We start from the raw sequence: 68249 nt of genomic DNA, 5'->3' as shown, positions 1-68249 counted from the left end.
GGGACGGACCAGCCAGGGCAGACAGCCAATCCTGGAGGCTCACCTAGTGCCCTGGTGGGGGCTGCTCCCAGCTCCTGTGCTGGGCCCTGGGCCCCTGAGCATCCTACCGCGTGGGAGGACCACATGTGGTAGGTTGGCTGCCACCAAGGTTCTCACAGAGCCCCGCTGCCCCCAGGCTGCCCCAAGGGCTACTATGGCAAGCACTGTCGCAAGAAATGCAACTGTGCCAACCGGGGCCGGTGCCACCGCCTCTACGGGGCCTGCCTCTGTGACCCGGGGCTCTACGGCCGCTTCTGCCACCTCAGTGAGTCTCACCGCCCCTTCCGGTGTCCCCGGCGGCCGCAGCGGGTGGAAGGGATGGTGTGTGTCCTATTACCTGTAGTCTGGGTTGGGATGAGACCATCAGGGCCCAGCCAGGTCACCCACTGGGATGTGGGTCTGGGCTCTGCCCTGAGTCTGTGGACTCCAAGCCACATCCTCTCGACGGCAACTGTGCTGGCGTCCAGGGTGTCTGGGTGGACGGTCCCCAGCCTCGTGGTGCCTCCCAGCCCTGATGGGTGGGAGGGCTGCAGATGAGGGCAGGGCCAGGCCTTTTGCAGAAGCCTCCAGGGGATGAAGCCTGTGTTGACTTTTGGAGATTCCTGGCAGCAAGGCCAAGCTCGGAGTCCCTGGTGGGGTCACCCATCCCCGGGATTCAGACACTAGGGGAGGAAGGGGCGGTGGGCTGCAGGGGGAGAGGTGGATGAGGACAGCTCCCTGCATGATCTTGGCTGTTGTCCTGGCTGACCCAGGGCCGGTGGAAGTGGTCTGGGAGGGCGGGGCTTCAGATGGGGCACCCCTCTCATGGCTCCGTGGGTGCAGCCTGCCCGCCGTGGGCCTTCGGGCCAGGCTGCTCGGAGGAGTGCCGGTGTGTGCAGCCCCACACGAGGTCCTGTGACAAGAGGGATGGCAGCTGCTCCTGCAAGGCCGGCTTCCGGGGCGAGCGCTGTCAGGCAGGTGAGTCCACGCATGGGGTTTGGGGGGCGCCAGGGCCGGCTGACCCCACCCACCCCTCTCTCACACCCTGCAGAGTGTGAGCCGGGCTACTTTGGGCTGGGGTGCCGGCAGGCGTGCACCTGCCCAGTGGGTGTGGCCTGTGACCCCGTGAGCGGCGAGTGTGGGAAGCAGTGTCCTGCTGGCTTCCAGGGAGAGGATTGTGACCAAGGTGAGTGGCTGGCCCCTGGGGCTCCCGGCGGTCTCTGTGGGTCTAGGCTGCCTGCCTGGCTGGAGGGTGGGCTTCAGAAGGGCTGCACGGCTGTCACTATCGGCCTCCTTCGCCTGAGCTCAGGTGGTGCCTTGCCTTGACAGCTTGTCATACAGCAGTGGTGTGGCTGCTAGTCTGAGTCTGGTCTGCTTAGGGCAGGTCTGCTCTGGGCCTGGCCCAGAGAGGGGTTGGTGCTTCTCCAAACTCCTCCCTTGCCTCGACTGGAACAGACTGTGGGCTTCTCTTGGAGGCTGGAGCAGCAGCTCCCTCCTCACATGTGAGCCGGCAGCAGAGGCTGCCCCTGGAGGTGGTGGTTTGGAGAGTGGTCTGGGCCGCAGTGCCGGCCTGGGGTCGTGGCTGCAGGCCCCTGGATGTGGATGCTGCGGCCTGGGTCTAGCAGGCACAGAGCCTGGGAGCCCCACACTCACATGGCAGGCAGGGGAGGAGGCTGTTAGGAGCTGGCTGAGAGATGGACCAGCTGAGTCCGTGCTTAGGTATTCCTGGCGACCCGGGGACTAACTCCCCGAAGTGATTCCAGCCCGGCGTGCATGGGGCTGGGGGCTTTGCCAAGAGGGCTAGGAAGGTGGGGGTGTCCTGGCTGCCCCAGCTTGCACTGGCGGGAGGTGCAATGACCAGGACAATGGCATGTGGTCCTGGCCAAGCAGAAAGCTGAGCAAGCTGATCTGAGGCTCAGAGCTGTGGGATGGTCACTCCTCAGTCTCATGACCAGGGTAGGAAATACCCGAGTGTGTCATCGGCTCATGAGGGGAAGGAAGACGCCCTCGGCATGAGTAACGGAGCTGCCGCAGCGGCCACCGACAGGGCCTGGGCAGGTTGGAGCCTCCCTTGGCGCGGTGCACGCTGTCCACACCCATTGGCCGGGAGAGACGGGAGCCACGAGGGCCTGCCGTGTGACCAGCATGACCGCGTCCTGGGCTGGAGAGTGAACGAGAAGCCCGGTGCCAGCCCCCTCCTCTGCCTCCCTTGGGGCCATACTGGGGGCTGTCTGGACTCAAGCCCCCCCAGCATGGGCCCTTCCCCTCCCCACTTCCATCTGGGGAATGAGAAGGGGCCCGCAGAGGGAGCAACGTCCACCCAAGGACCCACCAGCCAGCTCTTAGGCCACCCTGGTCCCAGCCACTAAGGGTCGGAGCACTCTAGGCCAAGACTCCCGACCTGGCCTCGCAGGAGCCCTGTGGCCTCGGGCCGGTATGCAGCGGCTCTGAGTGCCCACTCCCCATCTGTGCACAAGCCCTAGGGCTTCGTGAGTGTGTGGACGTGGGACTCGCTCCTCCTGACTCCCTGGCATCCTCTCCCACCCTTCCTCCCACTCCCCTCCCCAAACGTGTACACGCACACGTGCACACACCACTTACACACATGAATGCAGGCAGGTGCACGCACACACACACCAGCAGTTCACCCTCCCCTGATGCCTGTGACCCTCCTTCCACTCCCCAATCTCTACACCGGAGACAGTGAGGAGGCCTCACCAGAGACGCACCTCCACCGCTCCCAGAGCCCCCAGTTCCTAAGAGGAGGAAGGCTCCTGCCCTGCCCCTCCTCCGCTCCTCCTCTGCCCCTTCACCTCTTTTGTTTAAGAGCCTCTGGTGCCCTGAGGATAAGCTACAGGATGACATCTGAGTGTTGACATAAAGATCAACACTCTTTATTAAGATAACATCCCCTCTTGTTGTTGGGTCTGGAAACTGTTTCTGCCCTGCACTCATCTACCCCAGTTAGTGGAGGGGGCTTCCCTGAGGCCCTGTCGAGCTGCTTTGACCAGCGACCCCCCAACCCTGTGAACACCACCCAGTGCCCTAGGGCACGCTGAGTACCAGGTCTGTAGTCCCAGGGACGTCCCTGTGTCCCTGTGGGCGGGTGTCCCTGGGGATGGGCCCTGGTGACAAGGGTTCACCGGCGTGTGTACTCAGGGCCTCAGCGGGGCCAGGCCTGGTGCTTTGCCTGTATTACCAGCGCTCCTCCCCAGGCTGGGCACGTCCTGGCTCTCAGCCCCGCTGTGGGCTTCTGACGCGTGGGCTCTGTGGAACTTGGGCGTGCAGCACGGGGTCTCTGTCAACTGCCTTCTTGGGGCTGCTGTGATGCCGTTGTGAGCCCAGGGAGAGGTTCAGTTCGACCAGCAGGCAGGGGCATCACAGTGACTGCGCCTTGCTGGGGGAGGCAAGAAGGCTGCCACCCCAGCTCCCGGCCCAGCCTCGTGCTCTGTTGTCCTCACAGGGGAGGCCAAGGCCGGGCCCTTAAGGGCAGGGCAGGCGTGGGAGAGTAGAGAAAAGCTCTGCCAGGGAGGCCGATCCAGGGCTCCCAGCACCCACAGCTCTGCCAGGCCATGGGGAGCGGCCCCTGCAGGCCCTCTCCAGGGGTCCCGATCCTCAGCCCCCACGTTCTCTCCCGAGGTCCCCCTTCCTGCGATGCTCTGACTCCCTGGCCTCTGTGCTCCCTGGGGTCTCATTCACCTGCCGGGTGGAGGAGGGGGACCCTAGGCCTCCAGGAGGCCACCTGCCCTCTCCATTCTAGCGCTATCCCACAGGGAAGGGGCAGTGGCTCTGGGGGTGGAGCGAGTGGGTGCACAGCCTCCCCAGCCCTGGGGCCGAGTCCCTGGAGGGGCTCCCAGCTGGATGTAGGGGAGTGGGAGAGACTGGACCAGCATCGCCAGGTTGGGCTGGGGGCACACTGGCCTGACCAGGACAGGTCCTCTGGTGACTATGGTGGCAGAGGAAGAGTAGGCCCTACCTCGGGCTCCCGGGAGCTCTCCAGGGTCCTGGACAGCTGAGGGATCTGCTTCAGCCTCTCCCAGGCTGCCCCAGCAGCCCTGCCCCTCCCCTCTCCTCCCATCCGTCAGCTCCCCTTTCTCCCCTCCCTTGCCTGTTCCTTTGACCTGCCTGGCCACTCTGGGGACCCCAGGTGTGCTCAGCAGCCCCCCAACCCCGGGGCTAGAGCCAGAGCCCATGTGGGGAGGTGTGGGAGGCACACTCGCCAGGAGCCCCTAGGGGAAAGGCTCTGGTCGGGCCGCTCCACATGGCGTGGCTGAGGCCCCTCGTGCTTCTTCCTGCAGAGTGCCCGGTGGGGACGTTTGGCGTGAACTGCTCAGGCTCCTGCTCCTGTGGGGGGGCCCCCTGCCATGGGGTCACGGGGCAGTGCCGGTGTCCGCCGGGGAGGACTGGGCAAGACTGTGAGGCAGGTGAGTGTCGGCTGCAGCCCCGGTTCTACCTCCCTGGGCTGCACAGCTCCGAGTTGATGGGGCCCTGAACTGTGGGGGCCCCAGCCCTGAGGATCCCAGTGTCTGTAACAGATGTGAGAACTCAGAGTGCACTCCCTTGGGGTAGGGAATGGGGGTCTGTGGCTGCCCCACCAAGCCCCTGGGGCCTACAGGCTGCCCTCTCGAGATGCTCCCTCTCTCCATGTGGCTCCCAGTCTCTAACGGGCTTGGCTCCTTGTGTTGCCAGCTGAACTGTGCCTGGGGCTGGGGCTCCTCTCCCATGGTGGGCACCCCGCAGCCTGCAGCCCCAGGAGGCGCCCGGGCCCTCTCTCCTCCCCAGGGCAGGCTGAGATGGTAACAGTGGTTCCGCCTCCTCGGCTGTGGCTCCAGGGGCATTGTGCCATGTTGTGTTTATTGATGTGTTGAGCAAGGACAGCTTGGGCACTGACTGGCCATGGGGGGTGGGTGCTAGATTGTCCCGAGGGCCGCTGGGGGCTGGGCTGCCAGGAGATCTGCCCAGCATGCCAGCACGGCGCCCACTGCGACCCTGAGACTGGAGCCTGCCTGTGCCTCCCTGGCTTCGTCGGCAGCCGCTGCCAGGATGGTGAGTGAGCTGGAGCCGCCCCTGAGCCTTTGACCCGGGGCAGGCGGCCAGGCCCCACTCACCCTCTCTCTTCTGCCTGTAGTGTGCCCAGCAGGCTGGTTTGGTCCCAGCTGCCAGACACGGTGCTCTTGTGCCAATGATGGGCACTGCCACCCAGCCACCGGACACTGCAGCTGTGCCCCCGGGTGGACCGGCTTTAGCTGCCAGAGAGGTACAGGGACCCTTGGCTTGCCCTTTGTCCAGACGTCCCTCCTTTTTTAGTCCCTGGAGAGGCCTCCGCCCAGGGCCCCTGAGGACTGGGGGCTTGCATGAGGCAGTGCCCCAGTCCTGAGATGCCCCTGTGCCTGACTTGGCGGTGGTACCTGTGGCCTGCACTGGGGCCTGCTCTGGATGACTCTGAGTTCTGTTGCAGCCTGTGATAGTGGTCACTGGGGACCTGACTGCAGCCACCTCTGCAACTGCAGCGCTGGCCATGGGAGCTGTGATGCCATCAGTGGCCTGTGTCTGTGTGAGGCTGGCTACGTGGGCCTGCAGTGCGACCAGCGTGAGTCCTGGCCCTGCCTTTGGTTGCGCCCCGCTCCTGAGCACACACACACAGAACCTTTGGCCACGCCCCCTCCTGCGTGCACACACACATGCACAGAGGCACAAACACACATGAACACACAGAACCTTTGGCCATGCCCCCTCCTGTGTGCACACACACATATGAAGCCTTTGGCCACACCCCCTCCTGTGCACACACACACGTGCACACGCACGCACACATGAACACACACACACAAAACCTTTGGCCAATACTCCCTCCTGCGCGCACACACACACGAAGCCTTTGGCTGCGCCCCCTCCTATGAGCGCACACACACATGCACATGCATACGCACACACAGCCTTTGGCCGTGCCCCCTCCTGCGCACCTACACACCCCAACACATGCACACACACACGTGTGCACTGCAGCTGGGCCCTGGCCTGGCTTCCTCTGCCTTCCCTGAGCTTTCCAGCGCCCACCACCCAACTCCACAGCCCGGACTAAAGTGTAGCCTGGACTAAATGATGCCCCCGCTGTGCGGAGAGTGTGTGAGGTCCCTGCTTAGCCCAGGGTGCTGCAGTGGGGCGGTGCCGGGTCCTCCATAGGAGACTCCCTCCTGCCACCTGTCCTGAGTGACCAAAGCTGCCAGGCAGCCCCCTGGGAATGATGCTTTGCTCACTTGTGCCAGAGTGTTGGTTCTCTCACCGACCTGCACCAGGCTCACCGGAGATGCAGCAGGAAGGGGCAGGTCCTGTCCCCCACTGCGGGAGGCCTGGCACCTGGGGGATGGAGAAGGGGTCTGCTTAGGACTGAGGCTGGTGTCCCCCAGTGTGTGCCCCCGAGGCTTGGTTGGTGGAACTGGGGGAGGCCTGGGTCGGGTGTCCTAGAGGCAGCCCCTGCAGAGTTCCCATCCCTAAAGCTGCTGCCTGGAGCTCCCTCAAGCCTCCCGTGGCCCCACCTGGGTGGGGATGAAGCGTGTGAGTGAGCCCAGTCTCCCTTGGGTGAGAAGGGGCTTCTCACGAGCCAGGCCGGTCCCACAGTCCTGGGGAGGGCAGCAAGGCCCAGGCACAGCTGGGTCAGGCTCCTGGCCCTCTGACTGATAGTGGGCCGGGGCTGCATGTCTCAGGGTGTCCCCAGGGCCATTTCGGGCCCGGCTGTGAGCAGCGGTGCCAGTGTCAGCACGGAGCAGCCTGTGACCATGTCAGTGGGGCCTGCACCTGCCCGGCCGGCTGGAGGGGCACCTTCTGCGAGCGTGGTGAGCCAGGGCACAGGCGGGGGGCTAGGCTGGGTGGACTCCAGTGTGGGCCCCTTCACATCACTGCCCCCTGCCTGCAGCCTGCCCGGCCGGCTTCTTTGGATTGGACTGTCGCCATGCTTGCAACTGCACTGCCGGAGCCACCTGCGATGCCGTGAACGGCTCCTGCCTCTGCCCCGCTGGCCGCCGGGGCCCCCGCTGTGCCGAGAGTGCGTGAGGTCCCCGCTTAGCCCAGGGTGCTGCAGGAGGGGGTGCCGGGTCCTCCATAGGAGACTCCCTCCTGCCACCTGTCCTGAGTGACCAAAGCTGCCAGGCAGCCCCCCTGGGAATGACGCTTTACTCACTCGTGCCAGTGTTCGTCCTTTTTTGTGGCCACTCTGCTGAGTGGGTGGCCTGAGCCAGAGGGAGGGGAGAGTTGGCCACAGCAGTCGAGGGGACCCTGGCAGATCTGCCCAGCTGCCTGTGATCTGCTGCCAACCCCTGGGGTCCTGTCCACCTCCAGCTCTGACCAGTCCTCTCCACCTGCAGCTTGCCCAGCCCACACCTATGGGCACAATTGCAGCCAGGCCTGTGCTTGCTTTAACGGGGCCTCCTGTGACCCTGTCCACGGGCAGTGCCACTGTGCCCCTGGCTGGATGGGGCCCTCCTGCCTGCAGGGTAAGCCCCACCCAGGAGTCCAGGGAGTGGGGTCCAGGCCTGAGTGAGGGTGCTGGCCTCTTGTGGGGCCCAGAGGACACTTGGTGCCTGCGGGAGGGAGGAAGGGGCTGTTAGGACTGAGGACCGTGCCTTTCACCTGTGCCCCTCTCCAGGCAGGGATGGTGAGTCAGGCTGAGCTAGCAGGTCATCCTAGAGGCAGCCCCCTGCAAGGTCCCTGACCCCAAAGTCCAACATGGGGCTGGAAAGCCAGACAGACCCTGTGGGACCAGCTGGCTGGGGGATGCAGGTTGCTCCCTCTTCCCCGGCCCCAGCCTGCCCTGCCGGCCTGTACGGCGACAACTGTCGACATTCCTGCCTCTGCCAGAATGGAGGGACCTGTGACCCTGTCTCAGGCCACTGTGTGTGCCCGGAGGGCTGGGCCGGCCTGGCCTGTGAGAAGGGTGAGTCCTGGGCGGCAGAGGAGGGACATACCCCAGCATGCCTGGTGCAGCCCTGTCTGCAGGCCTAGGAGGGCTCCCAGGTCAGGGGGCAGCGCCCTGGGGTGGGGGTTTTGGCCCTGTGTAAGGGAAGCATGAGCCAGGGTCTCCTGGACCCAGGAGGCAGGACCCTCACCCTCGTGCCTGCCTCTGTTCCTGTAGAGTGCCTCCCCGGGCACGTCGGAGCTGGCTGCCCGCACAGCTGCAGTTGCCTCAACGGAGGCCTGTGTGACCCGCACACGGGCCGCTGCCTCTGCCCGGCCGGCTGGACTGGGGACAAGTGTCAGAGCCGTGAGTGGGGCGGGGCAGCAGGGCAGTTTGGAGGCCCTGCTGAGAAGGGGTGGCGTGGGCCTCATTGCAGGGCTGAGGACTGTGCCCGGGGCGGGGCCTCACCAGGGGATCTGTTGTCCTGTGAGTGCAAGAGCTGCCGTCTGAGCACCAAGGGTTCCTGTAGGCGGGGGCTCAGCCTAGGAAGCTGGCCTGTGGGGAGAGTGCTGCTGCCTTGCCTTGGCAGGGGTGTGTGGTCCCGGCCAGCCCTGTGGTGGGTGGAACAGAGGATGCTCTGGGGCTCGGGGGCCGCTGCTGCTTCCTGCATGCAGAGAGGGGCCCCTTCACCCCTTGTCCTGGAGCCTGTGCTGGCTGGGGGCCTCCTGCCAGTGAGGGGTCTGCCTGTGGCTGCTGTGCCAGCAGGGCCTGGTTCACCCAGCAGGGCCTCAGCCTCTCCAGAGCCCAGACATGCCAGGGCAACACTGCCTCATTCCTCAAAGCTCCGGCCTCCCACCCAAGCCCCTAACACCAGCCCCCTTCCAGCAGGGGTGCCGTCCTCACTGCTTGGGGTGCAGCGTGGGCGGCCCCTTGCTCAGGGCCGGAGCCTTGGGTCTGCTGTCTGAGGGAAGCCTGGGCACTCGGCTGGCCTCAGGGCTGTCGCTGGCTCCCGTCGCCTCAGTGCTGAGCCCCAGCTGCCATCTCCCTGCTCCTTCACCTTCCATGGGGCGGGGCCGCTGGAGGCTGAGCTCTCAGCCCTGTCTGGTCCCTGCAGCCTGTGCCAAGGGCACATTCGGGCCTCACTGTGAGGGGCACTGTGACTGCCGGTAGGGAACCACCTGCCACCATGCCACTGGGGCCTGCTTCTGCCCTCCAGGGTGGGGGGACTCGAGGTGTCAGAATGGTGAGCACAGCCCCCAGTTCAGCCAGCACCGGGTGGGTCCTACCCACAGCGTCCACTCTGGGCCTGTCCTGGCCCACAGATCCCCAACAGGACCCTCCCAGGAAGCCTCCCCATCCCTCATCTTTCTGCAGCCTGCCTGCGGGGCTGGTTTGGAGAGGCCTGTGCCCAGCGCTGCAGCTGTCCACTCGGCGCTGCCTGCCACCATGTCACTGGGGCCTGCCGCTGTCCCCCTGGCTTCACTGGCTCTGGCTGCGAACAAGGTAGGTGCTCCCAAGCCCCCACCCCGAGGAGCGACTGGGTCGGGGGAATCCAGAGAGGCCACCTGTTCCTTGATTGGGCTGGGCCAGGACCGACCCTGCCTGTCTGCACCCAGCCTGCCCACCCGGCAGCTTTGGGGAGGACTGTGCACAGACGTGCTGGTGTCCCGGTGAGAACCCAGCCTGCCACCCTGCCACTGGGATCTGCTCATGTGCTGCTGGCTACCACGGCCCCAGCTGCCGGCAACGTGAGTGCTGCCCATGCCCACCCAGGGGCTCGGGAGTCCTGCTGGGCCAGTTCCCCTGGTCCCCGGGAAGGCCCTCGTCTGAGGGGGTGGAAGACGGAGGGTGTCGGGGCCTCACGAGAGCTGCCTTGCTGTGTTCAGGGACGCTGGGGAAGCCTCCAGCCCCAGCCCCTGCAGCTAGCCCTTTCCCTGCAGGATGCCCGCCCGGGCGGTATGGGCCAGGCTGTGAACAGCTGTGTGGGTGTCTCAACGGGGGCTCCTGTGATGCGGCCACAGGGGCCTGCCACTGCCCCGCTGGGTTCCTCGGGGCGGACTGCAGCCTCAGTGAGTGGCTGGTGGCAGCAGGGCTGAGTGGTGCCTCCTGTGTCTCCGGGGTAGGGCCAGCCAGCCTGCAGGAGGATGGCCCCCAACTGCCCACCTCCCTGCCCTTCAGCCCCCTCTGGCTGGGCCTGGCCCCAAGTGGGGCTAAGCCAGAGGGGCAGCCCTGGCTGCAGCCCTGGGGGTGTCTGTGACACCAAGTCCCCACCAGGCTTCTGCTAGCTCTGTCCCTGCACCTGCTGTGCCTGGTGACCTGCGCCATGTCTGCCAGGGGCTTGAGCACAGCCGGGCACAGAGGTCAGCTGGGCAGCTCAGCTGTGGCCAAGTGTCCTGCCAGGAAACAGGCCTTTTCCCTGAGTCGTGCAGGGACTTTCCCCTTCTGGGACCCGGCAGAGCTGGCGGGGTGGGTGGGGGTGGCAGTGAATCGCTGCAGAGCAGGCAGCAGCGGCTGGACCCCCAGCAGGGCCTGTGGGTGGAAGGGAGATGCCAGGGTGGGTGCATGGGAGCTGGCTGGCCCCACCCTGTCTGGGGCAGACCCAGGGTCCCCTCACCCCATCCCATCCTGTCCTATCCCCACTCCGGGGTTGACTGGGCAGGGAGAGAAGGGAAGCCAGCCATGCTCACCGCTTCCTCCCCGGCAGCCTGTCCGCAGGGCCGCTTCGGCCCCAACTGCACCCATGTGTGTGGGTGTGGGCATGGGGCGGCCTGCGACCCTGTGACCGGCACCTGCCTCTGCCCCCCGGGGACAGCCGGCGTCCGCTGTGAGCGAGGTGGGTGTTCACTCTGGAGGGTGTGCTCATGGGCCCTTCAGAGATGTCACTGATGAGCCATGGGGACGCTGGAGGGTGGGCCCAGCCCAGGCACCCACACATCCTGGCTGCCACCGGCTCCCCAGTTGACTGTGGGACTGAGGCGAGAGTGCTATAGCTTGTGTTGACTGCGCTGCCCTACTTGGGGGGATGGACCGTCCCACGCCACCCCAGCCCCTGCCTCGACACTCAGCTCCCGAGGCTTAGGCTACCCAGTGACCCCATCCTCATCGAAGTGGCTGTGAGGGCTTCAGGTTCCTACCCAGCGCCTGCCTGGCCCCTTGCAGGAGGGACCGGGTGGCTGTCTTCTGCCTGAGGGTGGAGTCCTTCTGGCCCTTTCTCCCAGGCCCAAGGCCCAGGGACCAAAGTGGAGGCGGGTCTAGAGCACAGTCCAGAGTAGAGAGACGGGCTGGACCCAAGGGACAGGTGTGGTGGCTCCTGCTCCCACAGGCCCAGTCCCCATAAACACAGCCACAGCCTCTTAGCCTGGTCCCACCCTTAGTCTGCATCAAGGGGCTGGCTGCCCCCCACACCAGTTCTTGGCCTTCGGACCCGTTGGGAGCCTGTGGCAGCAGAGGGTTCAGGATCCCAGGGCCCAGTCTCCAGCCGGGATGTAGCCTGGCCCCGCCTCACTGCCAGGAAGGATAGTGCCATTGGGCTGGTCACCAGGCATCCAGCTGTAACAGCAGGGCCGCAGCTGGCCACCTGAGCCCACGGCAGCCCAGCCATGTTACTTCTCAGGCCTGGAGGATGTCCACTCACTCCCAGCTGGGAGACAGCTGGTTCACAGTGGGCCGCTGCCTCCATGAAGCCTTCCGTGAATCCCTTCCTGCAGGCTGGGCAGGCGCTCACCCAGCCCCTCCATGACTGAGCCACCCTCAGTTCCTAGACCAGGCCTGGTACTTGACAGCCTGAGATGACCAATGAATGAGAGGATGCGGCTGGTGCCACTCCCTGGCATGTGCCTGTCCAGCAGGCAGAGACTGGCACTGACAGGCCTCAGGAAGCATTTGACTGCCAGCCTGTGGGGACACGTCCCCAGAGGGAGCCCAGCCCTCGGCCAGAGCTCCAGGCAGCACCTGCCTTCTGTCCCCAGGCTGCCCCCAGAACCGGTTTGGTGTGGGCTGTGAGCACACCTGCTCCTGCAGAAACGGGGGCCTGTGCCACGCCACCAACGGCAGCTGCTCCTGTGGCCTGGGCTGGACAGGGCCGCACTGTGAGCTGGGTGAGTGTGTGGGGCCAGTGGGACCCCAGCATCCCCTCAGGGATGTGCCCTGGGCTGCCATAGGGTTGGGCAAGGCTGGTGCCTGAGGACTGTCCGCCCGTTTCTCCCCGCCCTGCTCTGTCCCCAGCCTGTCCCCCTGGGCGCTATGGAGCCGCCTGCAGTCTGGAGTGCTCCTGCCGCAACAATAGCACGTGTGAGCCCACCACGGGCACCTGCCGCTGCGGCCCCGGCTTCTACGGCCAGGCCTGCGAGCACCGTGAGTTGGGGGCCTGTGCAGCTGGGCTGGGGCCCCTTTCAGCCACTGTCCACTCCTCCTGTGTGGGTGATCTGGGCTGCAGTGAAGTAGAGAGGTGGGGAGCCAGCAGCAGTGGGGAGGGACGAGGAAGGGCAGGAGGGGGCTTCTCACGGGTCCCCGAATTGGCGGGTTTTACTCACTCTGGGCAAACTGGACATTTCTGCCACCGTGTGCCCTTGTCTCATGGTAACTGGCATCCTTCAGCCTGTCCCCCTGGCTTCCATGGGGCTGGCTGCCAGGGGGTGTGCCAGTGTCAACATGGAGCCCCCTGTGACCCCATCAGTGGCCGGTGCCTCTGCCCCGCTGGCTTCCACGGCCACTTCTGTGAGAGTGGTGAGTGCTTCATGCCCTCTTCCTCTCCCCACCCTGAACCCCCGCTCCCTGGCCCCATCCCGTCTGGGTACAGGGCGGGAGGGGGACACTGAGCCCACTGCCCCCACCAGGGTGTGAGCCAGGTTCATTTGGAGAGGGCTGCCACCAGCGGTGTGACTGCGACGGGGGGGCACCCTGTGACCCTGTCACCGGTCTCTGCCTTTGCCCACCAGGGCGCTCAGGAGCCACCTGTAACCTGGGTGAGTCTGGGGTTCTGCTCAGGAAGGGCGTGGGTGTGGGTCTCCAACAGTGACCAATACTGATTGGTTGGGCCCTACCTGTGCCAGTCCTGGGCTGGGCACTGTGCCCTCCTATGGCCTCTGCACCTGGCCCATGCCCTCTGGGGGGGTTGGAGTCAGCTGCTGGGACATGCAGTGCCAAGCATGGCGCTCCTGCTGGAGCCTTAGGCCAGGCCCTGCCCTGTGGGTCCCACAACGTCCCAGGAAGGCCATGGTCATGGGAGGGGCTCTGGTTGGGTGGAAAGACTTCCCTGGATCGGGGGACATCGAGGGGGCTGTGGCCCCTCCAGCCCAGAGGGCCCCACCTGAGGATAGGAGGGCACCCCACCTGAGGATAGGAGGGACTCACCTGAGGATAGGAGGGACTCACCTGAGGATAGAAGGGGCTCACCTGAGGATAGGAGGGACTCACCTGAGGATAGGAGGGGCTCACCTGAGGATAGGAGGGACTCACCTGAGGATAGGAGGGACTCACCTGAGGATAGGAGGGGCTCACTTGAGGATAGGAGGGGCTCACCTGAGGATAGGAGGGGCCCTGCTGCTGGGGCTGCTTACCTGGCCCTGTGGCTCTCAGACCTGTTGTGCCCTGAGGGGGCATCCCTGACCACTGGCTCCCGTTTGCCCTCCTGGGGCAGGGCAGGAACACAGTGGTGACTGGGTGTGTGCCTCGGGCCTGGGCTTTCTCATGCAGGAGCTCACTGGCTGCAGAATGTAGCTGAGGAAGGCAGGGCAGGGACTGTTTACTCCTCAGGGGAAACCGAGGCCCAAGGTCTTAGCTCCCACACACACCCAGTCGAAGGCTTCACTGCACCTGGGCTCTGCCGGGGGCCCCTAGGCCCAGGGTCCCTGGCACAGGGAAAGCAGGGGATGATGCTCAGGTTTGTCTCCCACCCCCCGGCCTTGCAGATTGCGGAAGGGGCCAGTTCGGGCCTAGCTGCACCCTGCACTGTGACTGCGGGGGTGGCGCTGACTGCAGCCCTGTCAGTGGGCAGTGTCACTGTGTGGATGGCTACATGGGGCCCACATGCCGGGAAGGTGAGCTGGGCTCCCTGGGGGAGGGCGGGAAGGCACCATCCTCCCGTCAGCACCAGCTCCACCCTTGTCGAGGACCCCTGTCTGACCCACTGCAGAGTTGGCCAGGTCACCCTATGGCTATTCAGTCATAGTGAATGTCATCTGTCCCCAGCCGGTACCCAGAGTGTCACTTGGCTTCTGATGGGTGGAGTGTGAACTTCACAGTCACTTAACCAGGGCACGGGGTGGGCCATGCTGCCAGCCGGAAACGGCTTTCCCAGCCCCAGCAGCTGCAAGGCTGGGCTGCAAACTGCACCGGCGGCCTGAAGAGGGTCAAGACCCCATGGCTGGGCCGGACTATCCACAGTGTGGGTGGACGCTGGCTATCCCTGCCCCTGCTGCCCCCCACACACATGCACCAGGGTGCGAGGGTGTGTCTGTGCACGCATATGCAAGTGTGAGCAGCAGGGTGTGTGTGCATGTGTGCCAGTACATGTGTGTGGCATCCAGTGTGTGCCAGTCCATGCATGCAGTCCTGCACTGGCAGCAGGCGCCTGTTTGTGTCAGTGCCTGTATGTTAGGTGTGCATCAATGTGTGAATGTGGCCAGTGCGTCTGTGCAATAGTGCCCGCATGTGCTGCAGGGGTCAAAGGCATGTGTGCCAGTCATGTGTGAGCAGGCACCAGCACCTGTGCGAAAGCGACTCCTTAGCGCCTAAGCCCTTGAGGCTGTCCTGGAATGTGTTCTCTGCCCGCAGGCAGTGCTTTTGGGATGCCCCCACCCCTCTGGCCAGCCCAGACTTTGCTGCCCGCCCCTTCCAACCGTGTACCCCGCAGCAGTGTTGAGAAAGGTGGTCTCTGCAGAGGGAAGTGAGAGGCAGGCTTGGGGCGCGTGCAGGGCAGGACATGTGGGCGGGGCAAAGGCCGGGCGCCAGGCTACAGGCTCTGCCTTTTGGCTAACTGGGGATTTCACACTTGGGGTCCTCGGCTTGGAGGCCCCCAAATCGTCTTGGCTTTGTGTATGTGTGCATCTGTTTGTGCCTTTCTAAGGCAGTCCTGGCTGCAGATTGTTCAGAAACTGAAGACAGGGGAGCCCCGATCTCGGTGGAGTGGGGCGGGGCGGGGCGGGGCGAGGAGGGGCGGGGCAGCAGCCTGTGCGCTGGTGCAGGGGACAAAAGGCTGTCCGGCAGCGGCATCTAGCGGTCAGATATGGTACTGCACCGTCGGCTGCTGGGCACCTGGGCTGGGTGCTGGGGGCAGTGCCTTGACGTTGAGCTGGAGGCCTCGGGAGCCTGGGGCCTCATGGGCAGGGTCTTGCTGGGCGTGGGGAGTCCTGGGTCCTGTGCCCTCCCCTGGAGTGGACTTGGCTTGGCGTTGGGTAAAGCCCCTGATGTTACGGGTAGTGGGGGCTTGGAGGGGCTGAGAGCTTTCCTTTGGGGAGAGGGAGAGCCCCTGGCCGCCCCTGTTCCTTCCCTGAGTGCAAAGGAGTGAGAAGGGAAGGAGGCTGTGCGGGGAAAGTGAGGTCCTTGAAGCCTCGATGGGGTCATGCCTGGCTGCACTCAAGGCTGGGGGTACTAACATGGCTTGTCCTCTCTCCCCTCCAGGTGGGCCCCTCCGGCTCCCCGAGAACCCGTCCTTAGCCCAGGGCCCAGGTAAGGGGTGTGGGGAGTGCCTGTGGATTTGCCAGAAGGGTGGCTTATGGAAAGTCGAAGCAGAGTGCTGAAGTATAATCTGGGCCCCACAGGGCAGCAGCTGCACCTGGGACCTTGGGGCCCAGGAATCTGGAGCTCAGAGACCAAGGCCAGGGCCAGAGCTGGGAAGGACAGGCTGGGAAGGACAGGCTGGGAAAGATGGGTGGGCCCCGCCCCGCCGGGCTGAGCTGCTGAGGGGAGGGATGGGAGGGGGAGGTGCCAACCCAGAACCCAGTCTGTTTTGGGAGCACCCGTCCCGCCCTAGACTGGGCCTCCTTTCTCCTTTTCCCCAGTAGCCACGCTGCCCGCCTCCAGCAGACCCACATCCGGGAGCAGTGGACTAGCGAGGCACTAGCAGAGGCGCCCCGTGGAGCCCGCCTCTCCATTCCAGCCAGACGGGACCCAGGCCTTTGGTGACTACTGAGGACACTTCATGGGCCCAGAGCTCTTGGTACTGCCCTTCCTCTGAGGGCCGTGGAGGGCTGTGGACAGCCCAGCAACCTGTTGCTCTTGGAGGCTGGTGTGGCCTTGAGGAGGGAAGCCTTGCATGGCCTCTGGAAGAGAGGCGCCGCCTGGTCTGGCTCTGCAGAACCCAGGGGCACGCTCTGGGCCTGGGCTGAGAAGGCCCCACTCTCCCTGCGGCTCTGAGTTGGGCTGAGGGCAGGTGTGGGCGCCAGTGTGGGCGCAGGTGCAGGCACAGGGCCACTGTCCTCCAGGCAGGCTTTTTGGTGCTAGGCCCTGGGACTTTAAGCTGCCCAGCCCGTATTTATGTAAAGGTATTTATGGGCCACTGCACATGCCCGCTGCAACCCTGGGATCAGCTGGAAGCTGCCCGTCATCTCCTGCCCGATGCCCAGAAACCCTGATTCAGGTCTGCAGGGTTCTGCGGGCTCACCAGGCTGCTGGCGCCAGTACCGTGTAAACCCAGGAAGGTAAAGGAGCAGGCAGCCTCCTCATGGCCTGTGTGTGTGCTGCGTTACGTGGACTCTGTGTGGGCTCCTCCCTGGGGCCTGGCCAGGATAAGGGTGCACACGGGGACCTCCCAGTGTACCTGGGACCCTTTGCAGGGGTGGGGGTGCCACACAAGTGAAGAAGTTGGGACTCATCTCAGTTCCCGGTGCTATTGGGGAGAATGCTGGGGCTGCATTCATTACCACTGAGACCCCCTGAGACCCAGAAAGTGGCTGGTCCCGAAGAATGGCCCAGGGGGAGGAAGGCTGGTGTGGAGGGGCAACCTGGACTGAGGCTGAATTCCCTTAGGCCCACCCCACCCACCCCTACCTGAGCATCAGCAGTCGGGGGGAGGGGCTCCCTGGGTGAGTACAGGCCGACCCTCCCGAGCACCTGGCACTCATGGGCTGAGGCTGATGTCTCCTGGAAGGAGGGCCCAGAGTGGATGGTAGAGGCAGAGGGTAGAGGCAGTGGCTGGGGGCTCCTCTGCAGGGTGGGGTGACCAATGGGGAGGGCTGCACTCAGACTGCAACACAGGATGCTCTCTCCCTTGAGAAGACCCCCTTAGGGTCTGGGCTGCTGCCCCCCATCACCCTAAAACCAGCCAAGGTAGCTGAGGCCCCAGGGCAGAGGATTTCACCAGCAGGAGGAGGAGGAGGAGTCCAGTGAGCTTGGTTACTCACAGACGGCAAGGGAGCTGTCACAGAGGAAGCCAATGAATGGACCGCCGTGGGGAGACTTTGAAGTAAAACAGTGATAAGGGAGGGCAGGATGGTGGGGATGCAGGAGCAGCAGACGGAGAGAGATGGACTGCGGTGCAATGGAGTGTGGAAAACGCACGCCTGGAAATGAAGCATCCAGCAGATGGGGTGAGTGGATACAGCTCAGGAGATTCTCCCAGGAATAGCAGGGAGGCGTAAAGAGAGACAACGTACAGAAGATAGACGAACGGAAATGGATAAGGGAGGTGTTCATTCATCTCCATCTAACTGCAAAATACAAAAATAAGAAGTCATTGACATGAACCAACGATGACCAAGACATTCTCAGATCTAAAGGTGAATGATCTCAGTCAGACTGGAAATGCACAAGGTGGAAAAATAACAAAAAAAGCCATAAGACCTTAAAGAGCATCAATGTCAAAGATAAATTCTAAAGTCCCAGAGAAAAAAGAATGGGAATCGAATTGACCTCAGACTTTACACGAGAAACACGGAGAGCCAGAAAACTGTGATGTTCCATCCTCAGAGTTTGAAGGAAATATTTGAAGCCTGAATTTTATGTCCAGCTAAACTATCAAGGGCACGTAAAGTCCATGTTATTCTTAGGCCTTCAAGGCCTCGGCTGTTTTTCTACAGAAAAGCCTGATTTGAAAATGCTCTTAGAGACGTTCTCCAGCCAGAAGAGAAAGCAGCCAGGAGGGTGCTATGAGATATTCAGTCACCACAGTTCCCAAATGGCCCAGCAATTCAGAGAATCAAAATATCCCCATTACTCCCCAGTGGGAACCCCCGACAGTCTCAGCATGGTGTGAGGGTGTGGACGGGGGCAGGTGCCAATCACTCATCCTACTCAGTGAAGACAAGTGTTCAGCTACAGGAAGCCATAAGGCAAGCTGAGCTTCTGCCCACCCGGAAGAAATCTCAGCTATCCAACGGCAGTCAGGAACGGAGGAGAATGAAGCAGAATAACTAGAAAACAGGCTCACAGATCCTAATGCTAACGGTTACAAATGACGATGGAAAAACAAACTCCTGACCGTACATTATATAGTTTCAAATAGCTAGAAGGAGGATACTGGACGTTCTCAACACACATAATAAACGTTTGAGACGACGGTATGCTCATTACCCTGATTTGATCACTAGACATCCTATGTATCAAACATCACTGTGTATCCAATGAATAGCTATAATTATTGTCAATTAAAAACATTAAACACAGACTAGACTGCATTAAAAATATACTAAATAGTATTTTCACTATAAAAGACATGCTTCAAAGGGTAGAAATACAGACACGCAGAGTAAACCAAAGGAGAATTGGGGCAGGCATTTGAATATTTCAAGGTGAGAAGCATCATGACAGTCTGTAAATGTACATACACATATATGCACCCAACGAGGCTCATTCATTCATTCAGCAGCGATGGATAGAACAGGTCGAAATAAATCGCTGTCATGGGTGATTTGAATGTACATTTTACAAAAACCAATGGGTTGGCCGGGCGCGGTGGCTCACGCCACTAATCCCAGCACTTTGGGAGGCCAAGATGGGCGGATCACGAGGTCAGGAGATCGAGACCATCCTAGCTAACATGGTGAAACCCCGTCTCTACTAAAAAATACAAAAAACTAGCCGGGCGTGGTGGCGGTGCCTGTACTCCCAGCTACTCAGGAGGCTGAGGCAGGAGAATGGTGGGAACCCGGGGGGTGGAGCTTGCAGTGAGCTGAAATCCGGCCACTGCACTCCAGCCTGGGCGATAGAGCGAGTACAGCGAGACTCCGTCTCAAAAAACAAAAAGAAAAACCAATAGGTTAAGAAGGTGTGCTTTATAAAAACCCATCTGTTAAGCAAGTAAGTTAGCAATGATAACCTGAATAAGCTTGAACACACATGGTACATCTGTATTTATCCTTACATGTTTACTGTATTGACGTATACGTACCTTTTTAGTGTAACAATATGTATGAAGTTAAGGGGTACATGTGCAGTTTTGTTACATGGACATATCGCATGGTGGAAAAGTCTGGGCTTTAGTGTTACCATTACTGAATAGTATACATATCTGCCCACATCCCTCCCACCCTCCCACCCTTCCAGTCTCCAGTGTCTGCCATTCCACTGTCTGTCTGTCTGTACACGTTATTTAGCTCTCACATATAAAGGACAGCATGCAGTATTTGACTTTGTTTCTGGGTTATTTCACCTAAGATAGTGGTCTTCAGTTCCATCAATGTTGCTGGAACAGTCATGATTTCATTCTTTTTTATGACTGAGTAGTCATCCATGGTGTGTGTGTGCATGCAAACACTGCATGTCCATGCTACATGGAATGTATATATATATATGTACAATTCACACATGTGCGTGCACACACACACCACATCTTCATCCAGTCATCCACTGATGGACACAGGTTAATTCCCTATCTTTGCTAGTGTGAACAGTACTGTGATAAACACGTAAGTGTGAGCATCTTTTTGATATAATGAATTCTTTTCCTTTGCATAGATGCCCCGTGGTGGGATTGCTGGATCGAATGGGAGTTCTATTTTTAGTTATTTGAGAAAAACCATAGCATTTTCCATACAGGCTAAGTGAGTTCACATTCCCACCAACAGTGTATAAGCATTTCCTTTTGTCCACATCCTCAGCAACATGTTATATTTTTTGACTTTTTAATAATAGCCATTCTGATGGTGTGAGATGATATTGTGGTTTTATTTTTTATTTTTTTGAGACAGGGTCTCACTCTGTCACCCATGTTGGAGTGCAGTGGCACCATCTCGACTCACTGCAACCTCCGCTTCCCGGGTTCAAGTGATCCTCCCACTTTAACCTCCCAGGAAGCTAACTACAGTTGCGAGCCACCATGCCCGGCTAATTTTTGTGTTTTCTTTTTGTAGAGACGGAATTTTGCCATGTTGCCCAGGCTGGTCTCGAACTCCTGAGCTCACGCGATCTGACCGCCTCACCTTTCCAAAGTGCTGGGATTACAGGTGCGAACCACTGCACTCGGCCTCGTTGTGGCTTTAATTCACATTTCTCTGATGATGAGTGATACTCACACTTAGGTTTCTGTGTATAAACTTTACATTCAGCAAGTGGAGAATAATGGAATGCTTAAGAAAACCAAAATTTCCTTCTTTGAAGACTAAGAAGCAAGAAAACACCTTGCAAGACTGATTTTTTAAACACGAGAAAAAAATACAGAAGAATCAACTGCAGACACAATAGAGAAGAAGGTATAAAAATTATGAGCAACTATCTACCAATAACTTGGAAAACACTTAGAAAAATGATAACCTGGGGGAAAAATGCCGAGACTGGTGTAAGTAAAGGTTAAAATTGCATATCAGGCGGTGGCCTAAGAAGAGATAAGGAGCCATGGGAGAGCCGCTCCTCCCTCTGCTCAGCCCCAGGAATCCTGGCACAGCTGTAGCGTGCATGGTTACACCAGGTGTACACCATACACTTGTCAACCAGGACTCGTTCCAGAGATTTTAAATGGCGGAAAAACAGCTCACCTCATCCCACAAAGGCAGCGGAAACTTGGTTCTAAAACCGAGAGAGGACAGTAACAAGGAAAGGTAACTGCAGACTCATTCTATGTAGGCAAAAATCCTAAATCAAATATTAGCTATCCAAGTAAGAGTATTTTAGCAAGAACACTGGCCTGACCCAATGGACCAGATCAAAATCAAGGACAATTTCACGTCAGAAGATGCGTCGGTGCATTTGGGTGAGAAGAGAAATCAGATGACTGTACTGATGGCAGCAGAAAGAACATTGGACAGAGTTCAATGCCTGTTTGGGATAGAAATTCTTGGAAACCTGCCAAAGGACCTTTTTTTTTTTTTTTGAGACGGAGTCTCGCTCTGTCGCCCAGGCTGGAGTGCAGTGGCCGGATCTCAGCTCACTGCAAGCTCCGCTTCCTGGGTTTATGCCATTCTCCTGCCTCAGCCTCCCGAGTAGCTGGGACTACAGGCGCCCACCACCTCGCCCGGCTAGTTTTTTGTATTTTTTAGTAGAGACAGGGTTTCACCGTGTTAGCCAGGATGGTCTCGATCTCCTGACCTCATGATCCGCCCGTCTCGGCCTCCCAAAGTGCTGGGGTTACAGGCTTGAGCCACCGCGCCCGGCCCAAAGGACCTTTTTAAATAGTGGTTAGGTGCAAATGTCATGTTTAGGGGAGAAACTGATGAATTCAGGTCTGTTCAAAAGATGCCGCCCAGCAGGCCCTGCTGTGCCCACTGGGGTGACGGTCGTCTGGTCCTGCTATACCTCCTCCCAGCCGCCTACTCTTCACAACCCTGCCATGACATCCTGTGTCTTTGCTAGGCCTTCCCCATCACAGCACAAACTCCAGAGGCAGGGGCTTAGCTGCACACCCGGACCACCCGGAACTGGACCTGGGGAGAGCACGATGAGTGCTGTCACAAGAGTGAATAAAGTCAAATCAGAAGATGCCAGCATCAGCCTCGCTGCCCCCCACCGCCCCAGCAGAGCCCCAATGGCTGCAGGCAGTACCTTCAGACAAGGAGAAGCAACTGAGATATAAGGATCCCAGAGGAAGACACACCTGCCGTGGTTCTCAGGGGACAAGATTCTCTCCACAGAAAACCCCAAAGGGCTAACAGACATTGTTATAGCTGATAAGGATTCAGCAAGGTTGGCAATAAAATCCTATAAATCATGGAAAATGTACAACATGTGTAAAACCTATAACATCAATAGTGCTTCAACACCAACAATAACCAACAAGAAAACTACAAAACAAGACACCGCTCAGCATCGCAACAAAACCTGTCAATCTACAGGAATGTATCTGGCAAAAGAATTTCTGGATTCTTTCAATTCTTCTAGTAGCGTTTATAAAGACCTCAAAAGGCCTGAACAAATGACAACTGGAAGGCACATGTGACGTGAAAAATGTGACTTCCCAGCTATGTCGGATGCGTTCCAGTTTGCTGGAAAGGCTTAGCAACGGAGCCCACAGGTGGCATCTGGTGGGCAACCTGCCATGTCTAAAACGGACAAAGGTCTGGGGTCAAGAATGGCCGAGCCGAACCAGAGAGAGGAGGACTGAGCTGAGCGGGAGAAAGGAGGACCGAGCCGAACCAGAGAGAGGAGGACTGAGCTGAGCCGGAGAAAGGAGGACCCAGCCAAACCAGAGGAGGATCGAGCTGAGCCGGAGAGGGAAGGAGATGGGCAGAGACCCCACAGCCAAGGCCAAGTGTACAGAGAAGGCCCGTCTCGCCAAGACCAGAGATCTGCACATCAAAACACTGGTCAACGGCTTACTCCCACTAGCAAAAGTTGGAGGCAGAGGGCTCTGAGTGAATGTGGGGTGAGGATCCCCCCAGGAACCACTGGGGTCCCAGGGCCAGCCCTGGAGCCGGCGGCAGTCGGGGCATCGGTGGCCCTGGGGCCCAGCCAGCAGTGCCTCTGCCAGACACCAGGTGGCGCGAGAGGAAGGCGTGCAGCAGGCTGGGGAAGGGGAGTCCCTGCAGAGGACACTGCCAGGGCGGGGCATGTTCCGGAATGTTCCAGAGGGGCCAGATGAGCAGAGCGCCACTCAGATAGATCCTAAAACATGGTTGGGCAAGAGCAGGAACTAGGATGAGGTCATGTGAGTGCGCACCCTGTGTACAAATTCTCTGCCGGTCACAGGACAGCAGTAGGGGCTCTGTGGGCTGAGGACGCACATGGCACACGGGACGGGGTGGCGGGGACATGGGGGTGGGATGGAGGGACGTGCTCACTGTGAGACTCCAGATCTGACAGGTGACAGACCCAACTGTGCCTGTATAGACAGACTGGTGGCCTGTCCCATCTCTGGCTGGATGGAGGGACCGGTGGCCTGTCCAGTCTCTGATGGTTGTCCTGGCCTAGCTGGGGCGGCCTCTCCCACCTGGCTTCTGTGCCCCTGTGAACCACACCCCCCTGGCTCGCACAGCCCCAGGAGAGGTTAGGTGATGCCAGTCTGGACCCAGCAGTGTCCAGGGCTGCCCGCCCAGCGCTGGGCACTGAAGTTTGCCAAGATGAACCCCAGCCCTCGGCCTGGGCTGCCCCGAGCCTGGGCTATCCTGCCCTGGGTGGCCTTGGGGACGGGGCTTGGGTGCAAGGCCTCAGCAGCAGCCCTCTCCCACTGCCCTGCATCCACACAGCCCCCACAGCATCCCAGGCCAACCATGACCTGCAGGATGGGCTGGGACACCAAGCGCCACGGGCACCCTGGCACCCTACTCGGGACACAGGCCTTGTTGGCTAGACGGGTGTCTTTAGAGCCCTGATAGCCCCCTGCAGTGGGGCCCACTGACCCCTGCGGTGGGAAGAGGGTCTTTGGGCCTCAGTTTCACCCCCTGCAACAGGAGGGTCTGGACCTACCCAGGCTATGCGGCTGCACAGGAGGGCTGGGCCAGGCAAGTCCTGCCTCCCGGGACCCCTCTCCCGCTGAGCCGGCGTGGCAGGAGCCCCCGCGGTACCCCTATTATCTGGGGACTGTGGGTGGGGAAGTGTCCCTGGGTCCCAACACTGAAGTACGGGACGGGCTGAGGTTCCATGAGGAGAGTGAGCAAGAAGACCCTGGGGAGGGGGTGGTCGTCCTGGGGGTCCAGGCTTGCTCTGTCCTGCTGAGGGGGCCATGCACCGGGGCCAGTGAGGGCAGCACCCCAGGCTGAGCAGGGGCCCTCGGAGGGGCGTGAGCTGACACTGGTACTGGGGACAGGGCTACACAAGTCTGTGGCCCCCTCTCCTGACGCCCCTCCTGCCCAGAGGTCTCGCCCCTGCCTGGGCCCCCACACCTCACTGGCAGCCCAGGCCTGCGCTTCCTCACTCCACCTGGAGGGGTTCTTGTCCTGAGCAGGCCCGAACCGGGCCCTCCCCCAGTTTCCCCAGATGCCCCCAACAGCCTGGCCGCTGTCGCAGCAGGACAGCCACCCAGCCTGGGCCCGGACCCCCTTCCTGCAGGCTGAGCATTATCATTGCCCGCTGAAACGCAGAGGCTGCTGGAGCCGCTTGCAGACGGAACTGAGGTGCAGAGGCTGAGTCACCTGCCCCAGGTCACATACGCGAGTGAGGTCACAGAGTCAGAGGCCAGGCGTTCCAGACCCACCTTGCTCCATGAGCTGAGCATAAACTTGGCAGTGAGAACCACCAGGAGGCTGCAGGGCAGCTGGGTTTACATGAAAATGCTGCCCCCTGGCCACCAGACACACGCACACAGAGACAGACATGCTAGCACATGTGTACACACCACATGCCAACACACATACCCTACCTTGGCTGCCAGTTTGCTCCCACAGCAGCTCCAGGAAAAGCCCAAGGAGTAACCAGTTCACAGGCGGGATGGCGGAGGCTGGAGATGGCCATGTCGGGAGTGGAGGGGCTGGCCCCATCTCGGGATTCTGCTCCCAGGTTCCTCCTCTTTCCCAGAGCCCTGGCTGTGCCCCACCCTGCGAGGTGGCCACTGACCAAAGCCCTGCCCAGGACAGTCCTGTGTAGGCTCTGAGCCTGGCCTGGGCCATTGCTGCTGCCCAAGGCCATGGAGGTGACCGGGAGAGGAGCTGGCCCTCTGCCCACTGCATGGCCCTCCAGACCTCGCCTCCTCCCCTGAGCCCTGGTCCAGCAGGCCGGGGCTGGGAGGAGCTCGTTCTCTCAGCCCACCCCACCTCTCATGCACCAGGTCCTGCAGCTGCCCCAGGCCTGGGAGGGACGGAGGGCAGCCACCCATCACCATTTCTGGTTGGCATCTGGGGTAGATGAACCCCTGACTTTCCTGCACAAGCCAAGGGCCCCAGACCCAGGAGGATCCGGGCAGATTCTCAGGTGTATGCTGGGTGCTCCCTCCCTAAGGACAGCATTACCCAAGCCCACAAAGGCAACGGGCATTGGCGTGGGACACAGGAGGGCTGGCAGGGGCTTCCTGGGACAGAGAGAACCAGTCCTCCTCTCGCCGTGCCAGCCCAGGTCAGCCGACTGGCTCGAAGACTGCCTCTTCTGCCTGCAGGTCCCAGGACGAGACGGCTGGGAGGAAAGGCTGGGCGGGACGTGGGGCCTGCCTCCAACCCCGGGGACACTGCAGAGGGATCCCCAAAAGTTCTACTGAATCCCTGAGTCCTCTAAACCACTGGCCAGCCTGAGCCCTGCAAGGCGCAGCTATGCTGCCCCTGGGTTCTCAGCACACAATCGGGCCACTGGCCCTGTTCCAATGCTCCAGCCAGTGAGCAGACTGGCCACACCAGGGGCGAGCTCGGGGCAACCATGCATGAGGGGGCCGGTACCAGCCCACAGCACCCAACACAGGGGGGCCATGTCCAGGGGGCCTGGTGCCGGGCTGCAGCATCCTGAGTATGTCCCTGGAAAATGTGTGGCCACAGCCTTTGCCTGGGCTCAGTCACTGAAAATCCAGGTTCTTAAGAAATAACTTTAATGTATTTAGAAACCTCAAAACCAAAATCTCCCTGCCGGGTCCCCTCCCTCCGGCCAGTCCCCCTCTCAGAGCGTGGGACACTCCTGGGAACTCAGGGTCCTTCCTGTCCCACGTGGGGGTAGGAAGGGCATAGGAGGAGACCTCACATTGTCCCCAGTAATTGCTAATGGTGGCCCCTGTGCCCATCAGTCTGGGTGGAGTTGCCCCGTGGGTGCAGCGGGGAGGTGGTGGGGCCCAGCAGCTGAGAGAGGCCCAGCCAGCCAATGGGACCAGGCTGGGCTCCTTGGGACACAGCGTGGCCCCCTCGAGCTTGACTAGGGGTGCCTCTCGAGGGACATGTGATCTTCCTTCTGTGAAGTGTCCGGAGCCCGGCACCATAGTCACAGGGTCTTGGGAAGCCCCAGGGAACCATGCTGGGTCCTTGAGACAAGCCCCTCACACTCTCTGTAGCCAGGCACGGCCACTTGCTGATCAGGGGACAGGCTGTGTTGCCGCCGGCTGGCCTCACCAAGGCTACACATCTGTCTCCACCCGCAGACGCTCCATCCTGCGGACATTGCCCTCCACGGCCACACGGCTGGTGATGAAGCGGGCAAAGTCCTCGGGGAACCAGCCTGTCTCTCCGTCCCGGAGCCTCTCGCCGTAGAGCCACCCTGAACACGGATGGGGTGGGAGGGAGGTGAGAGGAAGGCCATGGGTCCCCTGGCCCCTCTGAGCTGCTGTGCATGAGCACGCCAGGGCCAGGCTTCTCCTAAAACCGACCACCCGCTCCTGCCTCAGAGCAGACAGCTGCCGAGGCCTTGCTCACGGTCACCAGGCACCCGGCCCCTGCTCTGGTGCTCGCCACTGAGAAGGGTGCTGGGCTGAGCACACCCCACACAGCTCTGCCCGGCATGAGGAGGTGCCCTGCCTGCCCTCTGCAGGCTCGTGCTGGGCTGGCTGAGCGGGGATTCCCTGGGAGGGCAGAGACACCTCCTCCTCCCCATATGGGACACAGTGACCATGGTCTCGTTTTTGGGTTCATGGATTTTGGGGCTTGGGGATGTGGGAGTGCTCCCTTTGAGGAAGCCCTCGAGGGAGGGTGAGGCAGGCTGGAAGCGCATGGGCAGCTTGCAGCCCGGCATGCTCTGGGCCTGGCCAGGCTGGATGGTGACTCACGCCCGCCTGTCCGTGCCTGCCCATCTGTGCCCGACACGCCCACACTCACCGTCCTCCTGCTGCAGAACCAGGACCACGTCCGCCTGCTGCAGTGTGACCTCGTCTGCCTGCTTCGCAAAGAAGGCCTTGGTGATCTCCACCTGGGGCAGGTCTGGGTAGGGCAGTGGCCATCACAGGGCTATCAGGAGGTGTGGGCCAGGCTCCACTCCCCGACAGCCTCCAGCAGACACACCCCTGGGGCCAGGGTACCCCACCTCCCGACTGCTGGACCCCACCACAAGGCCAGGTGCCAGGCTCCCTTGGGCTACAGTGGGGGCCAAAGTGCCCAGCTGTGGCAGAGGGCCAGCCCTGCAGGCCCCCTGCCCGCACTCACCTCCTTTGTTGGAGAGGCCCTGCCACTGTCTCTCACTGTGTGTGAGAGCCACGATCCACCGTGCCCGGTCACTCCTGGGGGCCAGAGACAGCACGAGTCAGGCCTGGAGGCCGATCCCGCCCCTCTGATGTTCCCTGACTTCTGACAGCCACCCATGGGGGGTCCGTGGCAAGAAGATGGGTGGTGGGGGTGGGCAGGAGTGGCTGGGCAGACTGTGCCAGGCAGGCTAGCCCCCAAGTCACCCCAGCCCCAGCTCACAGAGTTGGGTAGCAGCCACACACCCAGACCCCAGCCTGCTGGACCCAAGGCCACCCCGTTTCCTGGCACTGGGTCCCAGCTCCCTGCCCCTCCATTTGCTGTGGCAGACTCAGCCCCAGCATCCTTGTTTGGAAATAGGGCCCAGAGCTGTCCTCGGTCAAGAGGAGCTGAGAGGGAATATGGAGACTGGCGCACCTGCGTGCCTGCCTTCCACAGGGGACCTGCAGAGACCCCATCACTGCCCACTCCATTTCAAGCGCCAGGACCACCCTGCTGTCCGAACTGGCCCCCACTGGCCAGGCTCGCTGCACCCCAGCAGCATTGCGGTTTGCCTGCAGCTGTGCCCTCAGGGCCCAGGGCTCTCCTGCCTCGGGGCCTTGGCACGGCTCCACCTCTGCTGAGCAATCCCAGCCTCCGGCCCCACCTCCCTCTGCTCACGTGGGCTGAGCCTTCCACAGGGCGCCCCCCGCACCCCACCCCCCACCTTGTTTCCTTTCTTGTTCCCACTCCTGGTGGCCCAACTGTTGGTGCGTCCCCTCCCGGGAACATAAACGCCACGAGGACAAGGCCATTTCTGTTCTGTCCCCGGCTCTACCTCGGCACCTACGGCAGGGCCAGGTGCACAGTGGGTGTTCAGAGCCAGCCGTGGAACAGCGAGCGAGGCAGGCAGACAACCCGGTCCCCGTGGAGCTAATGTGCCTGGGGCCTGGGAACCACCCTCCCGGGAGCCCCTTACGCAGAGTCTGAGGAGAGCAGGAGCTGCTCCTGGCGGCCCTCACTGTTGCGAAGCAGGGTCACTTGGAAGGCATGGGGCACGGAGGAGCTGCGGTTGCCGCCCCCGGGCAGAGGGAGCTCAGACGGCTCTATCTTCTCCACCTGGATGTGGTTCATCTGGGCGTAGTCCTGGACCACGTAGCTCTCCTCGCTGTGGGGACACAGACAGTCAGTTGGTGGGACCGTCCCACCCAGCTCCTACCCGGTGCCTGCTGGGCTCCCGGCCAGGTCCCACCCGGCTCCCCTGCAGTGGTGGGGAGGCAGCCACGGAGGACAGGCTCCAAGAGTTCCCCCATCCCACAGAGCAGAGGCCACAGCTTTCGAGTCCTCCTCGTGGCTGGCACAGGCAGACCCTAGTCTGCAGGAGGCCAGAGGCTGCACAGCGAGCACCACCTGCCTCCGAGCGTCACACAGAGCATGTCCCGAGTGGAAGCCGTGCCCCAGCTCTGAGGTCAGAGGGGCCCAGGGCCAACTCCCGCAACGTCCTGCCCCAGGGCCAGCGGCCCAGTGTCCACGGAGCGGGGCTCCCCACACCCTCCTGCCCTAGTGCCACCTCTTCTTCTTGGTCACAACCAGGACATCGTTGAACAGGAACAGGTAGCACGTTGGCCGGCTGGCGATTTTTCGAAAAAGTCCAGTTTCTTCCACTAAGAACAGCTCCCCACGCTTCAGCAGCCACCGGGAGGCGGAGATCAGTGGGAGGGACTGGGGGGACAAAGCCAGGATGAGCAGGTCCCCAGGGGGTCAAGGACACACAGCACCGGGTCGGAGTGACCCCTGCCTCTGGACTGTCCCCAGTAGGGGTTGGATAGAGGAAAGCGGCACAATGTGTCCAGGCCTCAAATCAAGGTGCACCAGGCCCTGGACCAGATCCTGCCTGACAGCCCAGGGCTGGGTGACCACTGAACATTTCACCCAAGCCAGGACCCAAAGGCCAGTGCTGGGGAAGCCTCCATGCACACCTCACTCCTCCGTGGTGGGAGGGCTCCATGGCGATTATGCAGACGCTGGGCCTCCTGGGCACAAGGGCCCGCTCAGCCCCGAGGGACGGTTGGCAGGGGCAGGCCCCTCCGTGATGGCCACGCTCCATGTCTAGAGCCTTTCCTGGCTCCTGAGCCACAGAATACCCCCCACCCCGATGCCTGGTGCTGAGTTGCTGGAGTCAGTGGGGGGCAGAGAGATGGCAAAGGCCAGGGGGTGAGCAGTGCAGGGGTAGTGGGGGTGGGCTGTGTGGGGGTGGGCATCGCAGTGGAGGGTGGCAGCACGGGGCATGGGGTGGGCGGCGCAGGGGTGATGGCGGTGGATGGCGCAGGGGCGATGGGGTGGGCGGCATGGGGGCGATGGGGGTGGGCGGTGTGAGGGCGACAGGATGGGCAGCGTGGGGATGATGGGGGTGGGCGGTGTGAGGGCGACAGGATGGGCAGCGTGGGGATGATGGGGGTGGGCGGCGCGGGGGCGATGAGGGTGGGCGGTGGTGGGGGGCGAGGGGGGGTGGGTGGCACGGGGGCGATGGGGGTGGGCGGTGTGAGGGCGACAGGATGGGCAGCGTGGGGATGATGGGGGTGGACATCGCAGTGGGGATGGCAGCACAGGGTGGTGGCGTGGGCAGCGTGGGAATGAGGAGCCTACCCACCAGCCCCCGCTCCTCAGCCACTGTTGACACCTCCCCACCCGCTCCCTGTGGGCCCCGCCCACCGTACCTGTGCCCACTATAGACTCACCTCCCACTCCTGGCCTGTGCCACCACCCTCCCTCCTGGATGAGCCTTCTCTCCCCACCCCCACAGCCGTTTCCAAGACCAACTTCAAGACCACGTGGGAGTGAGAGCCCCACTCGGGGGTGGGCCAGGCCTGGGAGGGGGTCCTTGCTCTGGCAGGGGCAGATGTTCTAGGATCAGGGAGACAAGTGTGAGGCCTGCACAGGTGTGGGCTCGGCAACAGCGGCGTGAAGTCACCGCCCTCACGCCTGCTCCAGGCAGCCGGCCCTGACCCACCCCGGAGCCCCCTCCCCGAGCTGGGACCCCTGTACCCTTGCTCGGTTGTCCATGGCCCTGAGCGAGGGTGGCCTGTAGCCTGTCACCCACTCCTTGCTCCCCTCTGAAGGGCACCCACTGGAGGGAGCACCAGGACAGGAGACCCACCTGGGCCCGCCTTGTGGGAGGGGCCCTGGGCTGTCCTGGGACAACAGAGGACGGGACCAGTGTGTGGGATTGTGGGTGGTGGGCTCTGGAGGGAGAGGTCCGAGCCCCGTCCATTTGTGACAGGGACTAGGGCTGTTGGGACCTGGGCTGGAAATATTTCACCCTACCCAGAATCCGGGCCTCACTGGGAAACATGAGATCTGGGCCGGCCCTGAAATCACCCTGTCCCCTCCCCTCTGTCCTCAGGCCCTGCCCAGCCCCTGACCCTGGCCCCGGTCAAGCACACTGACAGGGCCACTCCTGTTGCCCCCTCCGCTTGGTCACTCAGGGCCTGGGGTCTGCCCTTTGCCCGTGCAGTCCTGGGGATGGAGCAAGGGCCACAGAGGCCCACCCAGTGGGAGTAGGGGAGGGGACACAAGGGACACTCCCAGATGGGGAGACTGAGGCCTGGAGAGACCAAAGGCACCAGCCCTAGGAGGCCCAGCCCCCAGGCCTCATGAGGGCAGGCACCCACTCTCCAGCCCTCAGGCTCAGGGGTGTGACCTCACACGCAGGCCAGCAAGGCGGGCCGAGTGGGAAGTGGCCTGAGTTGCCTGATGTCCGGGGCCACCTACCTTGACCTTGCTGAAGTCCAGCTGTGTGTGCAGCGTGTACATCTGCTCCATGCGCTCCATCCTGTGGGCCCCCTCGTTGCACTGCCTCACCAGCTGCAGGGCATGGTCCCCGTGTGAGGGGCTGGTGCTGCAGGGCCCTGGCACAGCCCACACGTTCCACAGTGTGCCCAGGACTCCTGCCCAGCCAGCCCCTGGCTGCCCACAGTGCCTGCCCTGGACCAGCTGTGCCATAGGCTCATCAACTGTGCGAGAGTTCCACTGGCTCTGGGCCTCAGTTTCCTTGTCAGTGCTGTGAAAGGCTTGGGATGGATAATCTGAGAACCTCTGGGCCTCAGTTTCCTTGTCAGCGCTGTGAAAGGCTTGGGATGGATAATCTGAGAACCCTCGCTGCCCTGGAAGGTAGGGGGAGCCAGCCCTATGCCACCAGGTAGGGTGGGGTGGGGACAGGGTCAGGGTACAGGACTTGGGCGGGACTGGGGCCAGGCCCCATCTTACCTTGCTGATAGCCTTCAGTGCGCGGCTGGCGGCCTTGTACCTCTCGGAGTGGCCTTGGGTCTTGAGGCAGAGCGTCTGGATGAACAAAAGACACGGGACACAAAGTCCCCTCTGGCATCCCACGTGTGGAGGCTCCCACCAACACCAGACCCTGGGTGGGGCTGCAGGGTGGTCAAGAGCTGCCCCCAGAGGGCTCCTGCAGGGCCCCACCACCAGCCCCTGAACGGCCTCTGCACCACCTGGAGCTCTGCCAGGTCCTCAGGCCAGGTTGAGTGGGAACAAGAGCTAGCACCCCTGCCTGGAACCCTTCCCTTCCCGTTCCTGGCCATCTCCATCCAACCTGGGGAATCGTCAGTGGAGGCCCCCTGGCAGCCCCATTTCTGCACATCCCTGGGGCCCCCAGGAATTTGAGGGTCTGTTTGGCTTGGGCAGTCCTGCCATGTGTAGCCTCAGGGAGCTTAGCTCAGTCCTGCCATGTGTGGGGCTGTGTGTATGGGCAGCACGCACACGTGTGACTATGCCTGTGTACTGTGTGTGTGCATGTGTGCCTGCATGTGTATGCATCCACATGTGTATGTGTGCACTGGGTGCATGTGTGTGTAGTGCCTGTGTGTGCACGTATGCAAACGTGTGTGTGCACTGTGCGCACATGTGCATGCATGTATATGTGCAATGCAGTGTGTGCACATGTGTGCAGGCATGTGTGTATTGGTGTGCATTGATACACATGCATTGTGTACACATGGGCACACATATACATGAGTACATGTGCACTGTATATACATGTGTGCGTCTGTGTGTACATCTTTTACCGTCATGCGTCCTCTGCCCTGTGGCATCCCACACACACAGCCCACGCTGCTGAGCCCCTCTGAGGCCCTCTCTGCATCCACAGAATGGGGAGAGAAGGTGCTGGGGACAGGGCTACCACGTCTAGGAGGACTGGTGGGGCGGGGGCTGGGAGGAGGCTCAGCAGGGCTCTGGGTGACGCCAGTTCCAGCTCGTCAGTGTGCCTAAACCTCATGAACCATTGAGTAAGTGAACACAAATTCGCCAAGGGCTGGAACAGCTCCCGGCACAGTGAAGTCTGTGGGTGGTGGCGACCACAAAGTTATCCCGGTTATTAAAGCCATCTTAGGATCATAACTATTAAAATATCATAGGCCAAGCCTGGAGGAGAAGGTCACAAAAGGGTAATCAAGCGGGGGCTCCAGCAGTGGGACCCCAGGACAGTGTGCCCAGCCCCAGACCCAGGCCGTGGACTCACATCCGTCAGGAGGGGCAGCCGGGTCACCCGCTGCATGGGGAGGATCAGGAAGGAGAGCACGGGCAGGCCCCCGCATGCTGGCCGCCTCTCAATCTCTCTCAGGACCTCTCGGAAGGCGGCGTTGCTGCTTCTGCAAGAGGACAAGGCTGTCCTTCCAGGCTCTGCATGGCCGGCCTGTACCCAAATCAGGCAGCACCTGCAGAAGCCGGGCTGGGAGCAGGAATGTGCTTTGGGAGACCAGGGTGCAGGATGCTCCCGAGCCACCCTCTGGGCCTCAGGGCCACACACTCACGTCAGCTTCTGCAGCGTGCGCTGCTGGTAGACCTCGTTGGAGCAGTAGGCGATGTAGGGGTGGAAGTGCTTCTCGGCGTGCTCCTCCAGGATGTCACTGATGTCCTCGACCAGTACCTGGGCCTTGTGCCGCTGCTCCAGGTCCTCGAAGAACCTGAAGGCAAGGAGGGGTGAGGAGGGTGCCACGGGCCTGGTGGTCGGGCCCCATGTGTGCACACACACAGACGTGCATATCACACACACTCACACATACATATACGTGGCAGGAGCTGAGCTCAGCTCCCAGAGTCAGCAAGCAGCAAGCACTCGGGGCGGGACCCGGACCTGGGATGCAGGACAGCAGGGAGGGCAGGTGGGAAGTGGTCACAGAGCCCCCCGCCACGATCCCACGCACTGGCACTGTCCCTCTGTTGTCCAGGGGCAGCCCCAGGGGCTGTCTCCAAAGGTGGACCCGTTTGGACCTCCTGTCCTGGTGCCCTGTCCAGTTGGTGCCCTTTGCCCTTCAAGCTCCTTCCAGCTAAAATGACTGGGCCTCCACACAGGCCCGGGCCCCCACTGCTGCACCCGCCTGCCCCTGGGAAGAAACTCAAGGACGGAAACTCAGGGGACAGGCACAAGAGCCCAGCCTCTGGGTCACAAAGAGGGGCGATGCCTGGGGTCACCCCCTCCAAGGATGAGTCCCCAGTCCCAGGCAGCTCTGCTGGTCGAGCTCCTAGCTGGGTTCGCGAACTGTCGGTTGACTTTCACTGGGTCCCCCACCCCGTCCTGAGTGAACAGTCAAGGCCAGGGGGGCCAGGTGTGGGCTCTTGGCAGACTCTGACCTCCTCCGTGACCCACGCCTCGGCCCGGGGTGATCAGGACGAAGGGAGTTAACACTTGGTGAGAGCTAGGCCAGGGCTGCCGGGGTTCTGCCGCCATGGGCAGCCAGAGCCACCAAGGTTGGGCTTGGCTGAACCCACGATGTTCACTTGGTGTGTAAGGCGGTGGCCGGAGCCTTGTCCATCCCACAGACCCTCAGAGCACCCAACCTGAGACCACATCCATGTCTCCAGGCCCCTGCCACAGGAGGTCCTCCCACCCCAAGAGCTCTGTCCTTCGGAGGACTCCCTTGCCCAGCGTGGAGGTGGGCGGCAGTCCCTCCTCCCCCTGCTCACTAGGCCTGACTGGGCCTGCCACCCACGCAGGAGCCATGCTTCCTGCAGGGAGAGCGTCCTGAGAGCTGCTTGCTCTAGAGAAGCCCCAGGAGATGGAGCCGCAGTCCCCATGGATGAGGACCCAGGAGGCCATGGGAGGCCTCGGCTGCTGGATGAGCAGGGCCACAACACGCGTGGGTGCCGAGGCCGGCCAGGCCGGTCAGCAGCTCACATGGGAGACTGCAGGTTCTGAGAAAGGTCCGGGAGAGCTGCCCACCAGCCGCTGACCCCAAATAGCGATGATTCCCCAGAGAGTTCACTGTGAATGCCAGGAGCTGTCGGGGACCCAGCTGGGGGAGGAGGCCGAAGCTTCCTGCCCTGGGGCAGCAATCTAAAGCCCCAGGAGGTCAGAGGCAAACACACAGCTGCCTGAGGCAGAGGGGACCGGAGGACACAGAGCCTGCATGGCTGGGGGCAGAGCTGGGGGAGGGGCAGCCTCTATCACAGACCCCCTCCCCCTCCCCCTCCCCCAACCCCAACCCACAGATGAGTCAGAGTTTGGGAGTTTGCCATAGCTGGTCCCTGGAGCTCTAGAGGAAGCCCCTGTCTCCAGGGACAAGGCGGCTCCCTGCCCACCCTCAGGGCCCCAAAGTTCCGCAAGGGCACCCCACAGGCAGCAGATGGGTGGGACTCGCCAGGGGCGTGGCTGATATAAGAATGTGCCAGCAGCCACCACTGTTGGAGCAGCCCCGTGCCAGGCACTACAGGCCCCTAATCATCTCCCAGCACCACCCAAGCCCATGAGGGGGCCAGAGGCACCGCCCCTCAAGTTAGCATTGAGGCTGAGGCTCAGGAGACTGAATGATGCTCCAGAGTCCACCTGTATATAGGGAGCAGCACAGGGTTGAGACCACACACACCCCTGCCCACGCACACAGGCCCCTGCCCACGCACACACACCCCGGCCAGGCACAGAGACCCCTGCCCAGACACACACACCCCTACCCACTCATACCCCTGACCATGCATACACATGCACACACACCCATGCATATACACCCTTGCCCACGCACACACACCCCTGCCCGTGCACACACCTGTCCACACACATACATCCATGCACACACCCGCACACACACAACCATGCATACACACCCCTACCCCGACACACCCATGCACACAACATGCACACCCACGCACACACACACCTGCCCACGCACACACACCTGTCCACACACACACCAATGCACAGACACCCGTGCACACACCCCTGCCCATGCACACACACCCCTGCCCACATACACCCACGCATACACACCCGGGTGCTGGATGCTCCCGAGTCACCCTCCAGGCCTCGGGGCCAGCCCACTCACACACACCCCTGACCACGCACACACCCCCCCACCCCCCACGCACACCCCCGTGCATGGCTGCAGCTGCATGTCTGGCCTTTCCTCCACCTCTAGGCCCTGCAACCAGAGCTCAGGTCCAGCCACCAGACACCTTTGGGTGGAACATGACCCAGAGCTGCAACTAGAGGCTTCCTGCCTACAGGTGAGCAGCTTGTGGCCACCGCTGCCTGGGTCACACAGCCCTCTGTGGCTGGGCGTCCTGGTGGGATGGTGCTTGGCAGTGGGGCAGGGCTGGACCCCTGGGAAGTGCTCCACATCTTACGAACAACCCGGATGCTACAGCCCCAGTGCTCAGCCCGGCCCTGGGGCCAGCTCTTGGTGGCCTCAAGGACCATCAGAGGTCATCACACTCCATGGGAGCCAGCAGCTGCCCTAAACCATCCCCATCAAGGTGCAGCTCAGGCTCCCCAGGGCCTGCTGCCGACGGTGCGGTGCCCATGGGGAGAGGCACCTTCCCGGCAGAGGACCCTGTGCAAAGGCTGTGGCGTGGCCTCACCTCTGACTGGCACCCAGGACATCCAGGATGTTGGAGAAGAGGTGGTGGTGCTCCATCTGCGTCACGGTCGCCCGCAGCTCCTTGGACTGCAGGAACTCCTCCACCAGGACGCTCAGGCTGTGCTGGTAGGAGAACTCCGACGTGAGGATCTCGAACATGGCCTGCGGAGAGGGGCCTGGGTGAGCCCCACAGTGACGCTGGACACGGGCGTGCCTCGGTGGCCAATTCTCGGAACAGGAGGACATGCCCCGGGTGGCAGGGGCCAGTGGGGACAGGAGCCCCAGACAGACCCCTGGATGGGACTGTCAGGATGGCCAGCCTGGAGACGCCAGCCCGATGTCCCTGGGTGCCCCTGGCTGGGTGCCTGATGAGCCGCATGAAGCTGGGCAGCGACCCCCCGTCCTCGTCAGAGAAGGGGGAGATGGCGGCCCCTGGACTCCGAGGATTCACTCGGTGGCGCGAAGGGGCTCTGTGAGGGCCTGGTGCAGGTGGAGGCACAGCCCGGGCCTGTGTGAGGCGCTGGTGAGTGTGACGGGGCCTGGCGCTGGAGGTGGCCGCAGAGGGATGGCCGGGTGGCACCACTGTGGCTGCTGCCCCTCCCCAGGTGTTGCATGGCCCAGGCCATGGGGGACAGCCCTCCCGCCCAGGGCCCTCCCCTCCCGCTCAGGGCCCTTTTACCTCCTGCCTCTTCCGCTCCTCAGTGGAGAGCTGGTCCAGGATGCCCAATTCCACCACCTGGGGGGACACAGGCCCAAGAGCTGCAGGTCACACATCCTGGAAGCCTGCGCCAAAGTCTCCCTTCTTTCCTCTCCTGATGGACCAGGGCCAACATGGCCAGCAGAGGCGGGGGCCCGGGCAGAACACCCACAGCCACCTCACACGGCTCAGGGAGGTCCGATCCTGGAGTAGGCCTGTCCTGCCCAGGGTCTATCCCCGTCATCTTCCTCTCTGTGGACCCTCCTCAGGGCAGCCGCCCCCATCCCCGCCCAGCCAAAGAGCCCCAGAGCAGCCCAGAAAGAGCATGGGGCATCCAGAGGGAAAGGCCAGAGGACGGGAGATCTTGTCCCGAAGACCTTCCTGGCAGACGGAGAGGCGTGGAGCCCACCCAGGGAGGAAGTGTGGAGGGCAGGACTGTGACTCAGACCCCACCTGGGCGAGGCGAGTCAGTGCCCTGCCTGGAAGGTATGGGTGACGCTGTGCCCGCCCGGGCTCCCTCCTCCTCGGGGCCCACAGCTGGCGGGTCGCCTTGGCGGGAGCGTGGCTCGCTTGGTGGAGCGCGTCAGGACCAGCGGGGCTGCTACACTGCCCGGGGGTCCCCTCTCCCCTCTGCAGGACTCAGGCCACCCTGATTCGTGCTCTGCTCCTCACTGGGCCGGGCAGAAAGGCCTCCCACAGCGCCTGGGCCACGGGTGAGTCCCCCATTCCCCAAGCCAGTGCCTCCTTCCTATGCAGGGTCAGAATCTCTGGCAGTTACCAGGGTGCAGTACTGGACACTATCCCAGACAGAGGGAGACCACACGCCCCCAGCTCCCAGCAGGGGAGTAAGACTGCACTTCCAGACCTTTCTATCTGTGGGGAGGCTGCCCGCTGCCTGCCCTCACCCCACACTGGGCCTGCCCTGGCCGGGGTCCCGGGGTACGCAGCACCATGGAGCGTGGTGGGCGGGTGCAGTACCAGCCCCTCTGGATGGCGAACAAGGAGCCCCATTGTACCACAGGTGGGGGCCCGCCCTCCCTGCTTCCCGCCACGCCCACGGCCACATGGTCCCCTCCCTCGGGCCTCAGGGCGCGGGTCACATGCTGGTCCACCTGGGGTAGGAGCAGTCACCTCCCCCAAGCACAGGGACCACTGCCAGGCCACGCTCTCCACTGAGACCCCCGTAGGGCAGAGACGGGCCCCCCCGTTTCAGATACGGAAAGTGAAGGAGTGGCTTGGCCCTGGCCCCAGCTCCAAGCCCCGGCCCCTCCCATCCCAGCTGTCTCCCTACGCAGACCCCTTAGCTCTCTCCTGGGGCGGGGGCTCTGGGAAGGGACTCATGGTGCCCGCACCTCCCTGCAGGGCAGTCTAAGCAGGGCCGGCCCTTGCACGCACAATGGCAGGGCCCTGCATGGGCAGGGCGACTCTGAGGGCACAGGAGGGAGACTCCCAGGTCCACCACCCACAGCCGAGGGGCTTCTGGGAAGGCTGCCCACCCTCCCTGGGAGGACTGGGCTGCTGCTGGGGACCAGCCACCTGGGCTCGGGGAAGAACAGTGGGGGGACCCCTGTGGCTTCTGCCTGCCTGTCTCTGTGGGGCAGCCTCACCCACCCTCCGGCGCTACCTCCGGGAGCTGGCTCCAGGTGATCTGGGCAGGCCGGTAGCTCTTGACCACAATGGTGGTGTCCATCTTCCGGGCTCCCTCGGGGCTGGAGGACTCATCAAGGATGTCATCATCAGACTCCTGGCTGGTGTTCAGGCCCCGCTCCTGGATCTCCTGGTAGAGCTGGGGGTCTAGAGAGAGAAGGAGGGTGACCTGTGGCCCTGGGGGATTGGAAAAGCCTGCGCCTCCCTGGAACTTGCCGGCTGAGCCCTCCCAAGGGCATCTCAGAGCCCATGATGACATGAGGCAGCACAGGCCCTTGCGGGTGGGTCCTCTAGCGCCCACAGGCTCTCACGGCTGTATGGGAGAGGGAGGCTTTGGGAGGGGACTGCCCCAGGCTGGGCGCCAGTCCCAAGACCTCTTCTATGCCACAAGCCCCACCTGAAATGGGCTGGTCCCGGCTCAGGGCACCTCCAAACCCTCACAGCAGCCCCCAACCAGCCTTACCCTGAGACACGGGGCATCGCTGCTGCCTCCTGGGGACACTTCCCAGAGATTTCTGTAGAGGAGGCCTGGGTACCCCCTCCTGGGCCCGTCCCTATCCACAAAGCTTCTGGGGGATGGAGGGCGCCACTGTGTCTTGGGGCCTCAGGTCTGGAGCTGGGCACTTGAGGCCTTAGCCCTCCCCAGGCCTCACTGCCTCCAATCTCTACACTCCTGTGCACTTTGATCCAGGTAGCAGGCACCTCCCTATGTCAACCTCCCCGTGGGATGTTCTCATCTCCCCCCAGCAGGCTGAGTGTGCACCACTGCCACCCCTGCTGGAGGCCCCAACACATGGCTGCCCTTCAGCCTCGAAGAGTCCGGGCAGAGCCTGCGGCATGGGGCCGGCACCCTCTGATCTGGCCTCGGTACCCCAACACGGCCACTGTAGGCTGGGCCCAGTACACATGTGGGGTGTTCAGGGCAAGACTGGGGGCTCTGTCTGTGCCCTGCTCTTCAGAACACACAGAATAGAGTCCAAGTGAACTTTCTAGACCTTTCTAGACTCATCAGGGCTACATGGTGAGACCAGCCACTGGGACCTCAGGACCTCAGCCTCTGGAAGGATCCCGTCAAACAGCTTTGGTGACCCCAAGACACCAAACCAAGGCCCACCCGAACCCCAGGGTGCCCCAGTGAGTCCAGCTTCAACTGGAGCCCAGCCCAGCCCGCGGTGCCTCCCAAAGCCACACTCACCGTCCTTGAAGGAGCCCTTGTGCCCACGTTTCCGCCCCAGCGTCTTCTGCACAAAAGAGACACAGAAAGCGCAGCTGTCAGCCGAGGCAGGTGTGGCCCACAGCGATTCTGCCTCGGGACCCCAGAGACCTCACGGCTCCACACGCAAAGCTGTGCCCAAGAGATGTCAGCTCCAAAGGGCCTCAGGGCTGCCAAGCAGAGGCCAGGACAGGTGGGAGGAGGGCTCAGAGCAGGCAGGACAGGTGACTGAGGGTTGTCAGGTCCAGGAGGGCTGCTTGGAGGAGCAGGAAGGGTTGAACTCAACGCGAAGGGATGCTCAGGAGAGTTTCGAGCAGGACTGGAGGGAAGCCGGTGGCAGGGCAGGTACAGTGGGGAGAGGGCTGTGAAGGGACAGTGGGGCAGGACACAGGCCCCTGGGGACCAGGACCTGGTGGGGCAGGTGAGCAGGGACTGGTCAGTCAGTGTCTAGCCCCAAGCATGGGCCTGGGGGCCCCAGCAGGAGGCCGGGATGGCAGAAGTGATGGGAGGGACCGGGCTCCTGGGAAGCCCCCAGGCTCAGGCTCAGGTGCCCGGCTCGGAGCCCACCCTCCTTGGCTGGGACACCACACTTTGCCGACGCCACAGGTGTGCTGGTTCCCGGAAGGAAAGGGGCTGGTTTCTCGGAACGAGTTGGGGCCTGTAAACTCCCCTCACTGGTTGGGAGCGTGTGGCGCTCCCAGCTGCACCTGGCCTGGCACCCTCAGCCCCATGCCCCGCACCCCACCTCAAGGGCTCCCCCAGCCCCCTTTTCACCTCCAGGTCTGGCTGGAGCTGTTGCCTCCCCCACCCCTCGACCCCGTCCTCTCCTCCTGTCTGCCTCTACCCTAACCCTCCTTCCTCTGGGACCCTACCCTGACCCAAGGCCACGGGGAGCCCCCTACTCTGTGCTCCCAGGAACCCCAAGCTGCCCTCAGCCCAGCCCTCGGCATTCTCCCTGCCCTGGTGGCCCTCTGAGGACCAGGCCCATGCCCCTGGGCTCACTTTGGAACCCCAGCACCAAGCATGTGGCAGGTGCCCAGGAAGTGTCTGCTGACTGCATGAAATCAACAGTCAATGAAAGAATGAGCCCCGTGGGCCTAGTCCTTGTGGGTGCAGAGAGTGCTGGGGCCCTTCCAGGAGGCAGCTGTGACGGCAACCAGTGAAGAAGACGCTCTGGCACGTGCCTTCCGTGGACATTGTCCAGAGGACGCCCAGAGGACGGCTATGATCTTGGCTTCCACATGGGGAAGCCAAGGCTCAGGAAAGTTCAGGAACTCGCCTGGGTCACACGGCACCTGCCCCTACCCTCGTCCTTCACTGAGGCAGCCCATATGCTTAGGGCCTGTTTTCCAACACGTCTGAGGAAGGCGTCCAACAAGAAGGGTGGCCCTGGGACCAGCCCTGCATCTGCTCTGCATTCCTGAGAGTGCCCAGGGCTGCCAGGGCCTCCTGATAGGTGGTTCCAGGGCAGCTCGCCTCCCCTACCCCAGCCTTGCCTGAGCCCAGACCCACCAGCTAAAGAGACCAAGCAGGGTGGCCAGAGTCCCAGTCTTGGCTGGGGGGGGGTGTTCAGGTGCCATGCCACTCTCCCTGAACACAGCTCCCAGCTCCAGGGCTGCCTGAAATGAAGGCCTGACCCCCAGCCTCAACGGATGGTGACTCTGAGGATGAGGGACACTGGGCCCAGGAACCCCAGCAGGACGCTCTGTCCCCGGGCCCTAGTGACACATGCAGCCAGGCTACACCCTGCCCAGCGAAGGGTCTGCCGCCACCATGCCCCAGACCTAGAGCCACCGCCAGCAGGCAGGGAAGCAGGCTCTGTGTACAGCGGGAACGTGCACACTTCTCCCGAGCCTGAGGCCGCCGCACGGCTGCCCCGCCTGAGTCCCTGTCCGGAGCTGTTGGGGCAGATGGAGCCCAGGCCAGTCACTGCAGCAAGGTCACCCTGAACCCTGTCATCCAGGCAGGCTGGCTCCTGTCTGGGGCTTGGAAACAGGGACTGGGCCCTTCCAGGGATCTGCCCTCCAGCAAGGCTGGGAGCGGGGACACCAGAGTCTGCGGCCTGGGTAGAACCCTCGACCTTTCTGAGCCTCTGCTGCCTCGTCTGTAAGGTGGGATCTTCACACTCACAGATTGGGCTGAACTGGAATAAACCAATTGAGAGTCCTCATGCAGCAGGTGCTTACTAACGGCAGCTGCCACGATGCAGAAGATGACAGTGGTGGAGATGGCCAGGCCACCCCTCTGCCTAGCAGCACCCTCCCCGCGGTCCACGTGGGCAGGCCCCTACCTTGTTTTTGGCTGGGTTCCGAGTGTGAGGCTGGCTGGGTTCCTCGGCCAGAGCCTGGAGCTTAGGGCTTAGCGGGATGGTGTCCCCCTGGCCACCTGGCTTCCCCAGGCCCTTTATGGCCGCCCGGTAGGATTGGTTCCGTAGGTTCCGCCTCAGCATGCCCCCAGGGTCCTTGTCCATGTCCATGTCGTCCAGAGAGAAGCTGGGGGCTGGGAGGAGCTTAGGGTCCCGCCGGGCGGCCTCCCTGCTAAGTACAGCCGCCCCGAAGCTCTGGTGGCGGGCTGGGGTCTTCGCCCTGCTGGCCACGGCCAGGCTCTTGGGGATCAGCTGCTGGGTGCCCAGCTTGAGGGCCGCCGGGCTCTCTGTGCTCAGGACGATGGGCCGCGGCTCCTCGTGCCCTGGGGACCGAGGCTGTGGGGGTGCCGGGACCTCGGGCTGGAAGACGGCATTGTCCCTAACACGCAGGGAGCCACGGACCATCGGGAGCCCAGAGGCTGGGTTCCCACTGGTATCCAGCCGGAGCTCCGAGTGGAAGCGGTATTCCAGAAGCTTCTCCTCCAAGGAGCTGTCTGAGTGCCGCTGGGACATGCTGGGTGGCTGTGGGGTCCTGGGGAAAGGGCAGAAGTGAGGGTGTTGTGAGGCTGCTCTCCCCTGCCCCCTCAGGTGTCCACCCCCCTGCTCTTTCACGTATGCCTGGCCGGGGCCCCAGTACAGCTCCCAGGACACAGCGTGCAAGCACAGCAACGCAGCCAGCAGAGTGGGTCAGCGGCACAGCCAGCCCTAACCACCGGGAGCCAGCCACATCTGACGCCGGAGGCTGGGCACAGGACGGGATTAGGCAGGCACTGGTTCTCTGAGCTCCAAGGGACCAGGTGGGCACAGCTTATGGGGGGAGGCTGGACCTCGGAGGCTGGGAGGCCGCACTGCTTCCTCTGACAGGCAGCACGCGCTGAGGACACATTCCTGAGCCAGGAGGCAGGTGGGGCAGCTCAGGTGCATGGTCCTGGAACCCTGCAGACCTGGCCTGGACTCCTGGCTCACACCTGGCAGCCAGGCAGCCTCCTGGAACCACTTCCTTGTGGTGAACACGAGGGTACTGGTGCTGCGCTGGGGGCTTCCTGAGGTCAGCATCAGCCACAGTGGCAGTGACCACAGCCTCTGCCTCACTGGGGCCTTCCAGACGCCCGAGCCAGGCTCTGCTGGTGGGGGTCAGGCACATTTGCCCACATGCTCCCGGCCCGAGCCCAGGCCTCTGTGATTCCCCTCTCTCAGCCACGCAGGGACATGACTGTGGCGGACTGTCCATGGAACATTTCCACACACCAGGCAACACGCTGGCATTTTTCCACGTTTCTGAACTGGGCATAAAGCTGACAATTCTGGTTTCAGGAGTCCCACCAGGCACCAGCCTGAGAGTCTGGTATGACACCTGGCCACTGGGCAGGTATGGTGGCAGCAGGGGTGGCAGCCCACAGTCCCATGTACACCACCCAGTGCAGGGCGGGAGCTGACCTGCAGACATCTCTGTAGCCCGATCGCCACACCCCGTGGGCTGTCCCACCCCCACCACCCTCCTGCCTGTTCCTCCCGGCAGCACGTGCCCCCCAGCCCATCTCTACCCCACTGTTCTCTTCATGGTCCGGGGCTGGCAGCGCTGCCCCGACACTGCTGTTTCCTGTTTCTCACTTTCCTCCTTCCAGACCCGAGGCAGGGCTGCCCTTCTGCCCCTTGGGAATGGCACAGTCCTGTGACTGACTTTGGGACATGTGTCCCCACCAGGTAGGAATGTGGAGAGCCAGCTCTCGACCTGCCTCTGCACCTTCCCTGGGTGCCATGACTATGAGCTCGTGTGGCCAGGCAGAGCCCCAGTGGCCTGGACCCCGTGTGACCGAGATGTGCAGAGCCCCCAGCCGACACAGCCTGCAGGAGCCGGGCCTGGAGGTTTCCAGGCACTTCGCGGGGCTTTTGTGGCTACACATCACCTCCTGAGTGACAGCACATTGCTTGCCACAGCGGTCAGGCCCACAGCAAGCTTTCACGCCCCAGGCTGCTTGCAACCCTCAGGCCACTGAGCAATGGGTTCTGAGGGTCTGGTCTCCCAGGCCTCCCAGCTTTCCCCTCTGCTGCTCAGGGGCTCCCCACACGTGTCAGGGGGCAGCCCTGACCGAGGCATGTGGTCAATGAGCCTCACCGAGGCACGTGGTCAAGTGACGCTGCCTCTCTGTGCCTCAGTTTCAAAATCTGTAAAATGGGCACGATAAGAGCAAGGCCCACCTCCTGAAGGTACTGCAGTAAGTGTAAAGTGTGCAAAGTATGTAACAGGCCTGACGGTGTGAGGCCTACATCCACGTTGCGGTGACCAAGCCTTGCTGAATCAAAGGCAAGTTCACGTTCCCTATGCTCAGGGAGCTTTGAGGGTTCAAAGGTAACAACATGGAGAAAACTCACTGCTTTCATTCTTTCCCTTTTAAAACATAAAAACAAAAACAGGAAGAGCCACCACTCAGTATGCCTCCTATACGCCCAGAGCGTCACACACGTGAAAATGACCGGAGTCTCTCCGGGGTGGAAACTGATTTTTCTGATGGGAAAACAAGGCTGGGTCACTCGTTCCAAGTCACCTCCTACAGGGAGGTTGCCTACAGTCAGCCACACAACTGACCTGAATTCACACCTTTGGAGCACCCGCAGGGCACCCGGGACACCGCTCTGTCCCTGCTCAGCCCCAGGAGCCACCAAACTCTCCCAGGACACACATTCTCTGCTAAAACCATCCCAGGAAGGCACGTGCGGCTGAGCCTCCCAGGCCCTAGGGAGGGGCGGCCCCCACGCTGGCTGGGAGGGTACATTCCTCAGGACATTCCGAATCACCGGCCGAGGACAGCAGCAGACACAGCAGGCCTCCCCCGGGGCTGGTGTCCATGACACTGACCCGGCGCTGGTCTGCACCATCCCAGGATCACCCGCTCACAGTAACGTGTCTGCGTTTTACCCAGGCCTGGCCGAGAAGTCTGTTTCTTTTAGACTTCTGTCTACACGCCAAGCAGAACGCACTCCAGCGGGCAGCCAGTGTAGGCGGCCTACGGTCCTGCAGTCCTTTTATTCTAAACGTGATTTCTTTACCTGGGGGGCATCTGACGTGGGTTGACATGCCCACATCGTCACTGTGCCCGGTCTCCCACCAAACAGATGTCCCCAAGACCCCACACTTGCCTGACCCCAAGACCCCAGCCTGCACTGTCTCAGCCTCCGGCTCTCATAGAGGCCTTCCTCCTCCCTAATGGGGCCAGACTGCCCAGGCCTGACGGTCCCTGACCACGTCCTCTGAGACAGTGTCCTGGCCCTGGCCAGCAGCATTCCCTGGCTGGCGGCGGCTGTCCCAAGAGAGGGCAAAGTCTGCTCCACTGCCAGAAGGCGCCCAAAGGGAACCTGTCAGGCGAGCCAGAGCCAGAGCCATTGCTGGGTGTGACCTCCGCTCCCAGTGAGGCAGCCACACCCACAGGTCTAACAGAGAGCCCTAGAGGTGTGGGCAGGGGCGCTGGAACCCAGAGCTGTGGCCCTGGCAGGCACCCGCACCCGTTGCCTTCTGTTTTTCAGTTTTTCTAAAGAACTGTGAAGACACAGACACCGTTTCAAAAGTCAACGAGCACCAAAGACTTAGCATGAAAGCCCAGCGTCCCCTCCTCCACACTGCCTGGATTCCCCAGAGGCCACCGCTCTGGGCTCCTCAGCTTTTCCCAGAAAAAGGCACAGCCTGCTCTCAGTGACCCCCGCCTATGGGCATCCCTACCCACTCCTTGCCTCTTGGACGAGGACTCCATCACAGCTGGCCCCATCACACGATGTCTGTGCCGGCACAAGGTGCTAAGCCCCGGGGGAGAGTAAGGCCTTGCCCACCTCTTGTTAATCATGATTTTCTCTCATTCCACCGGCCTGGTTTTCCCCAGTTAAATTTTCCCTGAGTGTTCCGGCGTCTCTGCCGTGTGCTTCTTGAGAATATATTCTATACGCTTGGCAGGCCAGCTCTGTGTTTTTCCCAGACACCCCCTATCCTTCCTCTCCAGAGGGCCTGGTGCTCTGGGCCTCACCCTGGGCGGATCCCAGGACCTCCTCTGCCGCTTCTGGGGCGGGAGGCTTGGCCCCCAGTCCCCTCTCACCCACTCCGGGCCCTCACTGTGCTGAAGCACATCCCCAGGCACTGAACCTGGAAGCCACACGGGAGGCATCTTTTGGACGTCTGATAATGTCTTGTTTCTTCCTCTCCCCTGACTGGTGGCGAGGAGACGAGTGTTCCCACTGTAGATGGTTTTCTCCCAGAGTCGGGAAGGGCCCTTCCCTCATCTTCAGAGTTGCTGGGGAAGGGCCCCAATGCCCCGATCTCTTTCTCGTATCATGACCAGTGTGTGGTTCTCCCTGGCCCCACTGAGGGTCTGGGGCACCTGCTGGAGGCTGGGAGCTCTGGCTGTCGTGCTGATGTGCCTCCGTAGGGTCCACGTTCATTCACTGAGCCAGGCACTGGGTGGAACCCCCCATGCGGTCACTCTTGTCTTCAGGGCTGCACGGATTTTCATATTATTCCATTCTGTTTTCTCTTTTTGGAATACCCACTAATGAGTATTAAGCTCTGCCGTTTTCTCCTAATTCCTTCCCTTCCCTCCCCTACTTTGTTCTCTGTGTGAGGTTTTCTCTACTTATCTTCTCATCTGCCCCATTTTCATTTTCATTATCGTCAAAGAGCCCTCTGCTCTTCATTCCTGGCATCCTGCTCTTGTTTTATGGGTGTAACATCTTCTATTATCTTAGAGAGGAAGGATTACGTTTTCTTTGGAGGGAGTTTCTTTCTTTCTGTCATGGGCTGCTGGAGCTGTGCCCCCACCACACACTTCCTCCCGTCTCCGCCTCTGCTGGCCTCTGTCTCTCAGGCACAGGGCTTTCCTCAAACATCTGCTGCTGGTGGTTGATTGCTTCTGCTTCTATTGAGGAGAGAGGCCTTATGCTGGTGGGAGGCCCAGGTGCACACACCCTGAGCACAGGTGTCTCACCGGGAGGGCCCTCTGAGACCCCCAGCCCCACGCCAGGTCCGTATCCTGAAGTCTCTCCTGAATGCCCGCTGGTTTCTGCAGTGGTCTCTCTCCATCTCCTCACTGAGATGCTGGTCTGCTCCTGGTGCCTGGAGCCAGTGAAGGGGAGGGGCTGAGAGCTCAGACTCCTTTCAGCAGCTGGCCATGCTGTCCGGGCTACAGTGCCACAGAGGTCGGTCAGATTCCCTGCAGCAGCCTCGTGGGCCAGTGGCAGACCTGCTGCCCGGTAAAGGCAGCCCTGACTTGCTGAGTGGGGGCTGCCAGGAAAGCTCCTTCAAGCATGCACAGGGCAGAGGGAGCCGCAGGCTGTCTGTCTGTCTTTCCTGTCTCCCCATGTGTGTGAGCCCTTGCAGGGCAGGGACAGTTTCCTGTTCGTGTCCCCACAAACAGTCGGGCTCAGTTCCGGCACTAAAAAGCAAATGCGTGCCTCGGCACGTGCTCTGCCCTGGTCTCCTTACCTTGATTCTGTGTCTTCCCAGAGAGGCCCTGGTGTTCCGTGCCAAGAACCAACTTGCAAGGGGACTTTACTCAAAGTGAGCAGAGGCTGGGCCAGGGCAGCCCACAGAGGTTCCAGGCCTGTCTGTGCCACTTTTGGGGCGACTTCCTGCTGCTTCTGCTCAGGGTGGGCTGGAAAGGACCTCCCATGGCTGAGCCCTGGGACCCAGAGCTGTCTCTTTTCCCTTTACCACTAAATACCCGACCCTGGTATCCATGACGCATATAGTTACAGGGCACGAGGGACTTATGCAGGAGGAGGCGTGTAGCAGAGGTGAGTAGGTGGAATCCGTGGTCTCTGGCCAGTCTCAGGGGCCCCTGCCCAGCCTCTCCATTCCTGTCTGCACTTGGCCTTGGCTGATCTGCCGGATCTCAGACCCAGCCTTGGTCGGGTGGGCCGCTCTGCAGTCCCGCCCTCCTGCCCCCTCATTCTTCCGGAGAGATGGGCTTCTAGTGACTCTAGTGGGTGCCAGCCCCATCCCTCCTACATCCCCACAGCAGTACAGTGTCCCAGCTGAGGCCTGGGGCTCTGAGCACAGCTGCTTTCATGGCCACCAGGACCTAATTGCCCAAGTTTGCTGCCCTTCCAGTTAGGACACTGCACGGGCCTCCAGCTTCATGTGGTCCCACCCTCGGGCATTTCTGTCCCTCCTACCCTGGCCTCTAGGTCTGGCTAACCCCACTTGGCCCAGTGCGGCGTGGCCTCTCTAGCACCTGTCCATCCAACCTCAGTATGCAAACTCAAGCCACAATGATGCCCTTGTACTCCGGTAATTCTGCCCAGCCAAACTTGACTCAGTCACATAATCTGGGGGGAGGACTTGGTTTTGTAAATCATGCAGCACACATCCGTTTGCAAGGTGGCCAGAGGTTCAGCTCTGCGGCCTGCACTGGGGCAGTTTTGCCCCCCAGGGCACATTTGGCAACGTCTGGAGACACTGCTGGTAGTCAGGAGTCCTGGCTACTGGTCGGCAAGGCTGCTGGAGAGACCTGTTATCTGGATCAAGGCCCCTGGGCAGCTAAGCAGAGAGCCACCCTGCATGGTGGGGGCGGGGAAGTGCATTTGGCCCTCCCACCTGGACGTAGCCAGCTCAGCCCAAAGCGCATTCCAGTCACTCCCCAGCTCCGGCTCTGAATGAGACGTCCCATAAACCCAGGCACTGTCCCTGGCTCTGTTGCCACTCACGGGGTTCCCCCAAAGCGTGGGAATCACAGCCTGCCTCCGACAGGTGCCTACGCGGGGGATAGGTCCCCTGCCACCCAACCAGGTGCAGAGGGAACGTGGCCTGCCTGGGTGGGACTGCTGGCCAGGCCCTGTCCTGACCTGGATGGCTGTTCCCAAACGGGGACGGGGGGGCAGTGGGGGTTCTGGCCTCGGCCAGGGAGTCACTAGAAATAAGGACACTGCTCCAGACAGACGGTCCCCTGCGCTAAGGACAGGAGCAGCCCAGATCCATCCGGAAACCAAAACTAAAACTCAGACTCAAACTCGCCGGGAGCGCCTGCACCTGGATCACAACGTGAACACAGATGGCCATCCTCAGGATGGGGACCCGCGCTCCACATGTGAGCTGTGGGGACCCCGGCACGCCGCTTCTCACTGCTTCACTTCTGTGCCTCGGTTTCCTCATGTGTAGGTGGAAAGTGCTTCCCACATAGGGTGGTCCTATGGGTGAGAGACGGCCCCTGGAGAGCCAGTGCCCTCAGGGAGGCACCCCCAGCAAGGCTTTCTCCCCAGTGTCCAGGTTGGGGGAGGGGAGAGGGCCCATCCCACCCTCCAGGTGACTTTGGTACAGGTGACTTACTTCTTCCAGGAAGCCCCCAAGACACCTCCCTTCCAGCAGGACTGGGTGGGTGGGGAGTGCCCACCTTCAGCCCACAGCTCCTGCTCTGGACAGCACCTTTCTCTCACCCTGTTCCCCTCTGCTGGCCGTGGGCATCGCACAGCAGGGACCACGTCTGCCTGGCACACTTGTGGGTCAACATCTTCTAACTCCTCAACACTCCTACTAGTCCCATTTTACGGATAAGTAGACTGAGGACCCAAGAACTGTTAAGTTCACAAAGAGCCAGGATGTGACGGGCACACCTGGGAACTATGCCACGGAGGTGTCAGGGCCTGCAGCCATGCACAGCACCTGGACCCTGTTGCTGGTCCAAGCCAGGCCCACACGCACCTCCTAGGCCCCCATGTTAGGTGGTGCACACACTGTTCCCCTCAAGGACACAGAGAAGATTCAGGCCTTGATTCAGGTCAGATGCAGAGGCCACCAAGACCTGCCATCACTGCCATTCCCTCGGTCCCCCCACCTACTCAAACCTCAAAAGGGAGCCTGTTCCCATTTCACAGACGCAGAAAGAGGCTGAGCAGGCAAGACAAGCCGCCACGGCTCCCTGGTAGGTGGGACGCCCCCCTCCCCCTCCCTGCCTCCCTTCTCAGGGGAGACAAAGCAGGTCCCTCCCTGCCGCCGCCCACCAAGTCCACGGGGTGGGGGAGGGGCGTGTGGTTTGGGTTTGTCTTGGGTGTTGGGTTCTTCCTTCTTGGAGCTTTTCTGAACTTTTGGGACCAAAGCAGGTTTGGGCGTCAGATTCCCCAAAGAGCTCCCGGGAGGGTCGTTCTGTTCTGCCCCCCACCCCATGCTCTTTCAAACTCTCTGGGGCTTCCAGCGTCCTCCGCGCTCAAATCGGAACCCAGGTTCCGGTTGCATGCAAGTTTTCCTTTAGGAAGAGGAAGCGGCCACTGGGGGTCGAGAGCGGGCAGCGAGCGAGCGTGCAGGGGCAAACAGGGGGTGCCTGGGGGCGGCTTAGCCCGCGAACCCCGCCCCTCCCGCCCCGGCGGAGGCACGGGAGGGTCGCGAAGTTGTTGCGGCCCCCGGGGCGGGGCTTGCAGGAAAAGCGAGGGGAGGAGAGGCGCCCCGGGTTCCCGGCGCCTCCCCCGGGCTTACCCACCTCCCCCGGCTCCCCCGAGCCCCGGCTCACCTGTCTCCCGGCTCACCTGTCCCCCAGGCTCTCACCTGCGCCGCAGGGCGGAGGGACGGAGGGGCGGCGCGCGGACGGTGCAGCTTCCAGCGCCGGATCCCCTCCTATCCTGCAGCCGCCTCGCTCCTGCGGCCGCGCGGTCCGGCCCGGGGCGGCTCCTGCACTTCCTGCGCTGTCTGGCTGGAGGGCGGCGGCTGCGGCCCCGCAGGTGGGCGCTGCGCGGGCGGGGCGGCTCCGGGTCCGAGGGCTCGGGCGGGGAGGGTCGGGGAGGGGGCGGGGCGCGTCCCGGGCACCTGTGGCGGCGCCGCCTGCGTCACAGGTCACAGCCCCACCTGGGCCGGCTGGAGCCCACGTGATCGCCCGGACTGGATCGCGCCTTTCGATTCCCTCCGAGCCGCCGCCGCCCGGTGCCTGCGCCTTCCCTCCCCGCGCCCACGCCCCCTCGAGGCCGGCCCGGGCGTCGCCTGCCAGACGTGGGGCCGGAGCGGCTCGGCTCTCTCCTGCGTCACTGTCCTTCCAGGCCCCGCTCCACCGCCTCCTCCAGGAAGCCTTCGGGGAAGGAGACCAGCCTTGCGGGGACCGATGTTGGCTGTAGAAAGGCCCGGCCCTCTGGATTCTTGGAAGCCAAGCGGCCAAAGACAGCCAAGAGGGCGCAAAGCACTCTGGCCACCTTCTTGGTGTGGTTGAGTGGCGGTCATCCCCATTTCACAGAGAAGGACCGAGTCCTGGAAAGGAAGGCGCTCGCCAGCGTGCACACGGCTGAGCCTGGACTCCCAGCCTGGCCTTTCCTTGCTCCGCCTGCTGGGAACGAGTGTGAAGGTGAGGGAGGGCCCCCCAGCTGGGGGTTCAGGAATCAGGCTCCCTGGTGCTGTGGGAGGGGCTGGGGGCTGGGCCAAGCCTCCCAAGCATGGGCCTGGCCATTCAGGAATGTGACCTGAGGTCCCAGGGCTCAGACCCACTTCTGACCTGCCTTCCTCATCCCCTTTTCTGTGTGAACATCCACACTGGGCTTTGGATCAGCTTCCACTGACGTCCCCTCACTGACCCCAGGCCTCGGAGCGTGGGCCGGGCACCTGTGTGCCAGCCAGAGGCACTGACCGTCCTCCCTCCCAGGACCTGCCTCCCTGGGCCGGGCAGCCCTGAGATCCCGTTGCGGGGTGAGGAGACACCACAGGCTCTGGGGCTGTAACGTGGCATTTTCTCAGGTGTCATGGTTAGAGGGACTGCCTGCCCTTCTCCTTCTGCACTGGTCGCCCCACCCACTAGTCCCCCAGTGTCTGCCCTGCGGCAGGGGCTGCCTGGGTGTCAGGTGCCACCTGGGCAGGGCACAAGCTGGCCTCAGGGATGGGTCCCATGGGCCAGCCGTCCTCCAGAGGGAGGGAGGAGGGAGGAGCTAAGAGCTGACCCCTGTGGGCGGCAGCCTCCACCTGGAGCCGTCTGCGGGGAGGTTCCACTTCCAGGCAGCTCCTGGAAAAGGCAGGTGGCTGCTGCCCTCCAGAGTCCATGATGGGTACTGCACCTACAAGGCCCAGCTTGCCGGAGGGAGCTGGGGTGACCCGGAGCCTTGATCCTTGAGGGGACTGAGGTGCGGTGGGGTCACTGAGGCCCCATGGGGGGACGGAAGCCTTGCATCAGGCCACTCAGTGGGACCCAGGTTCCCGATTCCCACTGAGTGCTTTCCTGTAAAACCCTCTTTCAGAAGCTGCCTCCGAGTTACCCCCAACCCCACACCTTCTGTCCAGGCCCTGCTCGGCCTGTCCAGCCACCTTGGGTCTGGCTCTGTCTCTCCATGTCCTGCTGGCTCCTGAAGGCCACTCAGCATGTGCTTAGGACAGTCCCTTTGCTGGGGATGTCACCTGAGCTGGTGGCAGGACCTCTCTGTGCCTCTGTCACCTCCGCTGTAAATGAGGGCCTGATGATGACCCAGGAGATCGCCCTGGCACGAGGCCCAAGGGAGAGGTTGGAAGGAGCCAGCCTGGAGACTTAAGGGGCTGGCAAGGAGAAAGAGACTTCAGGGAGGCCTGCCAGCGGGGTAGGCCGTGGCACTCCCTGCACCTCTGTGGTGGGATCCAGAGCCTGTGGCTCAGCCATTTGTGTTGCCTGCCCTGGGGGCCTTCCCTTCTCACATAACCAGCAGGGGAGAAGATGTGGATCCCCCAAGCTTAACAGCCACTGGGCATTGCTACAGGGTGGGCAGCGCTCTGGCCGGGCACCGGTGTGCCAGCCAGAGAGCACACCTCTGTCTGCAGGAGCAGAGCTCCTTCCCTGCGGCTTGAGGTGGCCTGAGCTCCTGCAGGCCTTGCTTTGAGTTTTCCAAGCTTTTGCTCAGCCACTGGGGCCACAGCACAGACAGCCCATGGCCTTAGGTGGTGCCTGAGGCCAGCAGCCCCATGGGAGGCCTTTTGACTTGACCTTCCAGGGTAGGTGCCCAGGGCTGAGGGTGAGCTGAGGCTGCTGGGCAGGTTTGTCCTCCCTGCCAGGCCGAGTGGGCAGTGCTCCCACCTGCTCTTCTCCCTCTCTGGGGCCTTGAGGAGCACACAGGGTGGAGGGAAGGTCATGACAGCCCTTAGTTCTCAGGCCCTCAATGCTGGGCTGCCCTGTTACCCACTGCAGTTCCATGGGTGTCCTGTGCAGCCCATAGGCAGCTGGGAAAGCACCCCAAGGGTGTGGCTGTGAGTGGGATGGAGGACAGAGATGCCTCTGTGCTGGGTGGGTGGAGGCCCATGGCTGGGGGGGCCAGGCTGGTGGGAAGAAGGTTGGGTTTGAGGAGCAAATGCCCCTCCTCCTTGTACCCTAAAATAGCAGGTGGTCATTACTTCCCATTAAGCACCTACTATGTGCCAGCCTCATGCTGAGGGCCTTGCATGTGTCATCTTAGTGAATTCTTACAGAAACCCCCTCAGATGTCGTTGTTGTCCCCACTTAACTGAGAGGAGAAATGTTTTGCCGCTTGTTACCTGGCTGGTAAGTGACCCAGCCGAAGTGAGAGTCCAGGTCTGTTTGATGCCAAAGCCCAGGATCCCTTGTCATCATTAGGGACCATTTCTGGTTTACAAAGACATGCCTATAGTCTTTATATTTTTACATAAAAATATATAAAAGCAACCCCATATATCTTGCCCAAGTTGAGAATTTAAAACATGTCACGTGTTTTGGCCATGACAAAGTCGTCGGTACCAGACTTATCTGTCATCACAAACAACTCGAACACGGAACAAAAAATATGAGAAACAGCTGTTTCTAACACTGGACAACAGGTGCAGAGACAGAAATTCTTGGAGGAAGAGGCAAATAATCCTTTGGCCGAGAGAACCTGGTGGCCTCACTGGGCTGCAGGGGACAGAGTTGGGAAACCAAGGAGCCCAAGGACTATGGACAGAGTCCTGGAGAGAAGGCAGCAGTGCAGGGGAGCCCCGAAAGAGTCCTGGAGAGAAGGCAGCAATGCAGTGGAACCCCCAAAATCCCCACAAGGGTCCACTTGAGCCTTTGGCTGAATACTGAACTGTGCATAAGCAGAGTAAGATCCCACGAAGCTAGGGACCAACAGTGACCAGGGAGCTCTGTGAGCAGAATGACACCAGAGTTCACACCAGGCCAGGCGACGCTGGAACACCAGCCACCGGGAGCTAGAGTTCACACCAGGCCAGGCGATGCTGGAATGACGACCACCGGGAGCCAGAATTCACACCAGGCAGGGGATACTGGAACACCGGCCACCAGGAGCAAGAGTTCACACCAGGCAGGGGACGCTGGAACACTGGCCACAGGGAACCAGAGTTCATACCAGGCAGAGAATGCTGGAACGCCAGCCACTGGGAGTCAGAGTTCACACCAGGCCAGGGAATGCTGGAATGCCGGCCACGGGGAGCCAGAGTTCACACGAGGCAGGGGATGCTGGAACGCCGGCCACCAGGAGCCAGAGTTCACACCAGGCCAGGGGATGCTGGAACATCAGCCACCAGGAAGGAAGAACCCTCCCTGACTATCCGTCGTCGACCTCAGCTGCTTGGGAGTCTGAGGAGGGAGGATCGCTTGAGCCTGGGGAGGACAAGGCTCCAGTGAGCTATGATCAAGCCACTCTACTCCAGCCTGGGTGACAGACCAAGACTCTATCTCAAAAAAAGAATGGCTGAAAAATTTCCAAGTGTGATAAAAACCCATAGATCCGTAGATCCAAGAACCTCAAAGCAATGGAGAGTAAGTACAAAGAAGTCAGAGCAGCATACGTACAAAGCAGACCACACCACAGTGCCTCATAATGAAATGGCTGAAAACCAGGGACAGAGGGAAAAAATCTTGACCACCCAGAATATGCAGTAGATACCAAAGAAGGCCATGTCCTAGGTGAAGGGCTGAGGTAATCCTAGGGTGACAGCTCCTCTAGACATGACCTAATGAAGGTTCAAAGCAAGTCCCGAAAGGACCAGGCTGATCCACAAATATGTTAACTGCATCAGCATAACCCTCAACATTTTCAACATTTTTTTTTTTTTTTTTTTGAGACAGAGTCTCGCTCTGTTGCCCAGGCTGGAGTGCAGTGGCCGGATCTCTGCTCACTGCAAGCTCCACCTCCCAGGTTTACGCCATTCTCCTGCCTCAGCCTCCTGAGTAGCTGGGACTACAGGCGACCGCCACCTCGCCCGGCTAGTTTTTTGTATTTTTTTAGTAGAGACGGGGTTTCACCGTGTTCGCCAGGATGGTCTCCATCTCCTGACCTCGTGATCCGCCCGTCTCGGCCTCCCAAAGTGCTGGGATTACAGGCTTGAGCCACCGCGCCCGGCCAACCCTCAACATTCTTGAAAAGAAGGCCAATAAAATCCAGAAACTCAAACACTTTGACATTTACAACCTCCAGCACCCAATGCAAAATTACTAGACATGTGAAGAAGCAGGAACAGGAACCTGTGACAGATAATTGGGAAAAAAATCAGTCAATAGAAACAGACCCAGAAATGACGTGGATGACAGGATTCACAGAGAAGGCATTTAAAACAACCACCAAAAATACGCCCAAGCATCAGCTGGACACGGTGCTGCATGCCTGTAATCCCAGCACTTTGGAAGGCTGAGATGGTGAGTTGCTTGAGTCCAGGAGTTCAAGACCAGCCTGTGCAACGTGGTGAAACCCCATCTCTACAAAAAATACAAAGAATTAGCCAGGCGAGATACTCGGGAGACTGGGGTGGGAGGATCAATTGAGCCTGGGATTTGGAGGCTGCAGTGAGCTGAACTCGCACCACTGCACTCAAGCCTGGGCAACAGAGCCAGACCCTGTCTCAAAAAAAAAAAAAAAAAAAAAATTATCTATCTACCTACCTACCTACCTACCTCTTCAAGGATTTATAGGAAACCATGATCATAGTCAAAGGAGAGATGGAAAGTATAATAATGAATCAAATGGAAATTCTAAAGATGAAAATACACAATGTATGAAACAAAAAATCTACTGGATGAGATTAACAGCAGATTAAACTACTCAGTAAACTTGAAGCCAGGATAATACAAGTTACTTGAACTGAAGCATGCAGAGGAAAAACCCGGTGAAAAGGAAGAAACAGAGCCTTGCTGACCTGTGAGACAGCATCAGGCATCAAGCAGTCTAACAATATGTGTAACTGGAGGACCAGAAATGGGGGAGGGGGAAGGGAGAAAATATGTTTAAAGAAATGGCTGGGCTCAGTGGCTCACACCTGTAATCCCAGCACTTTGGGTGACTGAGGTGGATGGATCACTTGAGGCCAGAAGTTCGAGACAAGCCTGGGCAACATGGTGAAACCCTGTCTCTACTAAAAATACAAAAATTAGTTGGGCATGGTGGTGCATGCCTGTAGTCCCAGCTACTTGGGAGACTGAGGTGGGAGGATTGCTTGAGTCCAGGGAGGTCAGGGCTCCAGTGAGCCGTGGTTGGGCCACTGTACTCCAGCCTGGGTGACAGACCAAAGCTCTGTCTTATTAAAAAAAAAAAAAAAAAGAATGGCTGAAAATTTTTCATATATAAAAACTCGTAGGTCCACAGATCCAAGGACCTTAGAATGAAATAGCATAAGTACAAAGATGTCAAAGCAGCATACGTACAAAGCAGACCACACCAATGTACCTCATAATGAAATGGCTGAAAACCAGTGACAGAGGGAAAAATCACAAGGGAATAAAGACAAAAATAACTGCTGGCTTGTCATCGGAAACACTGAAAGCTGAGAGAACTAGAACAACATCTTTAAAGTGCTGGAAGAAAACAAAACTGTCAACCAAGATGTCCATTTCTCGTGAAAATATCCTTCAAAAATGAAAGGAGAATAAAGACATTTTAAGGCAAATGCTGAGAAAATGCATCACCAGTAGACCTACACTATAAGAAATGTCAAAGGAATTTTTTCAGGCTAAAAGAAAATGATATCAGATATAAATTAAGGTCTGTACAAGGCATAGAAACCCACTGGAAATGGCAAATATGTCGATAAATGTGAGAGGCGTTTTTTCTGTGCTTCAAAACATTCCTTTTTTTTTTTTTTTCTTTGAGATGGAGTCTCACTCTGTCACGCAGACTAGAATGTAGTGGCATGATCTCAGCTCACTGCAACCTCCACCTCCTGGGTTCAAGTGGTCCTCCTGCCTCAGCCTCCCAAGTAGCTGGGACTACAAGCATGCACCATCATGCCTGGCTAATTTTTGTATCTTTTTAGTAGAGATGGGGGTTTCACCGTGTTGGCCAGGCTGGTCTTGAACTCTTGACCTTGTGATCTGCCTGCCTTGGCCTCCTAAAGTGCTGGGATTACAGGTGTGAGCCACCACACCCGGCCCAAAACATTTCTTTAAAAGATCAGAGACTAATGTGAAAATAACGACAGTGTATTATCAAATTTATATGTAAAAGTGAAATATATTACAGTAAAAGCACAAAAGGCAGGAGGAGAGAATAGAAATATACCAGAGTAAAGTTTGTATATTTTACAGTGAGTATAATATCACTTAAAGATAGATAATGATAAAGGTAAATACTGAAAACTCTAAATCAGACACTAAAAATTAAGGTGAGGAGCGATAGCTAATAAGCCCAGGGAGAAGAGAGAATTGAATCCTAGAAAATACTCATCCAAAAGAAGGCAGGGGAACAGAAACAAAGACGAAAACCAGATCTGACAAACAGAAAACAAATGGCAAGATGGTAGCCTATATCTAACCATATCAATAATTATATTAAAGGTGAATGGATTAAACACACCAATTAAAAGGTAGAGATTGTCAGACTGGATCAAAAACAAGACCAAATGACATGATGCTTATTAGATAGGGTGATTCAAATATAAAGATACAGATAGGATGAAAGTAAAAGGAAAGTAAAAGATATGCATGCAAATACTAGTCACAAGAAAGCAGGCATGGCTCTGCTAATAGTAGACAATAGCATATTTCAGAATAAGAATATTACCATGGGGAAATATGTAATAATAAAGGATTCAGTTGGTCAAGAAGATAGTCCTAAGTGCCTATGCACATAATAATAGTTTCAAAATACACACAAGAGCAGATGACCACTGACCAGTCTGAAAGGAAACCAGACCCACAGTTATAGTTGAAGGTTTCAACACTTGCTCTCAACAACTGATAGGACACTAGATAGAAAAATCGCCAAGGGTATAAAACACTTGACCAACCCTATCAACCAACTTGACCTAATTGACATTTATAGAGCACTGTATGGACTATATGAACTCCAGAATTCATATTCTTTTCAAGTACACATGAAATATACACCAAGACAGACCACATATTAGGCCATAAAATATGCCTGCATACATTTAAAATGACTGAAATCCCACAGAGTATGTTTTCTGACAATACAATTAAATTAGAAACCAATCACAAAATGATATCTGAAAAATTCTTAAATATTTGGAAATTAATGCACTTTTAAGAAACCTGAAGGTCAAAGAAGGAATTGCAGAAGAAATTAGAAAATATTTGAACTGAATTATAATGAAAATACATAATATGAAAATGTGTGGACTGCCCTTAACGATGACTTTGAATGCTTATTAGAAAAGAAGACATGTTGAAAATTGATCTAAGCTTCCATCTTTAAGTGAAAAAAAATTAGTGCAAACTAAAGCCAAAGTAAATTAAAAAATAATAAATCAATGGAAATCAGTACCATAGACAATAATAGAGAAAATCGATAAAATAAAAGGCTATCTTTGAAAAGATCAATAAAATTGATAATACTAGATTACAAAAGAAAGAGATAAGGCTCAAATTACCAATATCAGGAGAGAAAGAGGGCCATGCTACTGATCTTGCAGACATTAAAATGGTAAGAAAATATTCTGAGTAAGCTTTTGCCAATAGATTCAATCACTTAGATGAAACGGCCTTTTTTTTTTTTTTTTGAGACAGAGTCTCGCTCTGTCCCAGGCTGGAGTGCAGTGGCACGATCTTGGCTCACTGCAAGCTCCGCCTCCCGGGTTCACGCCATTCTCCTGCCTCAGCCTCCTGAGTAGCTGGGACCACAGGCGCCCACCACCACGCCCAGCTAATTTTTTGTATTTTTAGTAGAGACGGGATTTCACCATGTTAGCCAGGATGGTTTCCATCTCCTGACCTCATGATCCACCCACCTCGGCCTCCCAAAGTGCTGGGACCACAGGCATGAGGCCATGTTCTTTAAAAGACACAAATCATCAAAACTGGCATAAGAACAAATAGAAAATCAAAATAGCACTGTGTCTATTGAAAACATGCAATTTTATATTTTGTTTATTATTACCATTATTATTTTTTGAGACAGGGTCTCACTGTGTCACCCAGGCCAGAGTGCAGTGGTGCAATCATGGCTCAGTGCAGCCTCGACCTCCCAGACTCAAGCAGTCCTCCTACCTCAGCCTCCTGAATAGCTGGGACCACAGGCATGCACCAGACCCAGCTGATTTTTAAATTTGTTGTAGAGACGGGGTTTTGCCTTATTGCCCAGGCTGATCTCTTGAGCTCAAGTGATCTGCCAGCCTCAGCCTCCCACAGTGCTGGGATTACAGACGAGAGCCACTGCACAGGGCCTGTTTTTTATTTTTTTATCCCTAAACTTATGGTAAGAATCCTTAATTAAAAAACAAACAAAAAACCAAAAAAACCTTTAGACAAAGAATACTCCAGGCCCTAATGACAACACTGGTGAGTTCAGTTAAACATTCAATGAAAAGGAAGAAATAATACCAATCTCACATAACCTCTTTCAGAAACATGAGAAAGAAAAAAACATTTCTCAACTCATTTCATGAGGCCGGTATTGTCCTGACACTGATACTAAAAAGTCACAAGAAAATAAAAGTATAGACTAATATTCCTCATGGATATAGGTATGGAATTATTTTATAAAATATTAAATCCAGCTATTATCTAATCAGTAACATCTCATGATCGAGTGAGGCTTATCTTAGGAATGCAAGGTTGGCTTAATATTTGAAAATCAGTCGGTGGCCAGCACTTTGGGAGGCCGAGGTGGGTGGATCACCTGAGGTCAGGGGTTCAAGACCAGCCTACCCAACATGATGAAAACCCATTTCTACTAAAAATACAAAAAATGAGCCAGGCATGGTGGTGGGCACCTGTAATCCCAGCTGCTCAGGAGGCTGAGGCAGGAAAATTACTGGAACCTGGGAGGTGGAGGTTGCAGTGAACCAAGATCGCATCACTGTGCTCCAGCCTGGGTGATAAAAACTCCATCTCAAAAAAAAAAAAAAAGAAATGCAGTCAGTGTAATTTGCCACATTAACAGACTGAAGGAGAAAAATCATATAACTTTTCAATAGGTCAAGAGAAAGAATTTGACTCAACCAAATGCTTATTAAAAAAAAAAATCTAGGCCGGGTGTAGTGGCTCACACCTGTAATCCTAGCACTTTAGGAGGCTGAGGTGGGTGGATCACAAAGTCAGGAGATCGAGACCATCCTGGCTAACACGGTGAAACCCCATCTCTACTAAAAATACAAAAAATAAATTAGCTGGGCGAGGTGGTGGGCACCTGTAGCCCCAGCTACTCGGGAGGCTGAGGCAGGAGAATGGTGTGAACCCAGGAGGCGGAGCTTGCAGTGAGCCGAGATCGCACCACTGTACTCCAGCCTGGGTGACAGAGGGAGACTGTCTCAAATAAATAAATAAATAAAATAAAATAAAAATCTCAGTGATGTAGAAACGGAAGGTCACTTGCTCAGTGTCATAAAGGGTACCTGATAGCTCACAGCAGACCTGATGCTGGAGAACGGATGACTTTCTCTTTGAGATCTTGAGCCCGGCAGGGAAGTCCACTCAGCACTGCCACTCAACACTGGCCTGGCTTGTGCAGTGAGGCAACAAAACGTAAAACAGGATGTAACAGTAACTGTCTTGTTCTCTCTCTCCTCTCTCTGTCTCTGTCACTCTGCAGGTGACCTGAATGTGATTTAGAGAACCCTGAAGTGTCTACAACTGCACATAAAATTGAAGCCCACCCTCCAAGCCTGTTCACTCCCCCGGCCCCCAGCCCACCACCTTCCTTTCTTTCTAGAAGAAACCACAACTCGGAATTTGGTATTTATCCATCTCATACCACATTTTTGTTCCCTTGCTATGGGCATATGTAACCATCAAAGCCTACAGCGCTGCTCTGTGTGTTTTTAAACTCTTTGAATGATATCAAGCAGAAAATCTGTTCAGAAGCTCTGTGCTGACTCGGAGGGGCTGGAAGTAGGCATACCCCAAAGGCCTGGGGCCAGGCAAGGCTGGGAGCCCACAGCACTGGCCCTCAGCAAAGCCAAGACCCTTTCTGCTCCTTGCCACCCACCCTTCCACCCCGCCCCATGCCCCCAGTCTCGAGGACCCACTGGGCTTGCTGCTGGTCAGCTTGTGCTTTAGTGGGGGAAGAGCCTCTCCAAGGGTAGGATGACTGGCTGGCCTAGGAGTGTAGGACTCGGGGTAGGGGAAGCCTGGGTGAGCCTAGGAGTGTAGGTCTGGGGGAGTGGGGAGCCTGGGTGAGAAGTGCTGCTTTAAGCTGCACCAGGGCCTCCAGGAATGGCAGCTCCATGATAGACCCCAGCCTTAAAGTGGGGATGGGCGGGACACACAGTTTTTGACAAATGATGTTAATCGAGGCACAATTTACGTGCAGTAAAATCACCCTTTTAAAATGTACAGTGAGATGAGTTTTAATGAATGTATACCTGTGTAACCACCATCATGATATAGGATGTGTCCGTCGCTCTAGAAGTCTTGCTGTGCCCATCGCAGTAAGTCCCCTGGCCCTGCGCCCCCGGCGTGGATCTGTGCCCCATCCCGTAGCTTTGCCTTTTCCAGACATCGGTTGCACATAACTCTCCAGCCCATGGCTCCCTTCACTGGCACACTGGCTTAGAGATTCAGCCGTGTGGCTTTGAGGCCCGCACCAGCGGCTGTCCCATCATTGCCGAGCAGTCTTCCTTCCAATGGAGGCATCACTGTTTTCAGAGGCGAAGTGGACCAAAGGCCAGACCATGTGCAGGACTAGAGCACACTCAGCAATAAGAAAGTGCCCACCTGGCCGGGCGCGGTGGCTCAAGCCTGTAATCCCAGCACTTTGGGAGGCCGAGACGGGCGGATCACGAGGTCAGGAGATCGAGACCATCCTGGCTAACACAGTGAAACCCCGTCTCTACTAAAAAATACAAAAAAATAGCCGGGCAAGGTGGCGGGCGCCTGTAGTCCCAGCTATAGGGAGGCTGAGGCAGGAGAATGGCGCAAATCCGGGAGGCGGAGCTTGCAGTGAGCTGAGATCCGGCCACTGCACTCCAGGCTGGGCAACAGCGCGAGACTCCCTCTCAAAAAAAAAAAAAAAAGAAAGTGCCCACCTGAACAGACCCCTCACAGGGAAGAGCTGCAGAAGGCGCTGAAGCAGTGGGGAGACAGTCCACATGGCATCGTTAGGCGGCTGCAAATTAAAGCCCCAGTGCATTGCTGGTACACGCCTGTTAGAACGGCCCGAATCCAGAACACAGGCGATGCCACGTGCTGGTGAGGATGTGGAGCAACAGGAGCCCTCCTTTGTGACTGATGGGAATGCAAAACGGTACAGCCATTCTGGAAGACTTTGGTGTTTTCTTACAAATGTAAACACACTTTCATCGTAGGACACAGAAACCACAGTCCTTTTCACCCAAAGGGGTTGAAAACGTATCCAAACAAAAACCTTTATAGTGGCTTCCGAAACTTGGAAGCTGGCACGATGTCCTTCAGTAGGTGAGTGGTTAAATAAACTGTGGTCCATCCAGACAGTGCAATATCATTCAGCGCTAAAAGACATGAGTGATCAACCCATGAAAAGACATGAAGGAGGCCGGGTGCGGTGGCTCACACCTGGAATCCCAGCACTTTGGGAGGCCGAGGTGGGAGGATCACCTGAGGTCGGGAGTTCGAGACCAGCCTGATCAACATGGTGAAACCCCATCTCTACTAAAAATACAAAAATTAGCCAGGCGGGGTGGAGCGTGCCTGTAATCCCAGCTACCCAGGAGGCTGAGGCAGGAGAATTACTGGAACCCGGGAAGCAGAGGCTGCAGTGAGCCGAGATTACGCCGCTGCAGTGAGCCGAGATTATGCCACTGCACTCCAGCCTGGGCCACAGAGCGAGACTCTCTCTCAGAAAAAGAAAAGGAAAAGAAAATACCTGAAAGCATCTTAAATGGATATTTCTACGTGAAAGAGGCCAGTCTAAAAAGGCTGCATACACACTGTGTGATTCCAACGACATGACATTCTGGCCAGGGCAACGCTGTGGAGAATAAAAAGGTCGGGTTGCCTGGGTTGCAGGGAGGGAGGGATGAAGAGGCAGAGCCCAGAGGATTTTTGGGGTGGTGAAACCCAGCTGTATGACACTGAGGTGGGGAATCCGCGCCAGTCCACGTTGGTCAAAACCCATAGAATGTACTCCAAGAAAGAACCCTGACAGGGACTGTGGGTGAGGACGTGTGGATGCAGGCTCATCTGCTGAGATGGGGGACGGTGATAATGGGGGAGGCTGTGTATGTGTGGGGGCTGGGAGCACATGGCCATCTCTGCACCTTCTGATTGGTTTTATTGTGAACTAAAACTGCTTTAATAATGAAATTTTATTTAAAAAAACAGCACTCACAGGCTGCAGCAATGAAAAGCACTAACGTCTGCCACAGCTGGCCCCCAAATGGCCAACACTTGATTGGCAACTGACGGCCTCCCTAAGTTTTGTCCCCACTTCAGTTCATATTCCAACTCTTCACAGGCCCCCTCCCTAATCCCGAAGGACACCTGCTTCTGGTCAGCCGCCTCCAGCTCCCCAGGCCAACAGCCTCCATCGGGGCTCATCTGGAGCCTTCCCATCTCCACTCTGAAGCTTCCCAGCCCCTTGCCTGCCTTGGAGGCTCTGCCAGGCAGGCCATGGCGGCCGGCTCTCTTGCTACAGCAAGCTCTGAGTAAGCGGCCTCTGCCTGTCCTCATTTGGGAGGTCTTTGTTCCTTTGCATAGTCCCTGCAGGCACCAGTGGGTGGACGTTTGGGCCCTTTCCGGGTTGGAGCTGTGATGACAAGGCTGCTGTGGGCGCTGGTGCACAGATCTTACATGGATGAGTGCCTGCTATTCACTGCGTCTTAAAGCTGGACCCTGCTCTGTCCTTGCTTCTCTGGCTTCCTGGAGCCTCCGGGTAGCCTGATGGGCTCAGGAATCCAGGACCACATACCCCAACACGGGACAGAGGAAGAGCCAGCTCCCTCCCTCGGGCTCTTGGGTGGGCTTCAGCGCCTCTTTGGGGTTCGGGTCATGCCTGGGCTCTGCTTGTCATCTCAGAATTTCTTTCTCTTATTCCCTGGAACTGGGGGCGTGAATTCCATCCGGTTTCCCTGTCCTGAATGAGGACCAAGGCTTGTGGGAGACATTGTCCCGCCGTGGAGAGCCCGGACCCCTTCCACCAGCAGGGATGGCAGCCAGGCTCAGGGCTGGTGGCTGCCTCTATCCCAGAGTCCCCCTTGAGCAACTTATGCTGCGGGACACCTTTCTCTGGGCACCTCTGTGTGTACAAAAGCCACCCTCGTTCTGGCCATTTTACCCTGAATGAGGACACATTTTGATTTTTGGGAGGCTTTTGCTGCCATGAGAATTAAGGTTAATGCTTCTCAAAATAGCTTCTCTGCAAATAACTGACAAGCTCACTTGGCCCAAAATGAATCTGAAGGGGAATTAAAAAGCATCTCTTTTCCCAGAAAACAGATTCCTCATTGACACATTTTTTTTTCTCCTGTTGATTTTTCCCTGTTTCCAAAATGGAGCCTTTTTCCTCCGTCTTTTATGCGAGGAACCGGCCGCAGGAAGACAAAGTCCACTTGTCAGCAATATTCTGTGAGTCTCTGTTCTCTCTCCCTCTGGGGTCGCCCTGACAATAGGGCCATTATCAGATAGCTCCCTTATTCCATAGATTTTTCCTCTCCCCTCCAGGGCTAATGAGGAGAAAGTTTGCCAGGCTGAACAAAGATGGGAAGGGTTTTCACTCGTGGAGGCCCAGCGTGGCCAGCTCCAGGGAAGGGCCATTATGTGGAGGTTGTGTACTGTCATTCGATTGCTGTGAGTGACTTTTGGGATCAGGGCCATCCATCAGTTCTGTGATTCACATAATTTGTCCTCTGAGAGCGGAAACGTGTTTCCCAGAGAGAAGCCTTCCAGGCTGTCTCTGGGCCTCAGGCTCCCGGGGCCAAGCCCACATCTGACTGAGGGGGCTTAAGATCTCACCGCCGCTTCGTGAATCACATCGGGAAGGGAAGGAACCTTGAAATATTGAAAGGCATTGCCCCTGCTAGTGCAGCACTGTGTAAACACTTCACGTGGTGGTGTTAAGAACATAAAAATGCTCAACACCCCAGACTCCGGTCTGGGATCTTGTTCTGAGATCAGCCTCTGCGTGTGCCCGTTTGGCTGCCACCAGGAGCTGCCGTTGAGGACCCCAGCCCCCACCCCCCCCGCTTCCCTTTACCTACATTAGTGCCTTCTCTGGCCGCTCGGTGGACTTGGGAGGCCCTGGTGATCCCAGAATCCATGCTGAGTAATGGCCCTCACAGCAAGCCACCGATTCACTCATCCTGTCATTCATTCAAGCAAGCAGCCTTCTCCCAGGCATGGGCCCCAAGCCAGGCTTTGGGGGCCGAGAGATGAATCAGGGAGCCCCCAGGAGTCCTCACAGCCCCAAATCCAGTGCATGTGGTATTTTTGGACTCAGTGGACGGAGGCTAAGGGGTACCCTGCGTGACCTGGGGTCTCAAGGTGCCAGTCTATGGGGAGGCTTAGAATCCCTGAGCACTTCAGCTGTGCTGGAGGAAGCTGAGATAGTTCCCTGCCTATGGCTGCCTCTCCTTCCACAAATGCAAAGGGATAGATACGGGGGTGTCAGACGGGCAGCCCAGGGCTCTTGGCGTGTGGAAGAGGCGCTGCCCAGCCCCCTCCCGTGTGGTCTGGCAGGTGGGGAGGATCTCTTGCTGGTGGTATAGGTCCTGGGAGTTCGGGGCTGCCCCCTGGGGACTGGAGTGACTGAGGAGGGTGGCATGGAGGGGTCAGGGGTAGGGAGCTTCAGGGAGTGGGGAGGGGAGGCTGCAGGCAGGAGGGTCTGTGAGATCTCAGGCAGGTGAGAGGTTCCCATAGGCACGGCCAAGGCGGTAGCTGTGGTGGTGGCTGATGTGAGCAGGTGTCTGGCATCATAAATGTCAGTTTTATAATCAGCCTGGGCCACTCTCAAACAGGGGCCCTTGGAAGAAGATGCTGCTGGGAGATGGTCGAAGGCCCGCGGTGTTGACTCCGAAGCAAGGCTGTTGACCGCGTGTGGGTAATGACTGCCCACCTTCCCGGAACCCCAGCCAGGCCTGTGTTCCAGGCACTCGGGGGTGAGGGAGGGGAGAGGTGGAGGGCACAGCTCCAGAGCCTGGCAGAACGGAGCCCAGGAGGCATTCAGAGGCCCTGGGTGGGAAGCCAGGTTGCCTGGGGGACATCAGTTCACCTCTGTGTCTGCAGGGAGCCAGTGGGGACCTACGTTGGTGAGACTGTTTGGGGCGATCCTGGCTGGGGAGGCTGGACTCGGCCTGGCTGGACATTCCCCTTTGAGGTTTACCCACCCTAGGCTTCTGGGTCGGGGTCAGAGCAGAATCGGGGTGGGGGATGGAGCCTCTCCCGGAGGCAGGAGGGCCCCAGGAAGGAATGCCAGAGAAGCCTCTGAGGAGACTGGGTCTGCTCCAGCCCCAGGGCCTCTGCTTCCCACCCCCCACCCCATGTGGCTGTCCCTTGTCAGGACAGTGTCAGGCTGTGTGAGGTGCTGGTGGACACAGCTTTCCGGGAGGGCTGACATGGGGAGGGCCACCCTTAGGAAGGGGTGGGTTGAGGACTTGCCTAGAACAGAGGTCCCCAGATCCCAGGCCTTGGGCCAGGACCAGTACTTGGCCTGTTAGGACCCAGGCCGCACAGCATGGGGGGAGCAGCGGTTGAGCGAACCCAGCTTCCTCTGTGTTTACAGCCGCTCCCCAATTGTCTGCATCATCGTCGGCGCTCCACATCCTGTCAGATCAGCGGCAGCGTGAGATTCTCATGGGAACATGAGCCCTATTGTGAACTGTGCGTGAGGGATCTAGGCTGCTCGCTCCTCATGAGAATCTAATGCCTGATGATCGGTCACTGTCTCCCATCACCCTTAGATAGGACCATTTAGCTGCAGGAAAACAAGCTCAGGACTCCCACGGATTCTACACTATGGTGAGTTGTAGAATTATTTCATTATATACTCTAATGTAATAATAATGGGAATACAGTGGACGATATATGTAATGCACTTGAATCAGCCCCAAGCCATCCATCCCCTGGTCTGTGGAAAACCTGTCTGCCATGAAACCAGGTGCTAAAAAGCCTGGGGAATGTTGCCGTGGAAGATCGGTTCCCCCAGCACCTCCAGCAAGGAACGCTGCGTCCCCCGGAGGCCTTGGGGCAAGGCCTGTGGGGTAGGCCCTGGGTCCTGTGCACCTGGAGGCAGGCACAGCTGGGGGACATGCCTGGAGGCTGCTGCATCTGTAGGCCATCATGCTTGGCGGAGGGACACACCTGGAGGTCACCGTGCTCGCTGCAGGGCTGTCCAGGGAGTTGATGCCTTCCTGAGCTTATTCTTTTCTGGAAAATGGGAATAGCCAGGAGTCTGCCCTGGAAGATGGAGGGAACAATGCTCCAAGGGCATCAAGGCCTGGCCCTGGGACTCCTCAGTCAAGGCCAGGGAGCCTGGACCTCGGCCAAGTCCTGGCTTGCGCCTCCTCTCCCTTCCACAGGCCTGGAGCCTCTCCCTCAATGAAGCTCGCGGGCACCGAGGCTTAGAAAAGCACACAGATTTATTGCATATCAATCTCATGTATAAATTCATTGGAGCATTGGAAAGATTACATTTGGTATACAGTCCTATTCTACAGCATTAACCTCAAAATCAGCTTCTCCTAGGCCTTCTCTTAAGGAAATGTCTCTACACAAGTACATTTGTCTTTATCACAAGCATCAGAATGAAATTTGCAAAGTTGTTCTTTTCATGATTTCCTACACTTCATGTCTCATTTCATTCTTCTCCCACAGCGATTTCCGTATTAATTGGGAACTGTGCCTCTTTTGCGTCGGCAGTTCAGGACTCCTAGTCTCGGACGTAGATCCTAATCACATATTCAATAAGTGCATCTAC

The 68249-nt window shown here is 59.2% G+C and overlaps 2 protein-coding genes across 6 annotated transcripts in view; one reads left to right on the top strand and one right to left on the bottom strand.

The window, feature by feature from the left end:
- MEGF6 (multiple EGF like domains 6) overlaps positions 1-18531 on the top strand; it is a 121185-nt gene extending 102654 nt beyond the window's left edge. The window contains exons 15-37 of one of the 5 annotated variants that reach the window (XM_025362444.1): positions 176-304; positions 862-996; positions 1070-1204; positions 4317-4442; positions 4933-5064; positions 5147-5275; positions 5477-5608; positions 6723-6851; positions 6932-7060; positions 7380-7508; positions 7820-7948; positions 8147-8275; positions 9284-9412; positions 9526-9657; positions 9850-9978; positions 10614-10742; positions 11878-12006; positions 12134-12262; positions 12506-12634; positions 12745-12873; positions 13819-13947; positions 15530-15577; positions 15910-18531. In XM_025362444.1, coding sequence (XP_025218229.1) covers positions 176-304; positions 862-996; positions 1070-1204; positions 4317-4442; positions 4933-5064; positions 5147-5275; positions 5477-5608; positions 6723-6851; positions 6932-7060; positions 7380-7508; positions 7820-7948; positions 8147-8275; positions 9284-9412; positions 9526-9657; positions 9850-9978; positions 10614-10742; positions 11878-12006; positions 12134-12262; positions 12506-12634; positions 12745-12873; positions 13819-13947; positions 15530-15577; positions 15910-15971 — 2837 coding nt within the window. In that variant the 3' untranslated portion in view covers positions 15972-18531. The remainder of the gene's footprint in view (positions 1-175; positions 305-861; positions 997-1069; positions 1205-4316; positions 4443-4932; positions 5065-5146; positions 5276-5476; positions 5609-6722; positions 6852-6931; positions 7061-7379; positions 7509-7819; positions 7949-8146; positions 8276-9283; positions 9413-9525; positions 9658-9849; positions 9979-10613; positions 10743-11877; positions 12007-12133; positions 12263-12505; positions 12635-12744; positions 12874-13818; positions 13948-15529; positions 15578-15909) is intronic. The other 4 variants (XM_025362472.1, XM_025362463.1, XM_025362453.1 and 1 more) reach the window with 4 other exon arrangements.
- Positions 18532-25704: 7173 nt separating this feature from the next.
- ARHGEF16 (Rho guanine nucleotide exchange factor 16) lies at positions 25705-50805 on the bottom strand. Its single transcript, XM_025393702.1, has 15 exons — positions 50572-50805; positions 41982-42588; positions 39674-39719; positions 38456-38625; positions 36814-36870; positions 36136-36296; positions 33096-33248; positions 32804-32933; positions 31537-31611; positions 31042-31134; positions 28841-28992; positions 28250-28438; positions 27256-27329; positions 26932-27033; positions 25705-26377 (listed from the first exon to the last, which is right to left on the bottom strand). The coding sequence occupies exons 2-15, from the start codon at positions 42567-42569 to the stop codon at positions 26238-26240; spliced, it is 2130 nt and encodes a 709-aa protein (XP_025249487.1). The 5' UTR covers positions 42570-42588; positions 50572-50805; the 3' UTR covers positions 25705-26237.
- Positions 50806-68249: the final 17444 nt, after the last annotated feature.

This window comes from Theropithecus gelada, chromosome 1 (assembly GCF_003255815.1).
Source record: "Theropithecus gelada isolate Dixy chromosome 1, Tgel_1.0, whole genome shotgun sequence".
Classification (NCBI taxonomy): Eukaryota; Metazoa; Chordata; class Mammalia; order Primates; family Cercopithecidae; genus Theropithecus; species Theropithecus gelada.
This window is presented reverse-complemented; position numbering and strand designations above follow the sequence as displayed.

Excerpts from the sequence above, each read along its gene's own strand:
- ARHGEF16 (XM_025393702.1), bottom strand. The coding sequence starts at position 42,569 with ATGTCCCAGCGGCACTCAGACAGCTCCTTGGAGGAGAAGCTTCTGGAA. Across the intron at positions 31,135-31,536 it reads CACTGAAGGCTATCAGCAAG|CTGGTGAGGCAGTGCAACGA; the intron begins GTAAGATGGGGC and ends CATGCCCTGCAG. Across the intron at positions 28,439-28,840 it reads GTTGTGACCAAGAAGAAGAG|CGAGGAGAGCTACGTGGTCC; the intron begins GTGGCACTAGGG and ends GTGTCCCCACAG.